Here is a 69,993-nt window from a genome sequence, read left to right as displayed (position 1 = left end):
TTCAGTCCCGCAAATGTTTGGAGAAGTAATGGCATCCCTACTTTTTTTGTTTGGTTGGGGTTTTTTAAAGGCATGCTATTAACCAGATTTATCTGTCCTGGACAAACATGTCCAGGACTACTCACAGTGTCTCAGTGCAGAGTCCCACGCTGGGCAAGAAACAGGGGGCACAGTCCTAACAGGCAGTTTCCTTCCTAGTCATGTCACGACGCTTACTGTGTTACCATGGCAAAGCCATAGGCATCTTATCGAGGTCACTGCCAAAACACGCGGTGGTTCTGCAGAGATAGGACCAGGCAGTCGCAGTGCTTGGGTACCACACAGGTGAAGGTCTAACACTACCGAGGTTGGTGCTGTCTCCTCCTGCGGACCCATTAGGCACTCCCTCCCTAGCTGCTCGCACAAATACTTCTGTAGCACCTTCTCCCCTGGAGAGGGAGTTCGGAACGCTCTGCTGAAATGCCTGTAGATTAGTTCCACTGTCGTGTAAGATAAAGTTCTGTATAAAACACGGCAGCTCTTCTGTCTTCACGGAAAACCTTCAAGAGCTAAATTTTGTCCAAAAAAATCAAATCCCTTGAATTACAAAATTAAGTAAGAAAAAAAAAATCTTCACTTTTGTGTTGTTTTGTTGTTGTTGTGGTTTATTATGCTTAATAAATTCGAAATAAATAATAAAAGTAAATAATAAAATGATAGCAAAATGATCCAGTTTTGTAATTAACCCATATTTTCACAGATTTGTTCCAAAGTCTGAACATAATAGACCTTCCTTAATTCTTGAGGTGAATACACTCATATTTTAATAGCTATTTTAAAATCCTACCAAAACAGGTGCAACTGTGATGAGTTTTAAAAATTTTTATTTTAAGTTCTGTCCAGTATCTCGTTCTAATTCTGGCTGTTTTCTGAGGCTTGCATAGGTTGGGATTCATCAAGAAAAGACTTGTGACTCTGTGCATTTCCAGTGCTAACAGTTTCTCCTCTCCTTGAGACACAAGGGGATGTCAGCCTCTTTTGGTGAGGATTAAGGCAAGGAAAACATTGACTACCTCAGACTGGTCTCTGCCTATTGACAATGGGTCACCTGCTGTTTTCAAAAGAGGTCCTGTAACTTCCTTTTAGATTATTCCACTCTACTGTGGTGGTAGAAGCTGTTCTTCTTGTCTTTGCTGGTTACACCGACAGCAGAGCTTTGGCTTCCCAAGTGCCATACTTGTATGCCCAGGGAATGTTTCTATACTTGCATTCTATGTGCTAAGACTGAAGATATTTCACAATTAAACAGATGACTAACAAACAGAAAAATTTTAATGCCTCAATATGTTGGATTTTTTATTGCATTATTAATCTGCATCACTTTTCAGAAATGCAGACTTGAAAAGTTGCAACTTTTCTCATTGCACTAAGTCAGCTGACTACTGCATAAGGCAGTGACAAGCAGCAAAATGGAATTAAGAATAAATATTCTCACTGGATTTAAGCTTTCACTGTACAAAAAATATGAGAATGCAAACTATTTGGGAAACCTTTTCAACTCAAGCAGTCAGCACATCCACTCTCAATATTGCTACTCCAAGCTCTAGGAAGAACTGCCCAATTTCTTGACTGCTATTGCAGTCTTATAGGCAGCAGTTACACATGCTTATATTGCACTTGTCCCTGAAAGATACAGACAGCATCAAAGCCTGGTAGTGAAGCTACCTATGTGAAGCATCTCTATGCATATGCTGTCTTTGTTCACCGAATTGCAATTGGGATGATTCTCCAGGTCTGTATCTCATGAAACCTATCCTCCAGTTCTTTCTGAGGGCTCTCATGGAGAAAAATGGTAAGGCAATAGTAATACCTGAGCTGAAGTAGGTAGAAATAAAAATGCTTTGCTCCTATTTAATTTAGAGTAGGCACTTGTAGGATGAAACATACCCCTAATGTGGCACTTGCCTGATAGTTTTTGTCTCCTACCACAGATAGTGTGAGACTGCACTTGCAGGCTTGCCTGTTGACAGCTGGGTGTGCTCAAGAGGGGCAAATTCAAAGCACCTTACTGAGAACGGCAAGAACCATTTCCATCAGACTCTGATGGCAGTCCTCTCTTTTTCATGCGATTACGACTCTGACTTCCCCTCCCACCCTGTCCTTTTTTCCTCATGTCTTCTTGTCCCTTCATATTCCAATAATACATTTGTAGAGGATCAAAGTGAAATACTTGAAGCCACACAAATGTGTTGTAGACACGTCCCTCTCAACCCAACTGCAAGCACAGAAACAAATCTGGATCATTGTTTTATGCTTCAGACCTTCTTTTTAGTCTCAAGCATGAAACCCTACTGAAGACATTAATGAGGAGGCAAAATGAAGCTTTAAACAGAACCATCTGCAACCTTAACTGTGGAGGAATTAGCATGCTTTGGAATTAAGCATTAGAATGTTTTATTAAAATAAAGGGGGAAGCTACTTCTGAGACAAAACAAAACAAAACAACAACAAAACCCAATGAAACCCAAAACAAACAACCAAACTGCTATTGGAAACATTACATAAACACAGAACACCTCTCTTTGAAAGCGCATGGGCCAGTGTGCTCTTCTTCATGCAGCCTTGTGTTCTGGTTTGAGGCTAATTGGAATATTTTAGTGAGAGAAATTAGATCATTGGTTGTGAAAAGAAAACAATGATGAAGTCTGTATCATTCATTGGTTTGCTGAGAGGGACAAAAAGTCAAAATGTAAATAATCTCTTCTCACTCTGCTCTGTGTTGCTGGATCTATTTGCTTCCTTTTAACTCCACTCTAATATCTTTCCAGTAATCTTGGCTAAGAGAAAACAAGGTAAGCTTTGCTGGTTGTTTTGTTTGTCTGTCTGGGAAAGCAGAGGGGCAGTTTTATTTGTTCAGGAGGGGGGTTTGATTTCTGTATTATTTCTAATTTGTAAATACTTGTAAATATCGTACAAATATATGCTTGTAAATTTTGCTTTGCTGTAAATACAGCTTCATCTTACTTCCAAGCCATCTGAGCTAGTCTGGTAAATTTCAAGAGGGGAGGGGGCAGGACAAGTTCCTAAGCCATCACAGCTTGATCCAAAGGTCTTTTCCAACTTTAACGATTTTATAAATCTCTTTATGAACCTTAAATTTAATGCCACAAAGGAAACAACTGTCAACTCCCTCTGTTGATGAAGCTAGAAAAATCTGCTAAGGCACACTTACCTGCACAGGCTCCAAGATGACTGGAAGGACAAGACAACCCTGCACTAGGGCTTAAAGAGAAAGTAAAGCAGGAGAAAAAAAGCTTGTGCTGTGCACAAATGCTGTTTTTTTCAAGCTTTGCAGTCTTTTTTTTCCTGCAATAGTTTTGAGGAGACTGTAGAGATAGTAGGTTCTCAGGTCAAAAGAAGGATGGAACCAGAAATCTAATGATGATTTGAGATGGGAGATTTGAGACTTGCACTGGAGCTCTCAGCTTGTCTCTCCTTAGGCATCTTCCACTCTCTCCACAAATCAGGATTTTGGTTTACATGTTGTTTTTCTTCTTAAAAAAATGTAAGGGCTACATTCTTCACTGACAAAAGGGCAGCAGATCTGAACTCACCCATGAAGCCAATAGTTACAGTTAATAGCTCACCCATGAAGCTAATAACTGCAGCCTAATAGTGCTGAAACAGTAAGTATACGGTGGTGTGGGGCCTCTAGAAAGGACCTGACATGCATCACTTTTGAACTGCTTCCAGTGAGGGGAGGACTCAAGTGTTCCCAGCTGGAAGAGTGGGCAGGAGTCGACTCCTGTGGCTAAGAGACACTTTCCCCAACTCCAGGTGGGGAAGGAGATCAATGGCTGTCTGCCTGCCTTCATGGGGCTGTGTAGTAGCATTCCTCTGTGAGCATTCTGTTCCTACATTTCTTGAAAGTTTTGGTTTTCCCAAGTTTGTTCCTTTCTCCTGATATAAGCATCTTCATCAATGCTTGGAGAGTGAGCAAAGTCTCTACAGAAGATGGAGCAAATTTAGCTACTCATCTCGAGGAGGCTTAGCTTCATTGGTTCCACTCCTTTTTTTTTTCCCTGACACCATATATCCAGCGGAGCAATTGAGGGTGTTGGGTTATATATGCTGTCTAAGGGACTCACATCCACATAGGGTCGTTTTGCAGGGGCTGTCAGGAATAACAGCGTGTTCGCTCAAAGCAAGTGTTTGTTATGCAAGATCATCTTCTCAGACTGGCACATCACAAGAGACTTAAGCAGAATAGTTGGGCAGACCATAGTCGAGCTCCATTGGAGACTCGACCTAGGTAGCCCTACAGATGTGTATGTATAGTGTACATTGCGAGCAGCCTGCCCGTTCCTCTCAGTCCTCTCTGAAGGCACCCGTTACTCCCGACGCGGCAGGGGAGCACACAGGGCTCCCACAGCCAGCAGCCCAGCTCTTTCCCGCCGCTCACCAGACAGGCGTGGACGCGGTGCTGGACTAGGTTTTTCCCGCTGTGCCTCCGGCACGATTGACCAAAAAACTGTCCCTCACTGCTCGATCCCTCCTCAAAACGCGGCGGCCGCGCCCGGGAGCCGCAGCCTCGGTGCCCTCGCAATCCGACGAAGTCGCCGGCAACAGCGTCCCCGACGTGGGAGCCCCGGAGAGACCACCTCTGGGGGCGGCAGGAGGGTCCTGTTGCCCGCAGATCCGACGAGGTGGGGGGAGGGAGAGCGACAAGCGGCTCCTGTACGCATCGCAGCCGTGAGGGGAGTGACTCTGGCAGGCTGCATTGAGCCAAGATAAAAGCTCCGCTACTGCCTCCTTCCCTCCCCTTTTCTCTCCTAACTTTTTTTCCTTTTTCTTTTTCTTTTTTTTTTTTTTTTTTTCTTTTCTTTCCCGTTCCTTCCCTCGCAGCAAAGTGACCGCGGCGGCGGCAGCTCCGCAGCAGCCCCAATGCCGGACGCCGCCATGAGCCCCCCGGTGCCACCGTCGGGCTGCGCCGCCGGGGGCTGAGCGCGGGAGAGGAGGACGCCCGAAGAGTCGCTCCCTTCTGTGTTGCCGTGGCTGGAGCCAGAGGCAGAGGCCACTAGAGCCCACGATCCCCGACCGCCCCGGCCGTGCCTGGGGCAGCGGCCGCAGCGATGTCGGCGCAGAGCCTGCTGAGCAGCGTCTTCTCCTGCTCCTCCCCGGCCGCCGCCGCCCCGAACCTCTCCAAGCGGAGGCTCCGCCAGACGCGCAGCCTCGACCCCGCCATCATCGGCGGTGGCCGAGAGGACGGCGGAGACTCGGCCCGGGCGCCTCGGGCGCGGGCCGCCGGCAGTCCCCTTGGGGAGCGCCGCAGTCCTAGGGGCGTCCCACTGAGCCCTGGCGCCTCTTTCTCCACCCCTTGCACCCCGCTGGAGCGGTCGCCGCCGGGCAGTGCCCTCTTCGACGAGGAGAGCCCCCGCGGGAAGCGGGGCCCGGGCTACGAGCTGCCCTTCCTGGCGCGCACCCCCTCCGCCTCAGCTCTGAGCGGCCCCGCTGGCCCCGCCAACAGCATCTTTTCCTCGCCCCGGCGCTGGCTGCAGCAGAGAAAGGGGCAGCCCTCGTCGCCCGGGCCTCGCCCTGCCGCCTACGTCGTGTGGAAATCTGAGGTAAGCCCGCCCGCCCCCTGGGGACGGGCCCCCGCCGCGCCACCCGCGCCTCCGGCGGGCTTCGCGCCCAGGCCGCGGGAAAGGGGCGCCGAGGCCGCGGCAAAGGGGCGCCGGCCCGGGGAGGCTCCACAGGCCGGTGATGACCGTGGGATAGCCGGGCACCCCCCGCCGGCTGCCACTGTGGTACCGTCGCGGGAAACAGGCAGAAGTGTTAGGGCCAGGCGCAAAGATTTGAGGCGTTGGTGCGAATGTCGGCGGTGTTCGGTGTTTCCTGGAGAGGCGCCGTGTAATAGTTGTTCTGACACGTAAAACTTAACCCTCCTAGTTTCACACCTCGTAAACTGAAATATGCGATGGCTTCTAACAAGATAGACAAATTGTTTTTAACACGCACGCCCAGCGAGTCGTGATTTATTTGACCACGCACACGTGTCAAAACCACACGAGGAGCAGTTGTATTCCAAGGCAAAATCAGCTTTGCAATGCAGATTGTTACTCGTTGTACTTGGGTGCATGGTGTGGATGATTGTGTTCAGAGAATGCGGCGTTGTTCCTCGCTATCTGTTGCTCCTCACGTTGACTATGCACAGCCCTTTGTAGCAGCAGAAGAAATTTCCTTGTTTGAAGCAATTCCTGTCCTGCGTGTGCCTGGGGGGGTTTCTCGCTTAACAGTTTAGTAGTGCTTCCTGGAGCTTTTGGCTTGAAAGGCAGCCTTCGTCCTGAATTAGGTCGGCGCAATCCTGAGCACAGATATAGGCTGGGTGGAGAATGGCTGGAGAGCAGCCCTGAGGAAAAGGACCTGGGGGTCTGGGTTGATGGAAAGTTGAACGTGAGCCTGCAGTGTGCACATGCAGCCCAGACAGCTAACATGTCAGGGCTGCATCAAGAGAAGCGTGTCCAGCAGGGCAAGGGAGGTGGTTCTCCTCCTTTGCTCCGCTCTCGTCAAACCCCACCTGGAGTACTGTGAGCAGTTCTGGAGTCCCCAACACAAGAAGGATAGGGAGCTGTTGAAGTGAGTCCAGAGGGCCACAGAGATGATCAGAGGGCTGGAGCACCTCTGCTATGAGGGCAGGCTATACTGGGGCTTTTCAGCCTGGAGAAGAGAAGGCTTAAAGGAGACCTTATAGTGGCCTTCCAGTATCTGAAGGGGGCCTACAGGAAGGCTGGGGAATCATAGAATCATAGAATCAAGCAGGTTCTCTGTCAAGAACTTCCTCCTAACATCCAGCCTATACCTCCCCCAGCACAACTTGAGACTGTGTCCCCTTGTTCTGTTGCTGTTTGTCTGGGAGAAGAGACTGACTCTCACCTGGCTACAGCCTCTCTTCAGGTAGTTGTAGAGAGGAAAGAGGTTACCCCTGAGCCTCCTCCAGGCTTCTCCAGTTGTCCTTCCCCCTGGGAGGGACTATTTACGAGGTCTTGTAATGACAGAATGAGGGGTAAGGGGTTTAAACTGGAAGAGAGGAAATGGAAACTAGATGTTAGGAAAGGATTCTTTACAGTGAGGGTGGTGAGATACTGAAGCAGATTGCCTAGGGAGGTTGTGGATGCTTCCTCCCTGGAGGTGTTCAAGGCCAGGTTGGATGAGGTCTTGAGCCACCTGTTCTAGTGGGAGGTATCCCTGCCTACGGCAGGGGGTTGGAACTGGATTATCTTTGAGGTCCCTTCCAGTCTAAACCATTCTATGATTACTATTTAAAGATACATTTATTATAATTGCCAATATTATCTAGCTGCATCAACAGAACAGCCCCATTGTTTTGGTGGGATGCAGAAGTCCTTGCAAAATCATTAATCTACACTGTAATCAGGGATCCAAAGCTAAGCGACACAATGTGACAGCACAAGATTTCCAAAAGCATTTTTTAAAGGCAAAAGCTGCCTAACCCTGAATGAGCTTTCACATCCTCTTGTTACCTTGAGATATGCATGCTGTCAACATCTGCCAGCTAGGATGGAGTGTCAGTGCTTGAGTGGTGACTTCAGGCATGGAGCTGGCCAATGTTGAAAGAGGCAATGAAAATCTGTAGCAGTTTTCAGAAATGGCTTATCTTTAATTCTTGTGATCAGGAGTTACACTTAGGAGTCTTTTTCATCTTGGTGCTTGAATGTTAAGGTAGTTAAAAAGTAATGATTTCAAAGAACTTTGCAATGTCAGTGACAAAATACTCCAGTAAGACAGTGAGCAACGACCTTAAGAATCTCACACTAATTAAGGGTAAGTTATCTGCTTATCCACTTACAATTTGGTAAGAATCATCAAAAAGAGATGTAAGAGTTCCTGTGTAGAGCTCCCTGACTTGAGTTGAAGACTCAGAGCACGGTCTCTGATCTGCAAATGTAAGTGGTGCTCCTTATTTTCATTGAATCCATATGAAGGTGTTGGACACTTGGGGAGTTTAGTTCACATCTCTCTGTCATCAGACCAGGCAGCGCAGCACATCTTTAGACTGCAAATCATAAAGTACTTTTTCCTATTCCTGGTTTGGTGCTAATATCTTTAAACAGTCAAACCTGATTGCAGTGTGATGATGTAATTTATAGTTAAATTTGATTCAGTGCAGTTTCATGTGATGTAACTATGCTGTTCTCTTGACAAATTGTTTGTGCTTGGCATATGAACCCATAAGTAAATGGGTGTTTACACACAAAAAAAAAGTGTGCTCTTGTATTTTGGAGGCATTTCACCTATTGTTGAGGCCTGATTTTTACAGCAACTGAGACGTATGTGCCAGTGTGGTTGAACAAAATCCATCACCTTTAAATTAGGAGAAAAACCTCAACATGTGATTCTTTTGTAAGAGAATGACTTTGGGATTGTCTTAGCCCAGTGCTGTCAGGACAAGGGGATATCCTCATCTTTGTGTCAGGTCCCCAGTCTGGTCTGGGCAGCTGGCTGGGCCACCCCTCTTTAAGAGTTCTCAGCTGGGCACGGATGTCACAGAATCATTTATCTTGTAAAAGACCTTTGAGTCCAATCATAAACCTAATGCTGCCAAGTCCACCACTAAATCACACATTTGCACATCTTTTGTACCTTCAGGGATGGTGACCTGGCTTCCCTGGGAAGCCTGTATCAATGCTTGACACAACCCTTTTGGAGAAGAAGTTTTTCCAAATACCCAATCTAAACCTCCCCTGATGCAGCTTGAGGCCCTTTTCTTTTGTCCTATCACTTTTTACTTGGAAGAAGAGACTGACCCTCACCTCCCTCCAACCTTCTTTCAGAGGTTTCTCAGTTGTAGAGCACAGTAAGTAGCCCCCCCCCCCCGCAACCTCCTTTTTTCCAGGTTGAACAACCCCAGTTTATTGCAGTTGCAGTTGCTGGCCCAGCAGTCATGGTGGTGGGACTGCAATATAGAAACAAGGTGTGCTGCACCTGAAGCTGGACTCTGGTGGAGGGTTAACACCATCGCTGTGAATTTGTGGCACTGTATCTCAGTTATCATGTAACCTGCAACCTTCTGGTTTCAGTTTCTATTTTCAAAATGTTCTGCAAGTATTGAGTTAGTTACAACTATTGGCAATCACAGGTAGAAGCGGTTTACAACTCTATTTTAAAAGAAACTGCACACAGAATCATAGAATACCAGATTGGAAGTGACATCAAAGATCAAACTGTTCAACCTTTCTTGCCAAAGCTGTGGCCTTGCACCCTGTCCCATCAAATCTTAAAAGTGTCCAGTGTTGGGAACTCTACCACTTACCTGGAGAGATTATTCCAATGGTGGATTGTTCTCATTGTGAAAATTTTTCCTTTTGTGTCCAGTCAGAATATCCCCAGGAGTAATTGTACCCATACATACACAACTTGATAATATTCCCCCTCTCTCTTTGCAAGCCTGCATCCTGATGGTCACTCAGTTTGGTTTTGTCATAAAATAGTGTTGTTTATAAGGGATGCAGTTTGCTTCCTATTTAGTCTTTATTGGAAAAGGACTTGGTCAGTTTTTAGGAAGTGAAATGTCCTCTGCCTCTGGAGTTTTGCCCTAACCATGACAAGGCAAGTGCTCTTGAGAAGGTGAAACCTCCCACATTATATTGGATGAGAAGGAAATAATTATGCAGATGTTTAATTCTCAATAGGAAATCTGTAGTTCCCTGTTTTTCCCCCCAACTTAGAAATTATGATGATTTTGCTGAGCTGTATAAGGCAACTGAATAAATTACTGCAAGCTTGGGCTTGGGAGGTTTTGCTTTCCTATTTAGGTTCCATTCTATTAGCTGGGCAATAAATAAAACATTCATTGCAAAAACCTGTTTTCTTTACCTTCATTCTAACACTTTGAGTATAATTGCACTTTCTTTTGGGGAGGGGGGGAAATATTCCCCTAAATCGACTGACTTATGCACTAAAAATAATATTTTGGGAGATGAATGTGGAAATTATTTTATTCTCCCTACCTTAATCTCTAAAGCAGTAGGTAGAATGAAAAATGGAGTTTTTTCTCTATAGAATGTCCCAAAATATTAACTTCTAAGCAGGACTTCCTTCACCTGTCTCGAGCAGTGTCTACACTATGATGCCTGAATGGCTGCAGTGAAGATGAGTTTGCTGGATGAGGTGCATGAGCTATGTGAATCTCATCCTTGAGCAGTCAGCTTCAGGGCTGCAGGGTTAGGAGCACCTGGCCTAACTTGCATCCAGGTTTTAAAGTATGCATTAAGTGCTCCCTTACCAGCTCATCTGCAGTTTCTCTCTCTGAGGCCAAAATGTGTATACTTTAAAAAAAGCCCCAACATTATTTATAATCCTATGTCTTTGGCTTAAGCATTTTATGCCAGAGCTCTGTCTACTGACCTGTGGAGAGAAATACTGCTGCTCAGTTCATGTCATTCATAAATGTGTTTTAAAGAATGCCAGAGTGCACAGGGGATTTCCAGTTTCAGCAGCAGGCCACGTCCAAAGGCTTTACAGAAAGAAGGTGTTAGGCCTATCCTTTTGGATTCACAGTCTTTTGAATGTGAAGCATTATTTAACAGAGGTGTTTCTTACTCTGGGTCATTGGCTCTTCTTTATCAACAATCAGCTTTATTCACAAGACTATTTTACAGTTGTAAAGATTATTTTTAGTAGAGCTTTGCTTCACTGACAAGCTTTCTTTCCTCTGTCTAAGCTGCTTAAATGAAAAGCCCATTCCCTGGTCTCTGGAAATCAGTGATGTGTCCATTGGTTTCAGTGGGACAAAGCCAAAAGGTATTTTTAACACAGGGAAAAAAATTCATCCTCAATTCCCATCAAATCTTAACTGCCCCTTTAAGTCATTTACCTGAAAGTAAACTCACTTTCACTTACAAAATTATGTGCTTTGGGAGGTCAGCCTCCATAAGTTCACTTGCTTGGTGTTTTAACAGTTTAAATCCACTTGGAAGGCAGTCTTGGATTTCCTCTTCCTAGATCTTCTTGCTTGCTGAAGTTCCCATCTGTTGGGAGTGGTTAGCTTATTTCTATCAGAAGCTCCTTTTACAGCCAGTGCTTTTTTCAAAACCATGCTGATGGTAGGACATACATAAAAAAGTACTTTCAGACATAAAGGTAAAGCAAAATCCTTAAAAAAACATTCCCACGTGGAAGTGTTATCTTTGGGTGCTTCAAATGAGTATTTTTCTTTAAGGTTAGTGAGACGGCTTGTTTCTGAGAGAGAAAAGTGATTGCACAATCAAGGTTGCAGGAGCAGAGTTTATTCATTGTAAATTTAGAGAAGAGCTTTTCTTTATTTTTCCTTCCTCTGTTCAAGTTGTGAGCAGTGACTGATACACATTCTGAAAATTGTAGGCTGCCCAGAGAAAAGGAAGAAGGCTGTTTTCTCCTGTTTGATAGGATGCACAAAGAAAATGTAAAATAGAAGTACATATCACACAGTATCACAGTATCATGAAGGTTGGAAGAGACCTCATAGATCATTGAGTCCAACCCTTTACCACAGAGCTCAAGGCTAGACCATGGCACCAAGTGCCACGTCCAACCTTGCCTTGAACAGCTCCAGGGACGGCGACTCCACCACCTCCCCGGGCAGCCCATTCTAGTGTCCAATGACTCTCTCAGTGAAGAACTTCCTCCTCACCTCGAGCCTAAATTTCCCCTGGTGCAGCTTGAGGCTGTGTCCTCTTGTTCTGGTGCTGGCCACCTGAGAGAAGAGAGAGCAACCCCCTCCCGGCCACAACCACCCTTCAGGTAGTTGTAGACAGCAATAAGGTCACCCCTGAGCCTTCTCTTCTCCAGGCTAAATAATCCCAGCTCCCTCAGCCTCTCCTCATAGGGCTGTGCTCATATGCTGTGTCACTTTCAAAAGATCTAGCATGAGATACATAAGCAAAGGCATTACTGCTCTAAGTGGTGATAATGTGGCACCATGATTGTCAATCCGGTGGCTGAGCTGAAGGTTTTGAGGTGTAAAACCAAAAGCTGCTGCACTTGTAACTGGGGATAAGGCTCTACTGTACTGCTGAAGGCTGCAGCAGTTTTCATCATCCACATGTCAGCACTCCTGTTTTGACACCATACATGCAAGTATGTTAATGGAATCTCTCCTCAACATTTAGTTTCTTCTGACAATGTCATATTTATTGCTATCTAGTTGCCAAAGTCTTGGAGGCTTTATCTTCTCTGAGATCTTGACCTCATGTCTTAGTTAATTCTGTCTTGGCCTGTATTTATTATGTGTCTTGTCATGATGAGATGCTCTAGAATTATTTTCCCAAACAATGGGAAATGCATCCATCTTCAGGAAAGAATCACAGGGCATGTATAAAACTGCCATCATCACTAGTCAGTCTTTTACCAGTAATGATCTCTGGTGACATGTAGCTGAATTGTGAGCTCACAGTCTGCAGTACTTATCCTTAAGCACCTTCATTTCTAACCCAGACATTTTCTGTAGGCATGGAAGAGCAGTTTGAACATATTCCTGGGTAGCACCTCAACTAACTGTCCGGGAATCAAAATGAGCGTCTAGGACGTTTAAAACAGCTTTTTGTCATTTGGATTTTTTTTGTTCTTCCTCCAAACATTTAAAAACCTGAGCATTCCCTCATTCCCAGATTTGCCAACTTGCATTTTTCCCTTTGAGGAAGAATTTTATTGAGATGCATGAGAAATGTATTTTGGAAGTTGGTTGGGGTTTTCTTTTGTGTTGTTTGTTTGTGTGAAGTGAGACACCTTGTGTGCAAATACTTAGCACTGTACTGTTCTGCTATATTTTCTTCCATAAGACACACTAAACCACTAAGACACACAGATCAGTTTCAGCCTAAGTCCTTCCTGTTCAATGCTGTAAGAGTTCTCTAACTTCAACATTTGGTGAGCAGAAATGTTGTAGGTCTTGCAATGAAGAGAAATGCCAAATGCCATTAAAAGTAACTAAATATATTCAGCGTTGGTTAATTTGGTAAACAAATTCTTCCCATTCCCAACCAAACTGCGTCTGAAGACACTTGTTAAGAATATAGGAGTTGACAGCTAGGACAGACAGAATCTCCTTGAGTGTGCATTGCTTACGTAATAGGAAAGGAACTTGTGAAAATAATAGCAATGAGACTGAAAAGTAATTTTGAGCAGCCTCTAAAATACCAACAAGCCACAATATTGCCTTGACATGATGATGGTGGAGTTGCAGCGTGTTTAGCTTTACAGACTCTCTTGTATGACAAGAGCTTTAGTTTTGACAATTTGCAGGTGGAGAACTTTTATAAGGAGTTTCTTTTCCTTCTTCTGCAGTGTTGTGGATATATAAGCATGGAAGTATTAAGCATGTTTTGGGGGATTATTTTTCCCTTCCTGATGTAAATATCATAATGGAAACCAGCAAGGAGGTCTGAACAAGTGGGGCTGAACACTTATGATGGTATAGTAGTAACTGGATCAGAGCAGTAACTACTGTCAGAGATGCAGAGCTGAAATCTCAATGTAAAAATGCAGTGAAAATGAAGGTTATAATGGCAACACTACCTTAGTTTCATTAAATATGATATAATGCTGCTTACACCTGATTTCCTGGTTATATGGCATAGTATTTGAGAACATAAGGGTCACTGGAATTAAGCTAACGTTTTATAAGACAGCTTTTGTACAACCTGGGTTTCACTGATATTTAACTGAGTGTTTGGATAGTGGGACAATAGAAACTGGAAGGAGGCAAGATTCAGGCTTCACTGGAATGTGATGTTGCCACTCATCATCCAATTTTGAGGAATATTGGTCTTTCAGATTGCAGTCTGACTGAGTACTCAGCTCTGTGCTTTGCTTTTGGTAAGTGAATACTACCAGTCAAAACAGAGTATCAGGTAGGAAGCAAGACCTTTGCTTAATATTCAGTCCTAGGAATTTTGCTTACTTTGCCTATCTTTAAAACTTTTGTATCTATTGTGCAGATTTTCAAGTTGTGTTTGGTCAAAATAATTTCTGTTTTATATGTTAGTATCCTGTAGCAATGATATTTACCAAGATAATCGTGTGTGCAGGCTTTTCTGAGATACGTACAGACTGGCTATTTCAAGTTACATGTCTGTTTCACTTTGATCGTCAGCAAGGAGTTACTAAATCCCTGGGAGAGTTGAGAGTGTTTTTACAAGATTTGCTGAGCTTCCCGTGCTTGACACTTTGTCATACTAGAACCAGATGTTTAGTACCACATGTTCGTGTTTTTGGAGCTAAGTAGGTTAGGTACTGTGGCTCTGGCCCATAAAAACAAACATCAGTTTCCCACCCTAAAGCTCTCATTCCTGGGTCGTCATCCTCACGATCCTGCCTATGGGAAAAAAAAACTTGTATCAGCTGGTTTCAGTTGTGAAACCAGAGCTGTATTTTCAGGATCTTACTCAGTTTCTTCTGTATCCTCTCAAAGAAAAGACCTTCTAATATCTGTGAGGACACTGATAGTGTAAGGTTGAAAAGAGAATTTTGAGCACTGCATTTAGTGAGGATGCACATGAGCATTCAGTCTCACTCAGAAACTCATCCTGTGACTGCTGAGAACAAGCTAGGACTTTGGGTAGATTTTGCTTTCCTTTTCCCCCCTGTTCATTTATAAGTTCCTCTTCCATGCACTCAGACCTTTTCAGGTTCTGCTTGTGTTTTATCCATTTCTAGTTGCCCTTTGAATGCATATCTTTAGTTATCCTCTGTGCCAAACATTAAAAAGAAGGATAAAATGTCTTTTTCTTGCTTTCATCACCTGAAGTTCATAGAAAACAAACAAACAAACAATGCCCCCCAAAAAGCTGCACTGCTGTAGCTGTAGTCTACTCAGTGGATAGTTTAATAATAGATTTGAAAAGGGAAGGGTTCAAAACTGGGCTTGCTAGAAATAAGCCCAAGAGCTGCACACCAGTATTTGAAGGATGATGTGTTAGGGGTCTTTCAGTCTGACATTTCAGTGGAGGCAGGGAATGGAGACCCACATGGCAGAAAAGATGCAAGGATTATTGATGGCTTAGTAACTTGGAGTAGCTGAGAATAATCAGGTAGAAATTGGAACTTCTCCCTGCTAAAGGCGATGGGACCATTAGGCCAAGTAAAGTGTGTTTACACTAATGCACGCAGCATGGAATACAGACAGGAGGAGCTGGAAACCGTTGTGCATCAGATAAACTGTGATACAGTGGCCATCACAGAAACGTGCTGGCATGTCCTACGTGACTGGAGTTACAAAAGGCAACAAATGAGAATTTGGGGCAGCCCTGAATGCTGAAAGCAGCAAGAGGAAGTTTGCCTGCTTTTACAGAGATGCAAAGAGGAATGGGAGAGGGCTAACCTTTGCATCTTGAGGCGGGGGGGGGTTAGGTTTCAAACTATGCCTACCAGGAGGGGCCAGAGGTGGTCTGGATCCCACCTCCCAGCCCCCTAGAGGCTCAACCTGTAACAGTTGCGTGTCAGAAAAGGACCTGGGACTGCTGACTGACAGCCGGACATGAGCCAACAATGTACTCAAGTGGCCAAGAAGGCCAATAACATCCTGGCCTGTGTCAGGACCAGCGGGACCAGCAGGAGTAGAGGAGTGATTGTCTCCCTCTACTCAGCACTGATGAGATCACATGTTGAGTACTGTGTTCAGTTTTGTGCTGCTCACTACAGGAAAGAGGTTGAATTAGTTGCTGGAGTGGATTCAGAGAAGGGCAATGAAGCTGCAGAAGGGTGTGGAGAACAGGTCTTATGAGGAGCAGCTGAGGAAACTGGAATCGTTTTGTCTGGAGAAAAGGAGTCAGAGAGGAGACATTACTGATCTCAACAACTGCCTGAGGCCATAGTGAGGTAGGTGGCCTTAAGTTTTCTAAACCTACCCTGGGTAAATTAGTAAGGATGTGTAAATTAGTAAGGAAGTGTAAAATAGAGAATCTTCTTCAATGAAAAGGTGATCAAACAGTGAAATAGGCTCCCCAGAGAGGTGGTGGAATCACCATCCCTGGGAGCATTTAAATGATACAGAGCTGTGGTACTAAAGGGCACGGTTTAGCACTGGACTTTGTAGGATTAGATAACGGCTGGACTCAAGGATATTAGAAGCTTCAACCACAACAATTCAACGATTGTGTGATTCTAAATGTTAATTAGTCTTTTTGTTCTCATGGTTTGTCTCATAAATGGACAACATAGTCTTCAATAAAGTACAAAGTATGATAGAAACTGTGCTAACAGGTGAAAGGTCAGTTTTGTATAAGATAACTTGCACTCCTTTAAAGGGTCATGCTTCTACAAAGGACTGACTGGCTTCCTGGGTTTGATTTTCAGTGATGGGGCTGTACCTCCACTGAAGATACATAACTGACAATGTCAAAGGAAGACTAATACAATTTTTCTATTGCTACTTTCAAGTTTTAGTTTCTTTATCCCTTTGTTTTCTGCTACTGCAGTAATATGGCAAGATAGTTTTTCAGCACTGTCTTTTTCTTTTTTTTTCTCTGAAGGGTAATTTCAGTTGAGTTGCACCCTACTGAGAGTAATGTGGTGAGAAACCAGTTGGCAGTAGTCTGTTCAGATTTCATTTGCCTCTCCCTCTTGAAAAGTTTAAAAATATTTCTCCTACAGGAAATGTTTTTCATTCTGTTATGTCTTTTGCTTCCCGTAGGAGATATTTCTTTTAATTTATTGAATAAACCTTTCTGAATTGTATTCCCATAGGAGTTTAGGCACAATGGAGTCTTTGGGCAAACTGCTCAGGAGACCTGACCATCTTCTGTTTTTAGCAGACAGGCAATTGTTTCTTTGTACAGCCTGTCAAGCTCTGGGACAACCTGATGTTTGTGTGAAATGGGAGGATTTGAAGCTAGAGAACATGGATTAATGCATCTGCTATAAGTTCTCAAATGTTGCTGTTTTGATCACACATACCTCTTGTATTTCCTCCTTAAATCCTAAAGAAAGCCCTCTTCTCTTTTACCTGCTCTCTGCTGTAAAAATCTCATTACCACAACTTGTTTTGCAAATGCATGTATATGCAGGAAGGCTACATCCTGGATGGAAGTCAGGTATTTTGTTCAGCTGTTAATTTAATGTGGATGACAGTGCAGACTGTTTCTTGAAAGGGGTGGTGGGGAAAAAGAGACTGGGATAGATTACATTTTCATGCTCCAAAATAAGACCCTATCTGCTTTGTCACAAATTAGAACAATATGGTTGAGTTGTCTTGTGGCTATTTCATAACATTCCTGCTGACAAAATATGGTGTGCTTTTTGTTCATTGCTCCACTACAGTTCTTCAAGCGTGTGCTCTTGTCTCTGCATCTAGTGGCAGCTCTTGTAGCAGTGTGTCATGGGGACACATCTCACAGGTCTTCAGGAGGGGACAGCATGTTTGCAAATGATGCACAAAGTAGACTTTGTCAGAGATTGGGTACCAACCCACAGCCAGCTGGGACAATCAGGTGGCCAAATTACTTAAACACAATGACAAGTTTTACTTTTTGCTGTAGTTCTATATTGACTGAAGGAATGTAATATAATTGGCAGTCAACCTGTGTGGAGTGTTTTTAGGAGACTTTTTACTAGAGTGATTAGTTGGATTTACATTATTAAGTTTGCATATTTTAAAACTCTTTGGTCCAAAATGCTTCTTAATCTTTTCTCTTGGTTGAGGTCTGAGCAGATACCATTTCCATGCTCTGTCAAGGCTCACATGGAACTTTTCTGTTTTGTAAACCTCTTCTCAGCAGAGGCAGAGCAAATGTGACAAATAAGCATACTTATCTTTAGTGTAGTGAACTGCGAAACAGAGCCTCCTGCCTGTTTTCTAGCCCAAATGCAGCTAAATTTCACCCCTTACATGGATCAGAGGAAAACCAGTTAGATAAGCCAGTGAGTGATGGAAGTTGGATAATATGGAAGTCAGGATGCCTGCATACTGGGTTGCATGAACAAAAAGGTAACTGGTAGGTAAGGGAAGTGACTTTGCCTCTATGAGTCCATATCTGGGCTCCTTTGTACAAGGGAGACATTGACATACTGGAACAAGGGGGATGGAGTGTCATCTAGGAGATGTCAGTACCAAATGCACAAGGAAAGGTTGAGATTTGTTTCAGCCTGGAGAAGAATAAGGGGAGATGCAACTCCACTTTTAGAACCAGTATGGGAGCTAAGGTGGAGATTGAGATAGATGTTGTCAGAATTGCATAATGACAGTGAGAAGTTGCAGCAAGGGAAAAAAGAAACATTTGCAGCAGGAGTAGTTAAGTATTGAAACAGGTTGCACAGAGGGTATCTGGAATCTCTGTCCTTGGAAATTTCAACCCTTGACAGGGCAAGGTCCCAAGGAACCCAATCAGATTTTGAGTCTCACCATGCTTTGAGCAGAAGATTGGACCAGAAATTTCCTACAGAGGCCCCTTCTGACCTATTTTTTTCTAGTATTCTGTTACTCAGAGCGTTGTTGCTTTCCACAGTGAGATGTAAACTCTACTGTCCTCCCTCGTGCTACAACCTTTGACGAGACAGAAGTTAGTGGGTTACTGCAGAAAGTGTGATGCTCTCCAGCATCAACATTTCAAGCAGGCTCATAAAAAGAGTGATTTCTTTTGTTGCATTGCTCTCCAAAGCTACTACTTGATGAGGCATGCCCTACCATTATGCTGAAGCTATACTGCTGGTGTCTCACTGTTCCAGTCTGGGCCACAAGCATGCCCAGATCTGGAGATTGGAGTCGACTCTTATCCCTTTTCAGGAGTAAGAATGAGGACACTATACACTGTTTGGAAGTTTAGAGAGAAATTCTCTTTATAAGAGCTTATATATATATATATGACAATCAGGTAGAATTAGTATGAAATCCACTGGGATCAAACTGGGCTTCTAGAATCCTCCACCTCTTCCAACCTGCAGTTGGCCTGTGAGATCGACTGAAGCCACCCCCCTCCAGCTGGCCCTACAGTGCCTCAGTGGACTGCCAACTCCTCCACGAACCATAAGATCAGAGTGCACACTGCTTGGAGAAGTGAAGGCAAGGAAAGAAGGGGGAGAATTGCTGTCAAGAACTATCTTTTAAGCTGTGATGCCAGAAAGGGAATAAAATAACAATATTACAGTACCCTGAGACGAGCAGGTCCATACCTCTGGGACAGGCCTCTGTCCCTATGGTTTTGTTTGAGAAGGACCTGGGACCTCTCCAACTACCACCCTCACAAAAGAGCTGGGGTGTTTGGTGGTTTTTTTTTCATGCCAGTCAAATAAAATTAAAAAAATCCAACAACCAAACCCTTCTCAAATTCAAATGTTTGGCAGAGATGTGTTGATAGTACTATCAGAACTTCAGCACAAATTTGGCAGGGAAGGTTCAGTAACTACTTGCTGGGTAGGTTTCCTGCCAGCTCATGTAACCAAGCCTGCTTGCATATTCCAGCATTAGGGAGCCCGTGGTTTACAAGGTATATCTGTCTTCAGGACAGTGTGCTCTGAAGTTGAGATCCATCTGCTCTGTGGGTTATTTCACTTTCAGTTTAAAAATATTGACCATTTGGCAAAACACTGTAATCTTTTCTTGCCCTATTTCGTTGTACTTCAGTGTGCTTGTGACAGGCCATATGATGTGCTGCTTAAAACTTCAGTTCAACAGCTGTAGCAGAATGATGGTTACCAGAAGCATTCCTGTGAGTTTGACTTTTCTAATGTTCTTTTTTATGTCCTTCCTGAGTGTATCAGAAAAGTAAAAATAATCTGGGAGAGAAGGAAGAAAATTGAAGAGGTATGCAAGAAGGAAAGGAAATTTCCTGCTCATCTTTGAGGTGGGAATTTCATCAGATATACAGAAAAAAATAGGTGTGGCAGTAGGACAGTTCCAGTTTTGCCTATATTGCTTTACACAGCAGCAGTTTAACCTGATGTTGACCTTACAACTTAGGAGCTTAAGGGTGTAGTTATGTGAGTGGGGTCAGGCAAAGCTAAACTTAACTAGAATAAGCAGATGGGGACATTCAACCTGGAAAAAGCTGGTACCAAACTGGCTTGCTGAACTATTTGCTTCCCTGCTGAAATTTAAAAGGAGAACTGATCATTGTTTTCTGCTGTTTAGAATGCAGTAGTGGACTTCTCTGAGCTTGTGGAGTATGTTGGTCAACATCTGATCTATATCTCTTCTTCTTGCTCTTGGGAAATTATTTTGGCAAGTCTTTGTTCAGCTGGCAGAAGTGTTGTCAAGCACGTGCAGCCTTCAGCACTGAGTATGTAATTAGACTAACAGAAGGATCTTGCCCACAATAAACAAAGCTTTGATGGTTCTGAGTCATAATCTTTTCCACTCTTGGTAAGTACTTTTTTTACTTGAATGGACAAGAAAATAAAAACAGAATAAGGTGACTGTGGATTGCAGTTGTGTGGTTCAAGTAAAAGGAGGTAAAGAAGAGGAAAGGAATGAAACAGAAGAAGAAATAAATAACAAAGTAAAACATCATTAGAACTAGAATTGCCACTGAAGTGCCATCGCCCCTGGAAAGAGGAGACTTTTGGCTCCTTTTTGGGCATCCCTCCTCCACTTGACTCTTGGTGTGACGTTCTGGTTTCCTCCCAGGAGTGGTGCACCCAAGGTGCCACTTTGGGGCTGCTCTGTGCTTCATGGCCTGCTGTGCTAATATGCCCTAAGAGAAGGCCCAATGCCAGTGTGGTTTGGTAAGATGAAAGGTGGCTGTTAGACCCCTCAGCATGTGATCCCTACTGGATGCTGAGGTGCACAATTCTCTCACTGTCTGTCTGAGTAGTTCTCACCATTATCTTTAGCAATGAAATTTTCAGAAGCTCCTGACTCACTTTTGAAGATGAGCATCAAGTTTCTAGGTAATTAGTTTTTGAAATCTTATTCTGTGCCTATATCCTTACTTTTTGTTACAGCAGTGAGAGCTTCTTTCCTTTATTCTTCCTTCCCAGCCAAAGGGGTCTGTGATGCTGAGGTCTTCCACAGAATGGCATACCATTTTTTAGCAGTAAAAGGGTTTTATGTTTCCCTATATGTCTTCCTGATCTCTTTCTCATTTCAGTAGTGCTTTCAGCTTGATTCTGTAAATATTGTTCATGTTTTGTTTGTGCTTGTTTTTTGGTGATTACTATGTGCCATAGCCCAAATTGCTATTTTTGTATTTGCCTTCTACTGTCATTTGTTGCTTTTCTGCTTGTTTTTAGAAAGATGTCTTGAGGCAATATTAGTGCCTTATGAAATTCCAGACCTGTGTAATTTATTTCTTTAATCCAGCAGCATCCAGATTATGCACTCAGATGGTAAAAGGAAATTGTGATTGCTGCAGTGTGAGATCTGGCAGAAGTGTCAGAATGACAAGACAAAACCTGCTGTTCTTGGGCAACTCCTGCTGTCTCTCTGATAGCTGGCCTGGAAGGGACCCCTGAAGAGCTATGTTGCACTGCTGTGTTTGTCAATCGTAGCTTCCTCTCTGGGAGCCTTCTGGAAAGAAAGCTCCACGGTGTTTGGATACTGAGTTTGAGGGCTTGGTTGTTTGTGGTATCTCTAACAAACTGTCTGGAAGCTGGATATTGCCTTGCTTACTACAGAGGGAATCCTTCCTGTAACCTGAAGGATCCTGCTGCTGATGGCTGCAGACCCAGCAGAACCAGCATGGTGCCACTGCAGGAAGAGTGGTTAGAGACAGCAGGGCATGACCTGTATCATCTGTGCTACAAATGCCAGCTTTTAGGCCAGTGCCTTCTGAATGCCAGTGAGTAGGGTAGGGAAAAGAAATGTGGTGGCTAGGTAGTTTTATATCAACTCAGGTAGTAGGGCACCTTTCCTGAGTGCTTTGAGCTCATGGAGACCCTTCTGGACCAAGTTCAACTACTTGAACTTAGCATCCAGCAAGAGATTTAGTCATTAGAACTTCTTCTTGGAGCTGAAGAGTGCAGGCTTAAGATGTCACTTGAATTACAGTTGAACAGAATGAGTTTCCTGCAGTGAATGCCTTATTTCTGGCTTCTTTATGGTTCTTTGAAATGTACCCTTTGGTTGAGGTAAAGGCATTCAATAACTGTATTGCTGTCCCCTTCAATTAAAACAGACTCAAAGCATTTTTAGGAAAGCAGGAGCACTTCTCACACTGGATATAACTTAGACAGATGGAGTGGAAGCTGAGGGAAAAAGAGAAACATGGTTGGCAACATCTGGGGCAAATCAAAGCAAAGCTGGAAGGGAACAACTAGTTGGGATGTTCCCAGGGAGTGTATGGAAGATTGTCGTAGGAGATAAATAGCAGTGGGAGCTGCAGAGGGACTTGCTTGCTGACCCCTCTTGAAAGAAAATCTAAGGAGAGAGCAGGCTGAAAGTAGGAAAACAAAGGGGACTTTCTCATGGTACATTCCTTGGAGCCAGCAATAAAGGTCCAGAGGAGCAAGGGAATGGGTTTCCTTCCAGGCTTGAGGTCTGGATATGACAGTGCAGTAGAAGCAGCTCTGATCTGTCAAGGGCACTGAAGAAGCTGAATGTGGGGAGTGTAATGGGACCTCCCATCAAGTCCAAAGGTTGGGTTTGTTGTTATTTTGCTTATTTTATAACTCAGCCTTTGCATACAAAGAGGCTGAGAAGCCCTGCAGGAAACAGCAGGAGTGATTTGAGAAAGACTGGGATGGCTGAGCAGAGATCTGGTGACCACTGAGCATAGAAATGGAATTGGGGTAGCTGGATGCTCTCAAAGTGCCATATATATTTTGGGATAAGTGGTTGAGTTGCTGGGGCTTGTCTTAATAGCAAAGATTGGTTTGCACAGTGGTAAAGTGCAAACCTTAATGAAGCCTGAAACTGAACTCCTGAGGAGGGAAATTGTGAATTGCATCTCTACATTATCACTTTCTGTGAGGGGCATTTGCCCAGGAGAGTCAGACTGGAAGTAGTTGATGGGAGGAAGGGGACGAATTGAGGAGAACACTAAGGAAGAGGAAACTAGAGGTGCTTTGGGATGATTGATTATATAAAGTGCAAGGGAATGATGTAATTTTTGTGACAAGATGCTTTGCCTGTGAATACATTGAATACACACATTGCTTTTTTTCTCATTCATGCAAATAAGGTTTGCTATATTATGGGTTTTTTTGCATTGAAAATATTCTTTGTGTCTGGATCTTTCTCTTCCAGGAAGCCCTGCCATGTAGAAAAATGTTAGTTTAACCATTTCACAACCATCTAAGTACATGTAGAGTCCAAGTTACTAAAAAGCTGTACATTACTTATACAAAAGTTCAAGGTACAATGCCAGGAAAAAGAAATATGATGTAGAATGTACCAATTTTTAGTAATATACAGCTCTCTGTGACAAATCAAGATTTTATTCTCTATCTCTTTCTTTGTTCTCTCAGGAAACATCTCCCAGCTATGAGATGTGGTTTCCTGGACATGGGATACTGCAAAGCGGGGTGAGTGAGGGTCATAATGGGTGGAGCTGAGGCTCTTCAGATGTGTTTGAATGCTCAGTGTGGTGAATCAGTGGGATATTGCTTTGCAATTCCAGCTAAGCAACTCCAGCAGAGCAGCTCCAGAGTTGTGTATGCCACCACACCAGGGACTGCTGTGCTCGATTGAGATGACATTGGTACCCATATTAGGCTCCTTCAGATGCCTTTGACTAAGCAGCTTACAGACAAGGTGGCATGTGAGTGACTGTGAGATCAGATAGTTAGATGTCACCTGCCTCCAGAGAGAACTTCAGAGTGCAGAACTGATGATTTATGTGAGGAACAGGTATTTATGCTCAAATGGTGCAACTGGTCACAAAGATGATGAGAAGACTGGAGCCCAGTGAGGACAGGATGCAAGTGTTGAGGCTGTTCAGTCTAGAGAAAAGAAGGTTTGTGGGAGACCGTATAGCTTTCTTCCAGCACCTGAAGGGGGCCTACAAGAAAGCTGGGAAGGGGCTTTTCACAAAGGCTAGTAGTGATAGGATGAGAGGAAATGGAAGAGGGTAGCTTTAGACTACTAGGAAGGAATTTTTAAGAGTAAGTGTGGTGAGACACTGGAACAGGTTGTATAGAGAGGCTGTGGATGTCCCTTCCCCAAAAGTGTTCAAGGCTAGGTTGGATGAAGCCTTGAGCAACCTGGTCTGGTGGAGGGTGTTGCTGCCCATAGCAGGCATGCTGGAACTAGATGACCTTTAAGGTCCCTTCCAACCCAAACCATTCTATAAATACAGAAAAGTATCTAACACACCGAGATTGTAAGAAATGAAGAACTGTTTTTTTTTCCCATGCTTTGCATTGGAATGATTTTGAAAATTTTCTTTCTTCTTTTGCTTTTGTTTTTCTCACCTCTTTAGTAAATATTTAAATTAAAAGAACTGAGGCAGTGCTTGAGACCATTGAGTGAGAAATTAGTTTACTGAGCTAGGAAAAGGATCAACTGCAGACCTTACTGCAAGGACTAAGAAAGCTTTTACCCTTTTTGCTTTCCTCCCCTGGTACTATGGATTTGGGCTAAATCAACTGTCTAAGAATATATTTACATAGCATGCACAGTTTAGATGCTTCTTAGTGTGTCTTTTAACTTCTTCCCAAAGAGTGAGACAGAAGTGGTGGGAAGATAATCACTTGGTCCTTAGAAGCTGCCTGAGAGTGGCTTACTGAAGCACTGGGAAGGGACAAGCTTTGGAAAAGTCAGAGCTGCAGATGAGCCTGCGAATTTGACAGCTAACCCACGTAGGAGCACGGAAAGCCCCTGCTGTGAGGGCTATGTCTCTGTGCCACATGGCCCTGCCGAGTAGCACAGTGAGGTGGAGTGGAATTTGGCAAGTGACGCTAGGTGTTTCCCTCACTGGGAGAAGAGGATGCAGCATTAGTTATTTCTGGAAACTACACAGCCTACAGAAGTTATATTTAGCAGTGAGATAACTGATTTAAAGTGGGATTATGCCCAAATTAGGGATGAGACAGTAAAGCAAAGTGATAAGAGTATCTGTAGCATCTTCCCTGACTGTAGGGGGTTTAGGGACAGAAATGGGCATGTGACAATGTGAAAATCCACACAGAATCTAGAGGATTCATGTGGGCATCCCTGCACCACCAGTTGCCTTGCATTGCTGAGGTGATTTTTGCATTACCATAGCGTCTTGATATCCTACTTGTGAATGAAGACATCACTGTACAAGACTGTTGTATAAACACAAGAGATATAGGAGTTTGATGCCTTTTCTGTGTAGGATTACCCAGAGGTGAAGCACAAAACCAAAATGTGCTACTACTCCTGTCATAATACCTCACCATCCCACTTGTCTTCTGTCCCAACTGAAACCAGTCTCTCATAGCTCCTTTCCTGGGGCACTTTTATTCCCCTTCTCAAGAGGTGCTTTATGATCTTTCTTGATTCCTGTGTGGACTGTTGTTGCATTGGTTTACTGAGTACATGGAGACCGTGCATCTTATGAGCCAGTTTTCAGACAGATATGAAAAGGGTCCACCCTGTGTGGTGCATTACTGAATCCTGGTGACTGGACAAGAAGGAGATGCTGCCCTTTCAGCTGGCAAAGGCAGAAGCATCATTGTCAGAAAGGGAGGAAATTGTGCATATGGTTTTAAGTACACAAATTTCAGCTCTTCCAAGAAACACCTTAAAAAAAACAACAAGGCAGCAAAAAGAAAATGTTGAAGAGCAAGACCAAAGCACTAAACAATTCCTTTTGTTTGAAAGTTACTCATTTTATTCCAAGGACATTTTGCAATGTTTTCTTTGCACGTGAAATGTCCTGGTGGAGAGTTAGCATCCTGCTGTGAATTATTAACACATACCTAACAGGTGTTTACATGTATTTGCCTTGAAATCTAGCCTTGTAATTCTGTCTGAAAACACTTCAGTTTTTGAGTCTGTGCTTCAATAAAGGTGCAGATGATGTAGAAGAAAGTGGATGCTGGTTGATTATACCTAACAGTTGTGCTGAGGCTCTTTCAGTGTTGGTAATTTCTGAGTTTCTTACCTGTTTTTTTTTCAATGAGCACTTAACTACTTCTGAACTGTTACTTTGTCAGCAGCAGTAATGGCAGGCCTTTTCTCTGCGTATCTTATTCATTATTTCTCTCTGAGAAGGGCAAAGTAACCTTCAACCGTACACAGTCCTCTGGAGCTCTTTATTGCTTGCAACCCCTGTGGACCAGGACACAGTTTTTTGTCTTCATCATCATCTCAGCCTCCTGACAAGGAGAGAGGTGTATCTTAAAGCTTGACACTGTCATTCATTTGGGTGTCTTAGAATCATAGAATCAACCAGGTTGGAAGAGATCTCCAAGATCATCCAGTCCAACCTAGCACCCAGCCCTAGCCAGTCAACTAGACCATGGCACCAAGTGCCTCATCCAGTCTTTTCTTGAAGACCTCCAGGGATGGTGACTCCACCACCTCCCTGGGCAGCCCATTCCAATGGGAAATCACTCTCTCTGTGAAGAACTTCCTCCTAACATCCAGCCTATACCTACCCTGGCACAACTCAAGACTGTCCCCTTCATGTTCTTCATTCAGGACCTTTTAGAAGACAGACCCTTAGGCTTCCACTTTGTATGGAATAGTTAATAACAGTTATAATAAGTTAATAACATCTCACAAGGAAGTTACTGGATATTACAGCTAAGGTTGTATGGTACAGTTCCTGGTCCTGATCCTGGTGCCCTCCAGAACTGCACCATGCTCCCCTAAAAGGGATTGTTTCTGTGAGAACTTGCTTTGGTGGGAGAGAAGCTTACTTATGCGAAGTTTGGTTTTGCAGTGGCTACTTTTTAATACTGGTGAAAAAAAGAGAGAAAAGTGCACCAAAACCATCAGAAGCTGAAGACCCATTCTTTGTTTAAGAGGCTGAATATTTTACATGGAAATGAAAGTTCAGAAATATGTCTTGAATCATTGGTAACCATGTCACTTGAGAAGAATTGTCACCTTTTGTCCTGAAAGATGAGTATTTCTGTGCCTTCGTTTGATCTTTCCATGAGAAGTTGAGCGTGCAACAGGTGACTTCCAATTCAGAGTTCAGTGTTTCATCCTTGTTAGGGCACTGAGGCTTTTACTTAAGTTATTTCCCTGGTAGTTAGCCATTACCAAGAGGAATCTAATTATTTACCTTTATCTCAAGTTGTGCCAGGGGAAGCGTAGGTTGGATGTTAGGAGGAAGTTCTTCACAGAGAGAGTGATTGGCATTGGAATGGGCTGCCCAGGGAGGTGGTGGAGTCACCATCCCTGGAGGTGTTCAAGAAAAGCCTGGATGAGGCATTTAGTGCCATGGTCTAGTTGACTGGCTAGGGCTGGGTGCTAGAGTTGGCCTGGCTGATCTTGGAGGTCTCTTCCAACCTGGTTGATTCTATGATTCTATCTGAACATCTCATAAAAGGGCAGCATGAAGGATTCAGCAGCAGATGCAGCGACGCCTGCACTGACACAAAACTTTATCCAGCAGCATGCTGATTTTAATGGACATGGCTTCTTTATCAGTGGTGGTCTTATTTAAAACACGTTGTAACATCTTATGGAACCAATTAAATTTTACTTTTCAAATGGTATGGTGTTTCAGCAGATGTGCAAACACCTTGCTGTATCTAATGGGAAAAGGTCGCAAATGAGTCAGCTTTAATATTAGGGCTGGTCATGTAATGCTCATGAAGGAAATACAGTTGTTAATACTGAAAAAATAGAGAGAACCCTGCTTGTATTTTGGGACTAAAGCAATGTGATTTTTTTGTCAGGGAATCATAATACATGTGTTTATTTTAATAAAATGGAAACTAATATGCAGTCTAAAAACCTATAGTGCAGTGTTGTCAGTCAGGACTCTGCTTGACAATATTTATTTCTGCCTGTGATTGGAGTTTGTTTTTTCAGTTAATTTGCCTTCCCATGAAAGGGAGGACTGTATTTATTAGATCTTACTATGTCTAATCTAACATGAACATCTGCTGGGAAGCTGTAATGCAGTGTCAACTGTGACAGTGAGATAAGGATCCGATTTGTTTTCACTTGACACTGTTTAATATTTACCATATTAAAAAAAAGAAGAAGGCATTTTGGACATTTTGGTTTGGTGTGCATAGTTGTTTAAGCTGCCTCATGAAGCACTGCTATATATTTAACGTCTGTAGGCAATGCCATGTCTGACTCTGGTTATGTACCTGTGCAAGGTTCTTGATTATCTTGTTTGTAGAGTGCAATCTGCCAACATACAGACTTCCGACATCCACAGGCTGATTTAATTTTGAGACTTCTTTATCTTCACTTCACTGTTCTCATTTGTTCTGTAGGTGACTCAGTGTTTCATGGCTTAGACAGATCTTCATAGAGAGACTCCTTCTTATTGTGATAGGAATAAGTGTTCATTCAGAAGGTGTGTTGCTCATGTGTCTTAGTCCAATATCCTGAATGGAAAAGACCTGCCAGATGTGTATGATTATTGTCACAGTTGTTACGCTGTTTGCAAATGATGAATTGTTAATGACTAATGAATACATTTCTAAGATAATATTTCTGACAATATGTTTATAGTATTTTTTGTATGAGGTGTGACATTTCTTTGCTTAGATGCCTTACCACACCTTGGAAGCAGACAGTTGACATTCACGGTAGAAGTAGTATTCAACAGGATATGAAGCCATTTTATATTCTATCCTACTCTGCTCCTGTGAGAAAGATGAAACCCACATGAAACTGATATTAAAAGTGTGTTTTCCATGTGTATTCAGAATGACAGTGAACTGAAGATCTGTAGGACAACACAAATTAATAAGTAGATTTTAGCTCTAAGGACCTGGCATTTATATGAATACTTTATAATCAGGTTTCCATGGATGTCTGTTTTTAAGTATTCCTTGAATTGAAAAATTTCACTCATTTTGTTGTTTCTGTATTAATATAATTTCATCTATACATGCTGAGATTACACCCAAGTATGCAGCTGAAAAGATAAGATTTGAAAGAAACTACACCCCTCTAGCACTGCAAATGTATTTCTTGCACATGCATGTGTTCCTGTGTACTTTCGTGCATGAATAATTTGTGTATGTTCAAACAAAGAACAAAATGTTTCCCACATTTGGCTTTGGCAGGCCAAATGGTATGTGTGAAAACTGGACAGAAATAAGAATTCCTTATTGGCCTCACATCTGAGGAAGCTCCAGAACGTAGTGTTTTTCTCTAAAGTCTTCTTTAAGCTTGTGTTTAGTAAATTAGCTTCAGATATTCCTAACCAGCACCATTCTAGTGTAAGAAGAGGAGCTTTGACTGTCTGAGAACTGACCAGCAAATTGAGATGTGCAAGTGGTGTGTCTTGATGCAAGTGCCACATTTGGACAGGGATGTGCTAGGGAGCCACGTGAACAGGTTGAATAATGCTCCCTTCATACAGAACCAGAGAGACAAGGGAGTAAGAGGATCCAGTCTGGTGCAAACCCAGGTCCTACCTGTGGGCAGGGACAAGAACCAGCTTGACTTGAGGGCACTAAAACACTCCTGTCAGTGAAGAAGTATTCCAAGGAGCTGGTTTAGCTGAAGATTTAAATTATCTGTCTTAAATCCTTAGGGTTCTTCTGTGTATTAGCAAGAAAGCACCATGTAACTGGTTTTATTATATGACTTTCACAGATGCTTTTCTTTTTCTGTGTGTGATTGTGCATTTACTGCTTGTTCCAGCAACAATATGAATATTTTTAGAGTTGCAGGAAAAAAGTGTGTAGAGCATCATGCTAGAGAAGTTCTGTATGACTTCATAATTAATGACTGCTTCCTGCTTGAGTTTAGAGTCAGTTATATAAGTGTGATGGTTTGGGAGTTACCTGCCCCCCTACACTTAAGAAAATCACCCAGACTAGACCCAACCAGCTGACAGTTAAGGACTGAAGCTATATTTACATCTTAGAACAATTTACAAGCATATATATACACAAATATATGCAGTTATATACATGTTAAAAGTGATACAGAAACACAATACCCCTCCCAGAAACAATGAGAGTCGCCAGGAGACTCCTGACTCAAACCTCTACCCCCTCCCTATTTCCCTCTCTTCATAAATAACCAGATCAATCCCTGTATATCTCACATGATGGATCTGGAGATCTGAGGTGAGATGTCAAAAAGACAAGGAGACAGAGGAAAAAGGGTTGGGTTGGACTAGAGTTAAGGCAAAGACACAGATCACCAGAAAGAAGGAACAGCCAGAAGTGAGAGCTAACAGAAGTGTGTGAGAAGTGAATGCCTTATGTATATTTTGACTAGTTGCATTTCTCAGCAGAAGAATGGGTGATATAGGGTACTGTTGTATTTTTCCCTTTTCTTCTCACAGCTAAGGATTTAATTTCTCTCAGTAAAATATTCCGGTGAGCCTCAAACCAGCACAATAAGCAACTTTATTATCAGAAAGGACCAGATTTGAGTACTTAATGTTTGCAAGTTTTGTGTTCTTGCTAGGTGGCATCTAACAGCTTCCAAAATGCTAGGGCTGAAAGAGAAGGATGCTTTTTTTTTCTTTTTATTTTCCTTTTTTTTTTTAAATTTAGGCTGGTCTACTTGGGTCAGAATTCAGGGCATGCTCAAAAAGTAGGAGTTAGTTTGTAACATTTATATATCACATTGTAAAGGGTTAATACTCCACGGGGAGTGTTCTTGACCCTGACCCCAGGGTCCTCCTGACTCCTTCCCAGGGGTGGGTCTGACCCTTTCTCCAGGTGTAGTATTTAGCCCACTCTGAGTTCCTGTTTAGTCCCCTGTAGAAACAGAAGAACATCCTGGTTTGCTCTCTCTCGCCCTGCCTCCCTGCCTGACAGCATCATCTTCCTGTTCCTGCTGCTCTTCGTTTTACCACGTGGCCATAATCCACACGGTGGACAAAACCATTGCCATCAGTCTGGTTGTATGTACATATATATTTCGTATCTTGTTTTCCTTTCCCTTTACCTTTTGTGACTCCCCTACCTCAAATACCTTTTATTTATTGTTAAAGTTTTCATTTTAACTTTCAAATCGAAGGCAGACTATTTATTTAGGTGTGCTTTACCTTTTCTTCTCTATGTCTAATTCCCTTTCTTTAAGTAAAAGGGGGTGGTGGTGGGGGAGAGGGAAAGGCATCCTATAAAATTGTTATTGGTTCTACTACCTATATTTGAGTCTCTGGGAAATTTAAACTAGAACCAAGACACACATCATACAATGGTTTGAGTTCTCAAGTTCCAACCCATCTGCCATGGGAAGGGATGTATGTGTGGAACTGTGAAGTATTGCAGTTACTTTTTGTTGTTGTTTAGTATGGCTTTGTTAATGGTGAGCTGCAAATGGAGTTACTGAAATTCCACCCACTTCAGCACAATCTATGTAAATGCAGTCATTCATAAAGCCAGAGCTCTCTCAGTTGTAATCTGAAAAATTTCAGTCTCCATTCAGAGTTTCCTCTGTGCTTTGAATTATTTGGGCCTGCTGCATTAAGATGATTCAAAGTGCTTCATGCTTTGTTGGCTAATGTAGTAGGTGAGGTGTCCTCTCTTATTTCCTGCTCTTGGTTTCTGTGAGGTTTCCCCTTGGCTTTCAGAACTCGGTTGAATTGGGGCTCAGCTATTTGTGTGAAAATGCATTCACCCACAAATCTTAAAAGTGTGTTTACTTTGGTTAGGATAAAATAACTCTGGGTTGTAAACAGCCTTCAGGAGTAATGAACAGAATCCCAGAGAAAATGTAGCTAATCTGAAGTGATGTGGGAGTCCTCAGCAAAAGGCTCTCACCAAACTTTTTTGTCTGTTGTGAGTAGGTAAACATCCAAACTTTGTCTCTTCACACTGCTGAAATAAATGTAGTTGCAGATGTGTGCTATGGGTATTTATGCTGTCTGTACCCAAGTTATAACCCCATATCTGCTCCTTCTCTAGATCTTTGGTTATATTTTTCATTAGTAAACCTTTAAATCATGTTTGGGTTTACAGTTTGGGCTGTTTAGCTGAAGTGATTTTAATCTCCAGTTTTAAATATCTGCTGAATTAGTAAGTGAGGGATTTGATTAAAAACCTTTATGTGTTGTGTTTTATAGTTATTTTCTTTGCAAGATTAGTTTCACAGTATCACAGTATCACAGTATCACCAAGGTTGGAAGAGACCTCACAGATCATCAAGTCCAACCCTTTACCACAGTGCCCAAGGCTAGACCATGGCACCAAGTGCCACATCCAACCTTGCCTTGAACTGCCCCAGGGACGACGACTCCACCACCTCCCCAGGCAGCCCATTCCAGTGCCTAATGACTCTCTCAGTGAAGAACTTTCTCCTCACCTCGAGCCGAAATTTCCCCTGGCGCAGCCTGAGGCTGTGTCCTCTTGTTCTGGAGCTGGCCACCTGAGAGAAGAGAGCAACCTCCTCCTGGCCACAACCACCCCTCAGGTAGTTGTAGACAGCAATAAGGTCACCCCTGAGCCTCCTCTTCTCCAGGCTAAACAACCCCAGCTCCCTAAGCCTCTCCTCGTAGGGCTTGTGCTCAAGCTGTTTCACATGTTGAGTGTCAATGTCCTTAATTTAGTACTTCTTTTGCTATTCAGACTAACAAATTGCATATGTATGCTGCATAAATGGTGAGTAATGCATGCAGTTTGTGTCATATTTTACTCCTGGGGATACTTTTGTGGATTTCAGTTCATGAGGCAAAAAATCAGTGTTATAAGGTTGCTTAAGTACTACTGAATTAGATGTATTACAGTAGACTGTATTCCATATGAGAAGCACTGGAAGTATGTAGAGCCATGTTTTGCAGTTGAAAGTAAGGGAATTATCAGACTATCAGTTAAACAACACTGTGTATATATTAACATCATCATTTTAATTTGAATCAGGGGTGTGTATTTTCAAGCAAGTCAGTTGATCATTCGCACTTGTTGAGCTTGGGTTCACGTTCTGGAGCCAGGTTGGATCATGTGAATGGAATTGCTTTTGCATTAAATCAAGCTGCACTATGCAGTGGTGCGTGTTTTACCTACATCGGGTACACTGGGAGTCTGAGAAAGCAAACTCTGCTTTGCCTCTATAGCTAAGAGAATTATTAACTTGTTAGAAATCCTGAAGGGTATCTGTTAGGTAGGACTTCTTAGATGTCTGGATGGACTGGTCTTGATTTTTGTTTCTTTCAGATTTCAAAGCTGCATCAGCCTCTTGTGCCAAGTTTTTACAGATTTGGAGGGGGAAAAGAGTTCTTTCTTCCAATCAGTTATTGGTCTAGTTGATTGGTTAGGGCTGGGTGCTAGGTTGGACTGGATGATCTTGGAGGTCTCTTCCAACCTGGTTGATTCTATGATTCAGCCTTTAACTGGTTCTTGAACAGGGCTGAACTGAATAAAATGAACTTTATCATCAGCAAAATAGTTTGTGATTGAGCAAACTGCTTTGCTGGTTTATCACTTTGATGCACTCTACAGATTCTTAAGCAGTTTGTTCTCTTCTCTGTTTTAACTTCCATGTAAACTTCATCAGCAGATGCATACTGTTTGAATTTAATATCAGTTCCTTTAATACAATGAGAGAACTTAAGATTTTCATAGTTCAGAAGTGTATGGTTCATTCTTTTGAGATATTTTTGGGGGTAATAAGGATGCCATACTCTGTCTGTAGATGAGTTGCTTGTCTAAATAGATCTATTTAAAAATGAAATGTCTAGAACACTTAGTTATCCGTAACGTCAGTCGCCTCTATTGTTCAGAACCCCTGGGTGCAGACCAAGTGAGCCTCATGCTCAGAGTTGTCTGTTCCCCCTAAACTGTTCTGACTTAGCTGGCATTGGAGTGAGGGGCTGAGGAGGTCATTGCTCTCTTTCCAAAAATCAAGTGAAGGAACCATGTTTCTGGGTGCTGGGAGTTAAGAAGCATTTCTGTAGCTGTGGCTCACTGGTCTGCACATAGAGCATTTGTGAAATAGGCCCTGTGGGCTAGCAGGGACTGCAAAGAGAAGTGTTTTGGGGTATCTTCTCAGAGTTCTTGACTTAGTACTGTGCAGGCTAAGCAGGTAGTATAGATGAAATTCCTAGTATCCCATGAGACCACAGCCTGTGTACTCTGGGGGATACAAATCAATGAACTCATTATTCTCATACTAATTTAGCAAGAGGCTGCAGCTGCTTTTGAACTGTCTAGAGCCAAGTTAAGTGTGGATATGAAATGCAAATGTTCTAATTTGAGGCAAATTGGAATATTTTAATGAGGAAAAATTAGATTATAGACTGTGGAAAGGAAACAATGGTGATGCCTTCTTCACTCATATATAAAAACAAGAACAAAAACATAGATAAGACAGGGTCAGTGTGTGCATCTCTGTCGCAGTTGGTGCCTGTGCTTTTACTCCCTGGGCTGCTTCTGTGTAACTAATCCTTCTGCTTTCTAACTCCCCTTGCCAATCCTCCAACCTCAACTTGCATGTAAGACAAACTCTGGGATAAGGTAGAGGAATGGAAAGAAAGTGGAAGGGTGGTTGGGAGCCCCTCCTGGGGACTTAAATTTCTGGGAGGGCTGCTGTGTTCCTGTATTACCTTTACCTTGTATATTGCTGTAAATATTGTAAATATCTGCTTGTATATTGTGCTAAGCTGCATTCCTTAACTTGCATCCATCTGAGTTTAAGTCTGGGTGATTTCATAAGAATGAGAGGGATGGGTAACTTTCAAGCCATCACAGTGAAAAGAAAGGTTTTCTTTGTTTTAAGTGAGATCTTTGCACAACCTGTGCATTTGGCTACAAAGGAAAGAGCACTCTTTTTAGTATTTCAAGCTTATAGATAATGAGTGTACTTGAACATGGTAAACATTACATCCCTTCTGAGCAGGGAGTATTGTCAACCCTTGGCTTATTTTCTCATGTAGTTTGGTCCCCTGTTTGGCTGCAGCAGCACAATTTCACAGTGTGCACTCCAAGTTTAGATCCTTTTTTGACAGTTTTTCTTTGGCATAGTATGTGTTGTCATTTGATACCATGATTTCATATTCTATCTTTCCCCTCCTCTCCTGCTCCTGCTGTGGTTTTGATATCTGTCAAAGTTGCTGTAGTGTTGTTTGTAGTTATTTACCTTTTCCACAACTCTTGTTCAGTGTGGTTTATATTTTCTTCCAGATTGTTGTGTTATGCTTTCAGGTCATTAATCTCTTCATTCCCTTCCCAGCGAGGTCATGGAGACCCAGACCTCTGAGATCTCCTGGAATTTTCTTTAGCAGAGTCCAAGGTCATGAGGCTGAATGCATTGTTTGAATATTCATCCAGCAAGACCTTTGGATACGCAGTGATTGAACTCAGCTGAGCACTGCTGCTTGCTGCAGTCATGATTGATCTTTATTTATTTAACCCAGGCTGTACTTTAAAAAGGTTTTGGTTACAGGCATGTTTGAAATCCTATGCAGATTGCAGTGGCATGGACATCTGAATATTATCTCTCAGTATCTTTATTGCTGCTAAGCAAAAATAGAGGCCCTATTCTTTTCACAGAGTTATCTAATTAATGAGTTATTCTCTTAGCCTTGAAATATTATTTATGAGAGTTTTGAGTGAAGTTACACAAGGTCAACATCTCCAAAGAGCAGAACTAAATTTTGTAAATGAGGGAGTAAGACACAGACACACATTACCAGTTCTGGTAGAATGTAAGCTTAGATAAAAATGCCTGATTTCAGAAGGAGCTGTCTTCCAAATGTGCCAGGCTAAAGATTGTTTTCCAGATTCTAACACTGAGACAACTTCAGGACTTGCCAGTGCATGAATTTTGCCAAACTGTGGACAATTGATTCTGATAATACTGCAGGCTATTTCAATCCTTGTGAGAGAAAGGAAAATGGATAAAATGGCATGTGTTTTCACTTAAATTTTATTCTGGGATGATATGAGTACTCACAGGGAAGGAGAAATAGAAATCATTAAAAAATGGAATAGAAGACTGGAGAGACAGGATTAGGATCCTGTCCAGCCTCTGGAAAGACCCTTGTATGGAAAGTGAGGCCATGTGGCAAGGCATAGGGAGGTAAATTTTGGATGTCTCCAGGGTGATTTATTATAGAATGTATTAGTAATGGCCATTGATAGAGCAACCAGCTGAGTAGGTGAGGGGAGAGCAGTGGATGTTGCCTACCTTGACTTTGTCAAGGCTTTTGACACTGTCTCCTGTAATATCCTCATAGGTAAGCTTAGGAATTGTGAGTTAGATGAGTGGACAGTGAGGTGGATTGAGAGCTGGCTGAATGACATGACATAGCTCAGAGGGTTGTGAGCAATGGTGCAGGATCTAGTTGGAGGTCTGTGGCTAAGTGGTGTCAGTACTGGGTCCAGTCTGGTTCAACATCTTCATCAGTGACCTGGATAAAGGAACAGAGTGCACTGTCATCCAGTTTGCTGGTGCTACAAAACTGGGAGGGGTGGCTAACACATTAGAAGGCTGCTGCCATTCAGCAAGAGCTGGGCAGAGATGAACCTTATGAAGTTCAGCAAGGGCAAGTGTAGTCCTGCATCTGGTGGGGAGTAATCCAATGCATCAATACAGATCTGGGATTGACTGGCTGGAAAGCAGCTCTGCAGAAAAGGACCTGGGAGTGCTGGTAGACAAGTTCACCATGAGCCAGAAATGTGCTCTTTTGTCTGAGAAGACCAGGGGTTTTATGGGGTGGATTAAGAAGAGTATGGCAGGCAGATTGAAGGAGGTTCTCCTGCCTCTCTACTCTTCCCTGGCGAAGCTGCACCTGGAGTATTGTCTAGTTTGGGCTCCCCAGTTCAAAAGAGGCAGGAAGCTGCTGGGTAGAGTACAGTTGAGGGACACAAGGATGATTAGAAGCATCTCTGTTAGGAGGGGCTCTGTTATGAACACCTGGGGGCTTTCAGCCTGGAAGAGAGACGACTGAGAGAGGATCTTATAAATCCTATAAAGTTCATGAGGATGGGGCTGGACTGTTCTCAGTGGTGGCTGGTGATAGGACAAGGGACAACAGGTATAAATGAGAACACAGAAGGTTTCACTTGAACTGAAGGAGGACTTTACTTTGAAAAGGATGGTACAGTGGAACAGGCTGCCCATAGAGGTTGTAGAATCACCTTCTCTGGAGATTTTAAAAACCCACTTGGACTGTGGAACCAGATCTAGGTGTACCTGTGATAGCAAGGGGGTTGGATCTCCAGAAGTCCCTTCCAGCCCTTACCATTCTGTGATTCTGCCTTTCATACATATCAAAAGGTTGTTTATTTAAAAACTACACAGATGAAAGGAATCTGCCAGGTCTGTGGTCTCTTAATGTCTTTCAAGAGATAGGTGCTCAGAGCAGGTGTGGTGAATGTCTCTATGTGGGGTGCAGCTTCTTTGTAAACCCAGGATGCTTTGAGATATCTAACAATGAAATGGTTTGTTTTTGTTCACTTGTGATCATGTTGTCTCTGCAGCTTGCCAGAATGTAGAAGTCCCTATCTCAGATGCTTATGGCCTGCTGTGATCAGCACAGCACTGCTCCAGCCAGCAGAGCCACTTCTGGGACATATGCTTTGTTAAGGTTCAATCTTCCAGGTTATTTTCCAGGACTGTGCTCTCTTAACACTGCTATTTCTGTCTGTAAGGTGCCAGAATACTCCTGAGAGCAGCTGCCATGCCATGGCAGGTGCTAATCTCCAATGATGGGGAGATGACAGCAACCAGGACAGGCCAGAGTCCTTGGACATTACATTAAGTACAGCTGGCATTGCAGAGCAGGACACATCCAAATACCTCAGTGTTGGGAAGGCATTTAGTGTCCACTGTGCTTTTTAATCTTATTATACCAAATACGTTTTCTTTAAGTTATGCAGTGGTAAGTTTTTGTCTGACTTGACTTTGACAAGGTTTTTGACAGTGTCTTACATAATATCCTCATAGGTAAGCTTATAAAGTGTGAGTGGACAGTGAGGTGGGTTGAGAGCTAGCTGTGTGATGTAGCTTGGAGGGTTGTGATCGATGGTGCAGGATCCAGTAGGAGGCCTATGGCTAAGTGGTGTTCCCCAGGTGTCAACAGTGGGTCCTGTCTTGTTCAACATCTTCATCAATGGCCTGGTATTTGGACATGACTAGAAGTTAATGCATGCTGCTCAAGAAGCAACTCACTGGGCAGATTGCATGCCATGCCAGTGGTCATTCTGGCTCTGTCTGTGGCTAACACTCAGTGCTGCAGAAGAGCATGAAAAATTCCCATTGCAAATGGGTGCATGGTGTGAATACCACTACAGAAAGAATGAATGTGCAGTAACTTCAAAGAGCACTCTCAAGCAAGCAGAAAATCACCCATGGAGGCTTTCATCCCAAGACATTTGTCCACATTGCCTTTACAGGGCACAGTTTGTCTTCTTCAGTGTATAATGTATAAATGATGCAACCTTAATTTTAGATACTCAGCTAGCTGTGACACACAGCCCTGAGAAACACTCATTATTCTTTGGCTTTGCTCTTCTTTTTTTACTTCTTATTTATTCAAACAGATTACATTCCCATTTGGATAGGATTAGCTGTGGTTTAGAAGTATTGCTGTGGTTTGTTCTGCAAAAATGAGTGCAGTATTTGGCTTAGTGATGTCTGTTTCATGACCTGAAACATCTTGGATAAAGCACACAAGAGTGTCAGCATTTGTATCTAACTGGATTTCCTGTAGTATAAAGACATGAGGCACGTTTGAGGCCTTCTCATGAACTTTCCCATGAGGAGAACACAGAATTTGGGGATTTATTCATAGCCTTTAGGAAAGAGATAGGATTTCCCCTCCCTCCCCCCTCACTGCTGCGTTTCTGATTAACATTAATCTAGAACAGGCTCAACTAGTAGCACCCAACATTGTCCCGTGACAGGACACATGATAGCATCCAGCAGAATGACCTATTGCATGTGTGTGTGTTCCCAGTGTGCCCCCATCCTGTGCCACTGCTTATACAGCCCAGGGAACCCCATACACAGCTGTTCTTTCAACAGTCAGAAAAGTGACTTTGCCCTCAAGCAGTTACACTTCACATTTTTAGAATTAAAACTAACCAGATAAGTACAATAGATGCAATTTGTGTTTAATACTTATTTGTGCCATTTCATATGGCAAATCCCTGTTTTCTTAGGGAGACAGAATTATGCAGATTGGCTTTCAATTTAATTTTTCAAAATGTGAAACAGAGTGTTTGTGTTTAAGCCACTATGAAGAGTGATGTTACACAGTATCACCAAGGTTGGAAGAGACCTCACAGATCATCAAGTCCAACCCTTTACCACAGAGCTCAAGGCTAGACCATGGCACCAAGTGCCACGTCCAATCCTGCCTTGAACAGCTCCAGGGACGGCGACTCCACCACCTCCCCGGGCAGCCCATTCCAGTGTCCAATGACTCTCTCAGTGAAGAACTTTCTCCTCACCTCCAGCCTAAATCTCCCCTGGCGCAGCCTGAGGCTGTGTCCTCTCGTTCTGGTGCTGGCCACCTGAGAGAAGAGAGCAACCTCCTCTGTTGCTGCTACAAACATAAAGTATCTTTACTAATTTCATTTTTCAGTTTTATTTTGGGTCCAAGTGATTTTTGTTAGTGTTGGAAAGCCATGCACAATAACATAGCTCTGATGCTGAAGAACTGAAACTCTGACTAGCTTTGTCTCTCTTCAAGGCAGAGTGCAATGTAAACAAGCAAACACAAGCCATAAATGGAGAGAACTTTACTTTGGAGGTTTTAACCTTCTTAGCTAGACTACTGAAAGTTCATACTGGGAACCAACCTCATCAGGAATGCACACCATTTGTTTTAGTAGAAAAGAAGAGGGGTTTTTTAATCCTCTGTAGCAGAGACATTGCTAAAACATGGTGTAACCACGTTATGCTGTGTATGTGTTTCTTAGCACAAATTAAATTGTTCCTTGTCTCAAACTGAAATACAATAAAAATCTGATTGTGCTCAGATTGGCAGAGTTAAAAACAATAGAGTGTGAACTAAACTAAGCTCGACAGCAGTGTCTTCCTTGCTCCTTCACCCCTGAGAAGTACTGCTCCACCTCCCCAAGGGAGGTGAGGACTTGCTGTACAAGCACTGCCATTCTCCTAGGCTGGATGGCACATGGTGCAGATTGATACCATTGGGTAGGGCATGAAGCCACATTTTTTGTGGGGCTTTAACAGAGGGCATAAGACAACTCTTACCATGAGATATGACATGGCTGTAGAATCATAGAATGGTTTAGGTTGGGACCTCAAAGATCATCCAGTTCCAACCCCCTGCCACAGGCAGGAACACCTCCCTTTAGAGCAGGTTGCTCAAGGCCTTATCCAACCTGGCCTTGAACACCTCCAGGGAGGGAGTATTCACAACCTCCCTGGGCAACCTGTTCCAGTGTCTCACCATCCTCACTGCAAATAACCCTTTCCTAAGATCTAGCTTGAATCTCCCCTCTGCCTGTTTAAAACCATTACCCCTTGTCCTGACATGACAAGACCTTTATGAGACTAGCTGTAAGGGGTCTGTGAAGAAAAGTGTCTAATCTTCTTCCTAAGCATAGTCCCAGGAAGAAGGTCCTGTTGCTGCTACTTCTGTTTCCTGAAGTAGCAGCCACAAGATACAAGAAGATAGCAGATTGTAAACTTGGGTTGTAGGTGTACATCTTCAGTCATTAGAACTTCAGTAATCTCAGTTATTTTACTAACTCTTTTCTTCCCCTACATTTTTTATGTTATAGCTTAGACTTTGTTTCATAATACCCAAGTATCTACAGCTTTAAATGGGAAATATCTGTACCTGTTTACAGTGCTTTATGCTGCTTGTTAGTAAAAGAGCTAACTGTGATAATCAGTGATATTTTTGATGTCTTCATTCAGCCTTTATCTCTCATGTAAGAGTCTTAACTTTTGGACCTGAAGAAACTTGTGGCTAGTGTTGAATATACTGGCCAGTGCAAAATTCAGCAGCAGGAATAGAATATGGGAACACTTGCCTAGTCTTGTTTCCTTGTGTTTTCATAAGCTGGCATTTCTGCCTGCAGAAGAATATACTTTGCTACCTTCAAGATCTTGTTTGTGATGGAGACTGCTCTTGTGTGCTGTATCCCATCACATCCTGGAGTCCTTGCTTTGCAGAGGAAAGTCACATTGCATGGTTCTCTGAAGCTGATGTAGAGCTATCTGTAGAGACTTCAGTGAACTTTGTATTAGATATTCTCTCAGGAGCTGGATCTACACCAAAGAACCTCCATTCCCACAAGATACTAACACGAACTCAAAACTCCGTGTTTGCAGCTGACTCCAGCTCCCATGGTATAGTTTATCTCATCTGTGGTAAACACTGGCAACCAAAACTTAGTACTTTTTCAAACTGAACCTAACCTCCTAACAGCAAAGACTTTGTTGTTTTTACTATTTTTGAAGTTTTCTATTTTTATACTGCAACAAAAAGCATTACCTAGTACTTAACAGTGAACCTCTGATTTCTAAATGCAGTTTACTCTTGGGATGAAGGAACTGGAGACTGGTTCCTAATTTTGACTTTTCTTAGACTTTTCCAGTCTCTTTGAGCCAGTGAATAAATCATCTGTGTTTTCTTGCCTATATTATGTCCTCATTGTTCTCCACAGCTGAAGAGGTTTCTCAGAGAGCAGGAAAAAGTTTTCTGAGATGTGTATCTGTAGCATTTTCTTCATTAAGGGAGGACTATGATTTTTTTCATAGTTACCTCTGTATAGACTTCTAAAAAGTGGAATTAGTCTGATTCCTTGTCCTGTCTATGGTACTTTTCAACAATGTTTGGATATCAAGGTGGTGCAACTGTTTTTTACAGTATTCCAGCACTGAAAGAAGGATGATTCTATGGTCATTTTCTGAGATGCTGAAGAGGGCTGTAAGCATTTCAGCAGTATAAAGTAAGCCAATGCCTTTTTGTGTTTCAGATTGCTGTGTGAAGACATCTAAAGCCTTCTGTAGTCATTAGGGTTCCTCAGCTGGATCCAGGGATATCATGCAGAGCTGCAAAGAAAAAAACCAAACCATTTTGGATTAAGGCTGATACTTGGTGATGCAATCTTTGGAAGAACTGCTCCATGCTTTCCAACAACACTTTAAATTTTAAGCTAGACCAATGATTTAAAAACTACATTCTGAAAGTCTGGTAGCATTTTGAGAGCGTGCAGGTTGCAGAATTTAACAGGCAAAGAAAAGTGAGGCTGCTGCAGCTCTGTGTCTCCTGGTCCAGCATGTATCCCCAGCAGGCACACATGCACAGTAAATATACATGTCCATGTGTATGGTTAGATGCATACATGCATCAACACAGAGCACACATGGCAGTTATTCAAATGTGTGTGGCATGGATGGCCTCATGCTGTTCTCCCAAGCTATTTAAGATGCAAGTCAAATAGACATCTTTATAGTGTATCTGTATAGATACATAAACAGCATATGTATGCACATATATATTCTCAGCCTGGACTGTATCTTCCTCTGGATCCAGATCTCTCCAGCTGGTGACACTGGGGCATGTAAGCTCCCAGGGTGCAGTCCCACTGCAGTTGCTGCTACTCTTAGTCACATGGACCTCTCTGCCCATGGTCTAGCTTCAGCTGCTGCACTTGTGCAGGAAGAACCGATTGCCTAAGGCTATGATCCCCTCCTGTGACAGCTTGGGGAGTGGTGATGAGTCCTTATCCACTTTAACGAAGAGTTGCTGTGCTTAGGCCACGTATCCTGACCAAGATGTTCCCCTCCTATTTGTCTCCAACCTGGTAGGACAGCTATTGAACCACTCGTGTGTGTGTCAGGTGGTACCTGGAGTTTAGGTGTTCAGCATGCTTGTGTCCATGAGGACCCTAATGAATATTGGTTATAATATTGTGTTTATACATATATATATGTATTTTCTTTTTCTGGAAAGCTGCCTGGAAATCTGATTTCTTTTGATGCTCAAGTTCTGGGCTTTTCTCCCATTGTCTTCATACTTCTCAGGCCGGGCTGCACAGGCAGCTTTTGCAAAGCTTTAGCCAAAACTTTATGCCCCTGTGGCAGATTGCTGGGAGGCTTTCAGGAAGGCTTTGAGCTGTTCAGTGGGAAACAAAGAGAACTGGCTGGCTCACCCTGGAAAGATGACTCCCTGGAAGGGAGGTGTGTGTCATATTACTCTGAATAAGCTTTATCACTAAGAGGGTTTAATGAAAAAGACATGTTTACTCAAAACACAGATTTACAGGAATGGAGTGAAATCACTCAAAAAGTTAAAATCACAAAAACATATTACTAAGGGTACATTTCAGTTCTGTTTGCCTGCTTCAGCATTTTAGGTAGCTTGTGAGGATAATTAGCTCTTTTGCAGCCTGCTCAGCAAAATAATTACAATTAAGTGGTGAATTATAGGGGTCTGGGTTTTGAATGGTTTCCAGACAAAGCTGCTTGTGGCAATCCTTTTTGTCACTGGTCCAGGAGATCCTGCCTCTGTCTTGTGTGCCCCTGGCCCTGTTCCCTGTAGTGGGCCATAGGGCAGAAAGTGGTGGTGCTGGGTCAGATTTACTCGCACCCGATGATCTCATCACCATGTCTTGATGAACGTTTGAACGATCTCACCCACCATGGCTTGGTGAACATTTCTACACACCAGTACTTCAGGTAGGCATTAAGCAGCTTTCTTCAGGTATTCTTACCACATCATATAACTTGAAAGTTTTATTTCATGAGAAACAACAATAGCATACTTTGTTTCCCCCCATATTGATTTCACTTACTGTAAGCTGTGCAGAGAGGCTATGCCAGAGACCCTGGAGGTGTTTAAAAGGAAGATGGATGAGGCATTTAGTGCCATGGTTTAGTTAATGAGAAGGGTTAGGTGATAGGTTGGACTCGATGATCCTAGAGGTCTCTTCCAACCTGTCTAATGCTGTGGTTCTGTGATCTATAAACACATGGAAAAAGAAACAGAGCATCTAGACACTGTGCTGTTTTTTTCTTTACTATCTAATAGATTAAGGGTAACCCTGCCAGAGTCTGTTTTCTTGCTGAGTTTGTTTTATTTTGCAATACTAGAAGTGGTCTTTCATGGAATAAAAACATTGAAGAGGAAAAGCTTAAACAAAAAGGAAGCAAGTTTATTAGAAATGTTTTTTAGAGCTTAAAGTATTCAATACACAAGCAGCAAGGCTGAATCTGTGGCTAGAACTGAAGGAAAGTAAAAAGGGTGGATTGACCATCAGATATTAAACAACGTTGTTTTTTTTTTTACTCTGCCTATAGTGGGAAATTAGAAAGAGCATCCATTCAAAATAGAGTGAAATTAGTTGATCCAAGGTGACTGTTTCAGTTCATTGCACTGTTGGGTTGTCCCTTAGGGGAGCACCTCCAGAAAGGTGTATTTGTTCATGCTGAGTGTGATTATCCTGAGTTGCAGGCTGTTAAACTGTTTACTCTTCAACTATCATCACCGAGCCTGAAGCACTAAGCCACTCTTGAGTTTGTAGAAGTTTTCCTTGCACAACAATGGGAATGTTTGCAGATAATTGAGATGCCAACCATCTCTTACACTGACAGTAACTGTGGTCCTCAGGTTTGACCTACCTAAATAGTTTCTGCAGTCTAAACCTGTGAGCCCATGATTATAAATACTAGAGGTCAGTTGACATTTAATAGCTGCTCTTCTCCTTAGAAGTAAAATAACTCAAGCAATTTACCACATCTGCTGTCTCTTGCTATAGGTGTTGTCTGAAGGCAATGAATTGACATCAGAAGAATCCCTGTTAGGGAGAATTAGTCTTAGGGCTTCAGTGTTTGCTTGCTTGACCTTATCTCAACATTTTTTTTCCTTGTGTTGAAGAGTCACCTTATACAAATCCCTGCTGAAAGCTTTGATGTCCTTGGTGGGACTGTTAGGCCTGTTCAGGTTTTCTTTTTAAGTGCAAAGAGGTTTCCCAGCCTACTATCCTGGTAGCATTTTCTGAAAACTCTTTGAGGATTTGATTTTATTTTTAAACCATAATAAACACTATATTGAAAAGAAGAAATGGGAACTTGTTTGTTTTAAAAGGCCAAATATTGATTTGTGGCTTTTTTTGCCCCCACCTATTGACAAATGGGGTTTGGCTGTTGGTAATCAATGGCCTTGTGAATATTTATAGGGTACATAACCAGATGTAGAGCAATTGATTCTTTCTAGCAGCACTACTTGCTTAATTAGTTTTAGTGTGGCTGAAGAGGACTATGCATGTTATCCTGGGCAAGGATTTGGCTCTATGGACTTTTCAAGTCTGGTAAGACTCAAAAAATGTGTAAAATCTCTGTTCAGTAAATTAACATCAGAAACTATTATTAGCTTTTGTTTGTAGTTCAAGCACGATGTCATAATTGGCATAGTGCTACAGAAAAACTCCAAGCTCATGGCTCAGATCTGTTCTTTCTCAACTCAGTGTCTTCAGTGTCTGCTCTTGAGGCTGCCTGTCTCTGAGGAATGGTTCATGTGATACAATCTTTTTAGGATTCAATTCAGTGTTATCTCTCTCACGGGAAGAGGGACAGCAGACTTTGCTTGGAACTGGTTATAACTGCATGATTTCCAGTCAACTTATCCTTACATAAAACTGCACTGAACAGTTGTTTAACTTTTTATGCTGGCATAAAGTTCTCTCAGGCTATTCCAGCTAAATAGCCCCAGAGAGGCGCACAGAACTTGCTCCTGAAATTTAAAATCTCTCTTTCCCCATCCTTCTATTTATACTGTAGTAATTTAGAGTTACAAAAGGCCTGAGGAACACAGTATCACAACAAAAACATATGTTTGCAACTGTAAAGCAGCTCAGGAAACAATGTTCTTCCAAGTTACATGAAGTCGGAGTATGGTAGTGGCTGTTTTGTAGCAGTCTCAAGTTGTGCTAGGGGAGGTCTAGGCTGGTTGTTAGGAGGAAGTTCTTCCCAGAGAGAGTGATTGGCATTGGAATGGGCTGCCCAGGGAGGTGGTAGAGTCACTGTCCCTGGAGGTCTTCAAGAAGAGACTGGCTGAGGCACTTAGTGCCATGGTCTAGTTGATTGGCTAGGGCTGGGTGCTAGGCTGGCCTGGATGATCTTGGAGGTCACTTCCAACCTGGTTGATTCTATGATTCTATGATCTTTTCCAGTCTTGCTTTTTCACTCGATGAGGACAGGAGCTGCTAAAGTTTGGAGCAACTACACTAAGTCCTTGTAGTTGCGGAGGAATGATCTGATCTGTAGTGTCTCTTTTGAGTTATTTGATGATTTCCTGAATGTCTACTTGAATAAATTTCTCTTCTGTCAAAAGCTTGAAAGCCTTCTGTATGATGTGACTATTTATTTTGCCTTTGATACAGTCAGATACAAACAAAATCTATTAATCTGAAAGGAAGGTGTAAGAAGAGCGTAATCCTATTCTTCATGCAGTTAAAAAAGCCTTTCAAACCAGACACATCATCCTTTCATAAGGACAATCTTACTAACTTTGTTGAATTATTATTTCCCTTGTTTCTGAGTCTTTTGGCCAAGTGCACATAAATGCCTAATGAGAATGCTGTAGGGTCTGCAGTTAAAGGTAACATATATCTTTGTCAGGCAGCAATTTGTTTAACGTTCTCTTTGCTGGCTGAAACATCCTCCTTACCCTTAGTCCATAAAATTGTTTTCTTCTTCCATGTGTGGAGTTTTATTCTCTTAAGAGGTTGAAAAATGCAGTAGCTTGGGGTGCAGAGCAGCCAATATACCACATTGGAGTAGTGGCAGATTTAAACTATGGTAACTTGTGAATTAATACAACTATAAAAGAAAGTCTTAAATACCAGAAAACATTCCCAAAGGAATTGTATTTTGTGTTTATAGACACGATGTATACTGATAGAAGGCATTTAATGCTGTTATTTTATTGGGCACAGCAGAAGAAATCTTCAGTTTGTGCTGAGGAGACAAATAGAAGGGTAAATACTACAGATGTGGAATTAATTTCTACAGACATCTATTCCCTACATCAAGGATATGGTGAATGAAGAAACATAACTTTATAAGCAAGTGGAATTAAAAGGCAATCAAATCAGTTGTCTGCTTACCTTTATTATGGCCATGAGGAGCCAGAATATTGTCAGTATGTAGACAATATGGCTGATGCTGTTATATCTGAACCTGAGATGGCTCTTGCAAGACCAGCCTGGTCGTCCCTCATGTTTTGCAGCCGTCCTAGTTGACTGTGCTCCCTGCCAAACAGTACAACTTACAGAAAGCACTGGACAGCCTAGTTTTGTGGAAGACTTCTGTTAACATTCACTCCAGATAAACAACATCATTCCTTCGTGGTTTTGAACTCCTGAGTAATGATGTGAGGTTGGATGATTCCGTTTTAAGTCTTTAGACCATAGCAGCAGTATGTGTTGTGTAAGTAATGTTGTTTTGTGTGGGCTTGTCAAAACTCTAGCAGGTGTCTTAAAGGCAGTAACACTTCCAGAGCATTCCCCCCACCATCTTTTTTGGAATCATTACTGTATTGTAATGCATAAATAGTGGGAGTGAGACAAATATCCATTGCCTGTAAAAGTAGTGCCTTGGAAGGTTCAGCTTAGCCTGGTGAATAGTCCTTATTGAGCTGTCTCTCTTGCTGTAGTTCCTACTTTCTTGCACTTGGAGTGAGGCACTTGGTTAACTCTTTCTGTGAATCTGAATCTATTAAAGTGTCCAGTTTTCAGGGCTCTTCAGAAAGAAACTGCACATGAGTCCTACTCCATCTCTCAGCAGCAGTAGCTCTAACCAGGACCGTAGTCATCTCATAGTATTATAAAGCACGACATCAAAACAAAGCAGCACCAAGACAACTAACAAATGTCATAATTTCATATACACAAATGTTTTGTAAATAAATAGAGTTGTAAAGAGTGGACTAGTCCTTAAAAAAATTCCAATGACAACTTTTAAACACGAGGAGAGGTGAAAAATGGTCTTTAAAGAACTGTTCTCATAATACCATGGTGGTTTAGAGATGGCTTTCAAAGTACAACAGCTGGGATTCTGTGTGTAAATTATTTTGGTTTCTAAATGATGTAGATAGTTCAGTAGAGAAATATGGAAACTATAATCTGTAATCTCAAAACCATGTTGCTCCTGCTACCTGATATACTTGCATATCTGTCTAGGTATTTGAGTGTGCTGCCGGGTGCTATAGGTTAATGTTTCCTGAGACTTTGAAGGGTGAGGCAGAGGAGCTGGCTGCTACCTAAACCTGTTCAGTGCTCTCTGCAGAGAGAGATAAAGAGAACGACCGAGAAGAAGAGAAGAAGCAGGGAAGGGAAACAGCTGGGATCCTGTTACCTTCAGTCGCAGATGGGGGAGAGAGAAAGAGACGGGTGCGTGACCCAGGGATGATCTGCTGTGGGGTTCGTAAGGGGTTCTTCAGGTGGTCCCCCCTTGGTAGTCTGGTGGGAATGCCACCCTTTGGCAGGCATTCGACCTGCCTTTGGTACAGTTTTCTGCTGGGTGCCCAGCATCAGCTCCCCAGGAAATCGTCCTGTGTATCCTCATGCATTCGCAGGGTCGGCCTCTGTCCCCTCCCTGGCTGTACCTGTCCATGCCCTGGATACACATCAGCCTTTTCTCTTCGGGGTTGCTGAGATAAGATGTAGGCATCCTGGGCATTGCAGCCAGGCTGCGGTCTAGGAGTTTCCAAGGCGTTGTCTGTTGATTTGCATCCCTGAGCTTTAGGCCAAGCACCGAGTCTGAGTCTCGGGAGTTAACAAAGGCAATCTTTATCTTTGTTGGTTAGGGAGAGGCGATGCAATCTTTATCTGTGTTGATGAGCAGGAGGGAGGAGTTAGACTCTCACGTCGTCCTAAATAGAAAATGTGTTATTGTGGACTGGAAGAAGGTTTACTAAGCATTTGACTTACCATATTCACAGTTAAAGCAAGGAAGGGCATTATAAAAACATCTGAAAGTCTGAGAGCCTTTGCTCCTCAAAATCCTGTTCTTTGGCTGGAATAGAGGTTTAACTTTGAGGCAGAAGAGGTATCCTGTGTTCTTTGATAACCAGTCTTGGGATGGTATATTGAAAAGATGAGTCATCAAGGGAAGAGGATTAGGAAACCAAGCACAAAATCAGAGCAAATACTCAGAACAACGTCGGGGCCGAGGGCTCGTTCAGGCTGCGTGTTGTCAGGTCAGGATGGGAGCTGAACTCTGTAGAAGATAGAAGGACATTGCATGCTTTTTTGTGAGAGTTGGGCTTCATCAGCAAATGCTCGACTCCATTGAATTTTCCTTTTCTGCTTTCTGCAAAACCAGAATTTTGCCTTTCTGAGGCAGAAGTGCATCAGTGCTTATATGTGCAATATGCACACTTATGGACATGCATGTAATGTACATTTCTGGCACAGCAAACTAATTAGAGTTCGTAGTGAAGGTCACATTTCTGACAAAGTTGTATGCTTCAGTGCTAAAATGGTAAAGCAGGTCTAGTCATGTAAGCCAATACTGATGGAAAAATAGTGATTACATTTTGTGCTGATTGGCCAAGTTCATCTTGCTCAAACTTTCTTGGCTCCAGAAATAAAAGAATGATTGACTTAGTTCTATACGGGATCAGATAGTATCTTAACTATTACTGCTTTAGTTCAAACTTTGAAACACCATTGCTTGCAGCTGGAAAATACATGCTGCTAGGAAACAATGCCATTGTGGAATGCTGCAGACTGAAAAAAATCACCTGCTCGTCCTGATTTCAGTGCCATTGCTGTCTGACAGAAATGTCAGGCTGGTCTTTTGGCCTCTGAATGAGATGCAGGCATTTCCCATGGGAGGGGAATTTATGCAGCATAAAGCATGGTACAGCAAGAGCTAACATTGTGACTTCTTGTAGCCAAGCACAGGACTTTGTGGTTTTTTTTGGGGGGTGTTTTGTTTTGGTGTTGGTTGGTTGGTTTTTTTCCCCCCTTTTCTTTAAAGACAAATCCACAATCTGGCAAATGATAGAAGATTGCTCATACACTGGAAGAGATTATGGGCAGCTGTTTGGTTTGGCTCATTCAGTTTAAAAGCAAATTTCCCTGGTAAACCAATAGAAAAATATATGTAGAATGTTGTGGTGGTGTTTGGCATTTTTGGTGGAGTGCACTAAGTTACCTGTAAAGATACCATCATTGTTTTAACATAGTCGTTAAGGCATCTAGACAGAACAGTGTGTGTTTGCAGATAACTAAGCCTGTGTCTGTAGTATTTAAGCAATATATGGCATTGGCTTTCCTTATTGCCCTTGCTTTACTCATTTTTTTTTCCTTTTTGGCTTGGGAACTAGGTTTATGAAATGGGTTCAATGTTTGAATCCAGTTATTAGATGATTTATTGCCCAGTTACCCTCCCCTAGAGCTTTCTGTATGGTCGTTTGAGATCTACATTGAAATTGAGATGCAGTTAATCTTCCACGTTAGACCTACTGAAAAGGGTAATTGAGTTGATTGATGTTTTCCCAGTTTTAGACTTTATCCCCTTTTGGATCCAAACTTGAAGGTGAGAGAGCAAAAAGCAGAATGCACATCCATTTATGGTGAACACGGTCCTCAGAAGATGCTGCAGCCTGGAGATCAGAGGTAAAGGTATTAATCTCTTGGAGTCTCCAAACAGCTTTACTCTGCTTCAGCAAGCTGCTACCAATGGCCAGTTTGCTCTGTAGGATATTGTTAGATGCTTTTTATTTCCTATATTGACAACCAGCTCCTATCATTCCAGAGTCTGAGAAGCTTTATGGACCTTGTCCTGTCACCTTGCCTCCCGTATGAACTTGAAATCTCAGATTAAATCTGCACCTTCTTGTAGACCTCATTCTTGGCATATTTGTTTAATTTTGTGATGAGCTGACTGTCTTCCTACTCTGGTCTTTGCTTTGATGTGACTGCATTTTGTTTCCATTATTTACAGTTGCAGAAACCCTGTTTCCTCTTTCCTCACAGTTCCTTAATTTAGTACATTTTAATGTATCCATCTGTGTTTCTTTCCTGAGTACATAATGTCAATTAGAAAATTCAGGATGATATAATGAAAAGCTTTATCAGCAGTAACATGGAGATAGCTCTTTTATTTCTGGGCAAGGACCACAAATGGAGAGAGATAAAAGAAGCGGGGACTATTGTAAGACACTTCTCAAGCATAACCCACATGAATCACACTATTATTTGGCTTGATGCAGTTTGAACTTGAAAAACCTCTGATGGCATAAAGGACCACCTTTCAGTCCTGTGGAGTTGCCAATGGTCAGACTAAATTTGTTGATGAACATCTTCATAAGAGAGCAGCTACTCTTCCCACTTTGACCACCCTGACTCTGGTTTGTCCAGTGCCTCCAACCACAAAATTTTTTTTCTGTGGAGTAAAATAACATCTTCCTTTGTTGTACTTACTCCAAATAAGCAGCAAATTTAAAGTTCACTGCTGATCTGGAATGCTGAGAGCAAATCTGATGGAGGGATTAATTGTGGGTTTGGGGATGGGATATATTTGACCACAGCTGCAACTTGATCCTTACAAGAAAAAGGCAAAAGCTGTGCACAGTTCCGATTTCCAATCCCTAATTTTCCACTCCTGATCTGAATAATCTGTTGCACTTTAAGGAGTAAGATCTTGAGTTTATAGCAGATAATTTGTGCAGAGTTCAGTAGCTGTCAAACTGCGCCTGAATTTTTAGGGATGCGAAACAAATCACAGAGCTTTTGACGCAGTTGTGTGGTAAGTCCTTGCCTCCTGTGTTTTGGCTTGCTTGGCAACCTTTGGATTGCCTGACAACTGCTTCACTGAACATTTTTTCCCTCATGCACAGCCTAAACCTCCCCTGGTGCAGCTTGCAGCCATTCTGTTTCATTCTATCACTAGTTACTTGGGAGTGGAGACCAGCATGCACCTCCTTGCATGTGCCTGTGTAGAAGGAGGGACATTGCATGGGTGGTGAGCTGTCTCTTCTCTCTACTTTCTTCACTCTTTTTTTACATTCAGACTTTGGCTGCAGTCCCTGGAACAAGCTGCTATCAGTCTGGAAGATCTTCTTCTGATGCCAGCAGCAGCATCTGGATGCCTGGCACAGCTCTTTGAACAGTTGTTTTGGCTTCTATTGTGGTCAGCATGCAGCTGGAATTTTTTTACTCTGCCTGGATGCTTTTTCTCTTTGGCTCACCTTGTGTTGTTTGGAATTCATGTATTTCCAGCCCATGGGTGAAACAGGACTCTTTGCACTTACTTCTCAGTACAGGATCCTTGCCACTCAAATAGAGAATCCCCTTCTGTCTGTGTTTGGATGTGCTTCTTCTAGGAGAAGCACATTAAAACTTAGTCTCACCCTGAAGCTGTTGCACACTTGCAGAGCATATGCTGAGGCTATGAGTACCAAAGGAGAAGCTTTTGTAGAGGTGGTTGCAAATTTCAAGAAATCTATTTGATATCAGAAAATCATCATTTAGCCATGCACAAAATTTTACAATGGGTATTTCTTTAAATGGAGTTTCAGCAAGGACCTTTCTTGGGTCTAAAGTAGGATTCCTGTTAGCAAGCACAGATAAAAGCAAAAAAACCCCCATGAATTACTACTAACATCCCTTTTCTTCCCCTCCACCTGGGTATGAGTGAGCCAGGTTCAGATTCAATTTCTACCTGATTTAGTGCTGTGACAACCTGGCTGCAAGTTAGGGGTGTGTCCTCAGTGTAGCCTTTTACTAGGCCAGCTGAGATATTAGCCCTCTGACTAGCATTTGTGTCTGAGAGACAAGGAGCTATGCCTGTGTCCAGGGATTTCCTGGACCAAGGGAATCTGGGAGATGGAGGAGGAGATGTCTGTCCCCAGAATGTTAGAGAAAAACTGTTTTGTCACTGTGGGGCAAAACTAGATATCAGTGATGCATTTATTTTTCTTTAAAAGGTCTTGTTTGTGGTCTGGGCTGTACCTAACCACTCATTTCCTTTTCATGCTTGCTTAGTCTTTTACTATACCCTTACACCCAAGACAACTGGGCTGTGGGTTTCGTGATCCTAGAAATGTGTCTCTGCTTCCCATTGCTGTGCTGAGACAGATCCCTGCCTGGCAGCAGTTTCTGTGGGCTGCAAGCAAATGTGCACCCTACTGCAGGAGAAGCCAAAGGATTGCTATGAAATTAGGGGCTGCTGGCTAGTACCTATGTAGTGGTTTGGGTGTTCCCTGCCCCCCACACACTTCAGAAATCACCCAGACTAGACTCAGCTGGCTCTGGAAATATGAATGAAGCTTATATTTACAGCTAGCACAATATACAAGCAGATATTTACAGTATATACAGTTATAGACAGAAATAGACAAGGTAAAAGGTAATACAGAAACACAACTCCCCTCCCAGAAACCTGAGTCCCCAGGAGGGGCTCCCAACCACCCCTTCACCTTCCCCCTACTCCTTTCAACCTTACCCCAGTCCCAAGGAAGAATGGAGGCTTGGACAGGGGGGTTAGGAAGCAAAGTGAATTAGTCCAAAATGGAAGGTGAAGTTAGAGAGTAAGATGCAGCTCAGCCAGTTCCCCAGCAGCAGCCCAAGTGAGAGTGGTTATCCATGTTTTTATTTCTTGTTCCTATACATCTCAGCAAGCCTATGAGTGGAGTAGACATCACCACTGTTTTCCTTTCACAGCCTGTGATCTAGTTCTTCTCATCAAAATATTCTAGCCTGCTTCAAACTAGCACAACCTAGTAGAGGTACTGTGGAAATGTGAAAGACAGCTTTCATATCTGCCAGCTGCTCTGAAGAAGCCTAAAGTACTTTCTGGAGCAACAACTATTTTTGGGGACATGGTAAAAGCAAGCAAATATTTGTTGGTTGGCTTGGGCTTTCTGTACCTGGGGCTAGGTGGATGTCACTTTTGGAGTCTCTGGAGAACTTTGTTTAAGAGGAAAAGCTGCATTTCATTGTATCAAAAAAACATGGTCCCCAAACTGCTTCAGGGTAGTCTTTTATGGAAAAGAAATGAAGTGGTGCATTGGCACTAGTGGTGTGACTGTTGCTGGGCATACAGCCCTGGCCACAGTGTGCTGGGGGCCCAGCAGTCCCTACTCCTACCTGGCTCCACTGTGTCCCTACTGCACCAGCTGGCAGAGAAGGAAAAAGGTTTTTGGTCTCCTCAAACTCTTGCTTCTGTAAGTGGACAAAAGAGGCTCTTGGAGCTATTCCTGGGAAAGTCTTCTGCAGGTGATGACTTTGCATCCTTGCCACTCCAAGTCATTCATGGGGGGAGAAGGAAAGAGGAAGCTGAGAGTGAGTGGCTAGGGTAAGCTACTGGTCCCAGCTCTCACTGAGGATAGACAGATCAGGGATTCCTTTCAGTTGTCCCCACTGACCCATGTTGCTCAAAGTCCATCTTAAGCGGCAGTGGTCTCCCTGCCTACCTTGACTGCATTCCTAGGGGCTGGGAGGAAGAAGTAGGGGAAACTTGGACTCTCCCAGGTAATTTTGAGGTGCAGAGTGAAACAGGGCAGAAATGTTCATTATAGTGAACAGCAGTGTTCATTACAGCTCTGACCTCTTGAAAAGAGCAGGCTCTATTTGGCTTTTGAACCGAAAAGACTGCAACAGAGTTAAGTTTGTTTTGTGCTAATGGCAAGGAAGCAGCATTACTTCCAGGACTTCATGTGTTCTTTCCTACCTGCACTAGCTCAGTATTCCCCATGCTTGGCAGATCTGTTAACTGAAATAATAAAGGAAGATGTGACTGTGGTTACACGTGGTGCTTGGCAGGGACTCTTTGTCCTGTACGTTAGCCACAGATTATCCTTCTGCTGCATGTACCATCCGTTTCTCATTTCCTCCCTTTACTCTCTACTCCAATTTCTCTTCTTTTAACATTGCTATCTTTCCCTTTGCCCAGCCTTGTTTCTCCTTGTGGTTCAATGACTGCTATCCTCTACCTTGGATCTCTCCCTTAGTATCAGCAAGAGCACACAGACATGCTGGGTGCAGACACCTCCTACACGCACACGTGCATTGGGGTCCCTGCCCACATGAGCATGTGCACATGCCTGGATTTTTCTGATTGGTTTTGCACCAGTAATCTAACCTAAGTCAACTAGCTTTTATTAAACCCACAACTGTCAAATAGGGCAGAGGCAAGAACCACAAACTATGTATTTCTTCTCTTTCGCCATATGCTGTTCTTACTACATAGAATCAGTCAAGGTTGGGAGGGACCACAAGTGTCATCTAGTTCCAACCCCCCTGCCATGGGAAGAGACACCCTACCCTAGATCAGGCTGGCCAGAGCCTCATCCAGCCTGGCCTTAAACACCTTCAGGGATGGGGCCTCAACCACCTCTCTGGGCAACCTATTCCAGGCTCTCACCACTCTCATGGTGAAGAACTACTTCTTCATGTCCAGTCTTAACCTACCTATCTCCATCTTTGCTCCATTCCCCCTAGTTCTGTCACTCCCTGATATCCTAAAAAGTCCCTCCCCAGCTTTTTTGTAGGACATAATAAGGTCATCTTGGAGCCTCCTCTTCTCCAGGCTGAGACACCCCCAACTCTTTCAGTCTGTCCTTACAGGAGAGGTGCTCCAACCCTCTGATCATCCTTGTGGCCCTTCTCTGGACATGCTCCAGAATGTCCACATGCTTCTTGTAATGGGAGCTCCAGAACTGGATGCATAATGTAAGATATATCTTACTTATAAGTAAGATGCACAATGCTCCTAGTGAAGTCATGGCAAGGTGGGGGGGTTTACTGGATTGCAATCTTTGTAGCTTGGACTGATAGTAGCACAATAAAAATTTGCAGATCTGTTTTATGTATTTTTTTTTAAATCATTGCTGCAAGCTTTTGTTGTTTTTTTTTTCCATTAGGGGAGAAGTAATTTTTGAGTAATTCATAATACATTGCTCACAACTTAAAGGCAGGATATCTGAAACTCTAATTTTGGTTCTATGATGAAAAAGATACATTTAGTCGAAGAGAGGACTTCAGGTTCCTGGATATTATCCAGAGTTCAGTCCAATAACACTTTAAACACAGGCAGGAAATTGAACAATATTGGACCTTTCTTGGTCTAGAAGGCTGAGAAAATACAGAAGATTCTTCTTTATTTTCACAGTCAGTTTGCTTTGTGCTGCACTTCAGCTGTGCTGAAGCCAGTGTAAAAAAGCACCCCTTCATTTATAAACAGTTTACACTGAAAAATATCCCTCTCCAAAATCATGTGGCTATTTTTAGCTCTGTTAGTGTTGGTGTATGAAGAATGACTGCTGAGGCCTGAACATCAATGATAATCTTAGGCTGCTGCAGTGAATGGTAATTCCTACCTGAAATGTCCTTAAAAATATGTTGGTGTGGGACTTAGCAATGTGTTAATTGCAGTGTGTTAAAGAGCATTAGGCTCCACTGGCTTTGCTTCCAAGATCTGAAGGGAGCAGTTTGCTTAATAGCACAAGTGGAGGGAACTGTTTTGCCTCTTACAGGCTTGAGTGAGCACAGAGTTAGGATGGGTGGCTATGGCAGGTCCTGCCCATCCCTCCCACTTAGTACTCAAATCTTCAATTCTTTAATTCTGTGCATTTCTGGAATTTGAATATCAGTTCCAAGCAGTTCTAATCTCACAAGGTATTTATCAGGCACAACCTGGACTGGTTATGGGAAGCTAGACTGAGGAAGGTAGATTAGAGTAGATATTGGGAAGAATTCTTTACAGTGAGGGTGGTGAGACATTGGAAGAGGTTGCCCAGGGAGGTTGTGGATGGTCCCTCCCTGGAGGTGTTCACAGGCAAGTTGAATGAGGCCTTGAGCAACCTGGTTTAGAGGAAGGTGTCCCTGCCCATGGCATTGGGGCTGGAACAAGACAATCTTCAAAGTCACTTTCAACCTAAATCTTCAAGGTCCCTTCAAGATCCTTTCCAGCCTAAACCACTCTACAAACCTGTGAATTCTGTGAAACCCCAGGCAGTATATTGAACACTTCAGCAACTTTCCTGAAGTCAAACCCATTCCTTGGTTACCAAGTTTTCTAAAAGGAGTTGCTGTCAAAATATTTGTTCTCCTCATACTAAATGCAAGATCCATCACAAATCCATCTAAATGCTTGGTCCTGGTTATCAGATCAGAAATGCTGTGGCCACGTGGATCACTCATCCAATGTTGGCTGCTTTGACTCTTTCAAACTTTGGGGACTAACCTTGTGCCAACAAGATGTTTGTGTGTCAGGTGTTCTTCTGGCCTTCTACAGCTCACATAAAAGCATAATGATTTGACTTACTTAGCAAAGATGTAAATGCCTATCTGCTCCTGGTCTTAATTGAAATACTATTGCTGGGTTATCCAGTATGTGTTTCAGAGCACAGAACTGTGACCAAAGGCTCTTCATGGACATATTGTGATAGTCTTTGCCATGACTGGATTAGGAATTAAAGGGCTCATACTGAAATGTAGATCAACCCCAGCAAATTTAAGAGTGTAACTATTAAAATTGATGGGGCAGGCAGCAGTGCACCTCTGAGACTTATAGAATCATAGAATCAACCAGGTTGGAAGAAACCTCCAAGATCATCCAGTCCAACCTAGCACCCAGCCCTAGCCAGTGATAAATTCATCTGTCTTTGTGTCTGCTTGGCCTAGAAGGAGTTGACATTTCACGTTGTGTGAGCTGACTGTGCTTCATTTCTCTTTGACAGATATTTTCAGCTACTACAAACAGAATTGAAGAGAAAATAGAGAAGGTAGAAGCAATCTTAGTGTATTATCTCACTTTATAGTGAGTGAGAAGTGGAAAAGTAGTATTATTTTCAGAATAATTGAGGCATACTATGTTACTATGTAATTGCAAATGGTGTTATTTAGGAATTTCAGAGGACAAGTGCAGTAAAATGAGAACAGTAAGAGTTTAAAAAATACTGCTTTTGCTGTATCACTTCAGCCCAAAGTAGAGTACTGAGCAGTGTTATATTTTAAACCATCACATTTTTGTTTTTCTCTTTCTGCTCTTGTTTCTGCCTTTTTTTTTTTTTTGAGTTCCCACACTGCCTCATTTTGTTTCCTTCATAACTTGTGTCACTGCTTCTACAGAAGTAGCAGAAAATATTTGTTTTCTCAGCTGTGATTAAAAGTCACTATCTCATAAAGAGATAAAGGAGGGCCCTGCAGAGGGACCTGGACAGGCTGGATGGGTGGGCAGAGGCCAATGGGGTGAGATTGAACAAGGCCAAGTGCAGGGTTCTGCAGTTTGGCCACAAGAACCCCAAGCAGCACTACAGGCTGGGGACTGTGTGGCTGGAAAGCAGCCAGGAGGAAAGGGGCCTGGGGGTACTGATAGATAGTAGCTGAAGATGAGCCAGCAGTGTGCCCAGGTAGCCAGGAGAGCCAGTGGCATCCTGGCCTGCATCAGGAACAGTGTGGCCAGTAGGACGAGGGAGGTTATTCTGCCCCTGTACTCAGCACTGGTCAGGCCACACCTTGAGTGCTGTGTCCAGTTCTGGGCCCCTCAATTCAAGAGAGATGTTGAGGTGCTGGAAGGTGTCCAGAGAAGGACAACAAAGCTGGTGAGTGGCCTGGAACACAAACCCTGTGAGGAGAGGCTGAGGGAGCTGGGCCTGTTTAGCCTGGAGAGGAGGAGGCTCAGGGGGGACCTCATTGCTGTCTACAACTACCTGAAGGGAGGTTGTAGCCAGGTGGGGGGTGGCCTTTTCTCCCAGGCAGCCAGCAAGAGAACAAGGGGACACAGTCTCAAGTTGTGCCAGGGGAAGTCTAGGCTGGATGTTGGGAGGAAGTTCTTTCCAGAGAGAGTGATTGGCATTGGAATGGGCTGCCCAGGGAGGTGGTGGAGTCACCATCCCTGGAGGTGTTCAATAAAAGACTGGCTCAGGCATTCAGTGCCATGGTCTGGTTGACTGGCTAGGGCTGGGTGCTAGGTTGACCTGGATGATGTCGGAGGTCTCTTCCAACCTGGTTGATTCTATGATTGATTGTATGATTTCACTTTCCATTTCCACTTCTATGGTAAAGCAGTGTCTGCTCAAAATCAAGTCATTGTATACCAGCTAGAAAGGTTTAAACGGACAAAAAGGATCAGTCCTAAAACAGAAGACAGCTTTGCTATAACATCTGTTTCTTTGAGGGAAGGAATAGTTTCATTTGGGATGGAAAATATGTATTTATGGACATGAAGTTGTTCTTTTGCAGTGCTGTGCTGCGTTTCCTGCATTCCAGCACTACATTTTCTGTTAGTAAAGACAGTTTAATGCCATAAAAGATCAGCTTGTGCTAGCTGGTAGGTGATCAACCTTCATAATGCATTTCATACCCCTAAGAATTTCTCACGGTAGTATATTGCCACTAATCTCTTTTTTGTTACTTGAACACCTGTTGCCATGGTTTGAGGCCGTGAGCTACCCAGCACTGGACAACAGAAGTGACTCCTCCTCATTTCAGAGAGTAAGGATGGAAATAACTGCACACCCATTGGAAGTTTAAAGAGAGATTCTATTTCCTAGTGCATAAATGCAAAGACAAGCAGGTAGAATGGTTGCATGCCAAGCTAAGCCAAGTCATTCAGACTAAATCCATCCAGAATCCTCCACCAGTTCCACCCTGAGAGTAGGCCACAACTGCTCCCTGCTCCCCATCTCAGCAGGCTGGCTGGGAGGTGTGAAGGGAGGAGAGGAGAAGGGGAAGAGAGCAATATCAACCAGGCACTGGCTTTTAAGCTGTAATACCAGAAAATGGATTAGAATAACAATATTACAATATCCTGGGCCAACTGGGTCAATCCCTGAATGGACATTGTAGCCAGGTGGGGGTTGGTCTCTTCTCCCAGACAATCAGCAACAGAACAAGGGGACACAGTCTCAAGTTGTGCCAGGGGAAGTATAGGCTGGATGTTAGGAGGAAGTTGTTGGCAGAGAGAGTGATTGGCATTGGAATGGGCTGCCCAGGGAGGTGGTGGAGTCACTGTCACTGGAGGTGTTCAAGAAAAGCCTGGATGAGGCACTCGGTGCCAAGGTCTAGTTGACTGGCTAGGGCTGGGTGCTAGGTTGGACTGGATGATCTTGGAGGTCTCTTCCAACCTGGTTGATTCTATCCCCTTGGGATGGGCCTTTGTCTCTGTAGTTTCCTTAAGGGAACCTGGGACCCCTCAAACTACAACACTTGTGTTGTTCAAAATGGGTGGATAGAGGATTACTTTGAGCATTGAACTGATGGGGGAAAAGCACTGAGAGGAAGAATGGTCAAAGAACACTTGGCCGTTTGTTCCAGCTGTGGGAAGCTCTGTCAAGTGGCTTTGGAGACCTTTGGTGGGTTTATTGAGCTGTTACATGTGCAAACTAACTTTCTCAAGAGGAGATGTGGCCATGAAAATAGCTGAGGTCTGGTTGTGAGAGGAGAAGGCTATATTTACTGGTTGGACCATGGTGGAGTGGGACTTGAGAGCCCTGGTAAGTAAAGCATGGCAAGTCTGTCAAATTAAGCTTCACAGTGGCGATCGACAGTGTTGCGTTGTGCTTGAGCATGTCTTGATGCCCATGGATAAGATGCAGTGTGGTCAGAACAGGCCAGATGAAGAGACAGAGACAGAAGATCAGACACAACTGCACTGTCAACTTGGTGCAGTAGCTGGGGCCTGGGAGAAGAGCAGAGCAAAAGAGCTATGTTGATATTCCCATTAAGAGTAAAACTTTCCAATGAAGTGTGTAACCCTTTCCAGAAATTGTGTGTTGCCAGTGGAGGGGCTGAAGCACCCATGTTTATTTAAAAGACCTGGCTGTGCTCACTTTTAGTGCATTGATCTTTTTTTCTTCTTTGCACTGTTTCTGTTTATCTAATAATAGCTTCTTGGGTGGTAAACACAGGCGAAATAATTCTCAAGCCATGTAATTACTGATAAACTGGCAGCTAGAGAAGGATTTACACTGTTCTTGTTGGAATGATCTTAACTGAAAGGCAGCAAATTCTGGATGTAGGCAGATCAACAGGAAAAAAAAAGTGTACAAAAGGAAAAAATTATTACTTTTGGCTCCATTTGTTGTAGTGAGTGGGTGTGAGAGAAATATTTTCATGATTAGCTTCAGATTCAGGGCACAGCACCGGATCAGATGGTTAGCAATACTGTCTATCTTGTCTGCAATTACTATGCTTACAGCATCATTTGACTCCAATTAATAACTTGTTCCAGGGCATAAAACTTTATTGTTTCCATTTCCATTTTGTTTCCATTTCTTGTTTTGTCATGATCAGGTCACTTGTGGCTGATATCCAGCAAGATGTTGGGACTGTGTGTCCGTGGGTTGTATGTGCTGGATCCATGGAGAAAGACAGCCTGCTCTTTCTGCAGAGAAAGTCCCTATGGATGCCAGCAGGGAGGTTAGGGCCATGATGGGGAGCAGGAGGTCTACAAAGAAGGGAGGAAACACCAATCTTCGGTCCTGTTCTGCTATCAGGACCCAGATACCTGGTTGCACCTGCCTATATCAGCACCCTCGCTGCTCCCTGGCAGTGTCTCCTTTGTGGATACCTTCCAAAGTCTCTTGGGTGGAAAAAAAGTTAGCTGAAAGGCATTAGATTGTAGGAAATGATGTGGTATGATTGTTTTGCCTTTCTTGATGTCACAGGACTTGCCAAGAATCCTATCAGTGTTCAGCTCGTGAAGGTGTCACTTTTTGGAAGCAAAGGTGGGAAATCCTCTCTGAGTGAAAAGAAAGTCCGAGACAAGCTCTAGTAAAGCTTCTTGGTCATCTTCTATTTTTTTTTTCCCCCAGAGATTAGTGAAACAAAGTTACATTTGTAAGAAGATAACCCTAGGATGCTGTATGGTACTTCTGCAAACCTCAAGAAGATGGTAATGATAGGCCATGCACATACTTCATCCACTTTTGAAGAGGTTTAAGAAAAATCTTGGTATTGGAATGAATGCTCTGACTCTGTCATGCAAAAATAGGTGAAGAAAGCCTATGCAGGAGCTTAGGAAAATTCATCAAGCACAAATGGCTGTGAGGGCAGCATTAAATTTTCAGATTGATGGAATTTTTGCAATACAGAACATTTTAGCTTAAATGCTGATTCTGTCAGCATGTTAACTTCCTGCAGCAGTGTAACAGTGTTTGAAAACACTGCGTCCTGTATAAAAGTGTCAATTGCCCATGCACTCCCACTATAAAATGCCCTTGATGGATTGCAACACATACAAGAGCATTATAACAGGCTGGTTAAATACAGTAAAATGAGAAAAGAATAATGTGGGTCCATAACTTTAGTTTTTCTAAATTGCATAACTGCTTCCTAGAATTAATCTCTTTAAGGACAGGGGATCAAATTCGCAGCTGTCAGTATAGCTGAAGTTACCCCGGCAAATCTGGAATGACTCAGGAGACTGCCTGTCCCTCCAACCCTCAGTCTTTGTGTAAGCTTGCATAGCATGAGCCACCTGCTGTGATGGAAGCTGTCAGGCTGCAGAGATGGGAGTAGGGAGCAGGAGGAGTGCATACTTTAGCAGAGCCTTGCTGGAACCTCTCCAGAGGTAGAAGTGCTGAACGGCTCACTCACACTGAGTGGAAGGTGGAAAAGCCAGAAAGCCCTAAAACTGTGGGAGCATCACAAACAGTGAGATCAAAGTAAATCAACTTACCTGGCTCATTAGGTCTAATTTTCTTATCTTCTTTATCTTTTCCCTCATTTAGCTAGATATACATGATATATATTGCAACATATACACAATGCAGCAGTGAACCCCCTTAAATATTGATGTCAAGCTAAAGTTACTAACTATTGCTGATTGCATCTGATTTGACTAAGCCACATGGCAAAGTATTCTGTATGGAAATTGCATGCATTGATGAGCAACAGTAGCAACAAGATAAAAAACAAATAAGGCCAACCACAGAGAGGAAAATCTTCCAACAGAATCACAGTGCCTGTTCCATCTTTTTCTTCACTGAGGACCAGTGGTTGTCTTGCCTAGCAGAAAGCACAGGTACCCTCATGGAGCAAAACCCAACACCTCCCCCAGCAAGTGCTTTTAGCAGTGCTTACAGACTCTGCAGGGCTAAGGTACTTGTGAATGTGGTTGTGATCCTGTGGACAAAACCCTTTTCTGAATAAAGCTGGTGTGGTGGTGAGCAGAAGAGAACCCTTTGTCCCGTGCCAGGCATGGCAAGGTTCCTTTAGTACATAGGCCATGACACACCAGTGAAGCTGCAGGCATGGCTTTCTTCAAGAGCAGTTAGATACATATTGATGCTCTTTGTCTTGCCTTTAAATGTCATCTAGGATGCCTGGTAGCCTGTCTTGTAATCTGCTTGTAAATTAGCCTCCATCTGTTCTGTCCATCCCCAAAATGATAGAGACAGAATCATAGAATCAACCAGGTTGGAAGAGACTTCCAAGATCATCCAGCACCCAGCCCTGTCCAGATAGAGAGTTCCTGCATCATGACCTTGTTAAAGATGTCATTTTACCCAAGTGGTATTTGTCTGCTTCAGCCTCATTTAGTAAAGTCCTTGTCAGTCCCTACTTTCCTTTCAAAGGAAGGAAGCAAGCAGTGCTATTCTAACTTTTGCCTTAGCTCATCATGTATTTTATGACCAGGTGGGTCATTGGAATTGTAGTGACTTTCTTCCAGCAACATTTCTTTGGTTGCATTCAGAATGACTTTTTACAACGGAATTGTTTCTTACACTACTTTATGGAACTTTTCACCTGCATGTAACTTACATTGTGTAAATATTATTGCAGTATTCCTATAAATGACTTAACTGAACAAAATTTACAGTGGAGAAATATTTTACCTTTGTAACTTTTCCTAAACAATGAATTTCCAGTAGAATTCTCCTTGCCCCACAGAATAGGAGCACTGAACACTGATTCTTCAGGCTTTGTGTGTGTTAATGCTTAAAATATATTTAAGGTCATAGAATCCATTTTTTGCTGCATATTTTATAAGAAATAGTGAACTAGATTGCTGAATGTCAGAATTTATTTCTTTGGTTATTCCAGTCTTGATCTGTCATCTTCTAATAGTACAGAATAAGAAATACAAACTTCTGCTGCCAGACTTGATAAAAAATAATTACTTCTGAGATATGGGAAAAAATAAATATTCTTAGTTTCCAGTTTCACAGATGTATGATGCAGCTGTTTGTCTTGTAACATGCCCTAGATTTCTTCAATTAGATAGGAAGACATGACTAAAAACAGTGTCCTTGCAGTACAGCTTGTAGTAAACAACCTGTTTTTCCGTTTCTTATCTACATAATAACAGTGCCTTGAAAAAAACACCAGCACTTTCTAGGCTTGTTACCACAGTTCAGCTGTTTTGGAAATAGAAATGAAGTGAGCTTTACTATGGGGTTGGCAGCACATGGTTTGTTGGCTCCTACTGCAGCAACATCTTCTCAGCTACTTGTGCTCAGTATGGAGCTGCCCCTTGCTCTCTGCCTTTGGGCTGGCCTTGCATGTTACTGGGATGCATGCTAACTGCAGGAATATTTTTCATGGAGTCGATCAGCTGCTAAGGAGAGGATTATGGAATAATTGAGACTAGAAAGGGCCTTGAAAAATCACCTAATCCAGCCCCACTGCCATAAGAGGGGACAGTAGGATGCACTGCCTAGGCCAAGATTGATCCAAATATAGGAAGACTAACCTGTTTCAGTGTATTTTTCTGTTAGCCAAATCTGTCACATTTGAAGGCCCTCATAGTGTCATTGTGTCATTGTCCTTTCACCCTTTGCTTTCTGATATTTGGTTCTTGTTCTCCAGCTGCAGCTTTGCAGCCTGTGCTTTGGCTGCAGCCAAAGAATTCAACAAATAGAATTTTGTCTATTGCTTCTGTCCCTCAGACTGTGGTCTCTTCTCTCTTTCTACTCTCCACAATACTTATATACAAAGTGGTTTTGTTCCCAAATGTCATTTCTAGCTTATTTCCTCCTTATAAACAGTTGAGGTAGTGGAAAAGACAATTGTCACCACCACTTCTCTCAGTTCAAATCTTTATTTAGCTTTATTCCCTTTATTTTAAAGGGAGTAATGTCTTATCAGACCTGCCACTTAGGTGTCTCTTTATAACTTAGTTTTAATGGGCAAGTTTTCCTCATCAGTATTTTAATGTACTCTTAATTTTAGTTGAACGTAACATTTAGACAGAAAATTTAGAGTCATTTTCCAGCTACAGTTCAGATTTAGGCAATTCAAAAATATTAATAGCTTTGTTGTGTCATGGGAAAAGAAAAAGCAAGCAACCAATGCTAACACGGCTGAGTGACTCCAACTGTCTTCTCTATCATATATAGAACATATGATATCATATAAAAGGAATATCCTTTTAACTGAAAAGGAAAAAATAAATCCCCAACCCATAAGAAGGAACTCTTTTTCTTTCAAGCTTCCTGTCTAGACTTGTAGTCAGAGAAAATCTCCAGGAACTGGCTCTTCCGTTGCTGTCTCTTGTGCCAAAGCCTTCTCACTCAGGCAGGGCAAGTGGCATCTCCGCTCAGTCTCTTCAACAGCATCTTCTGCCTCCAAGTTAAGACTCCCAGGGAAACATCACCATTTGTAATCAGATGCCCACAGGATCACTGAGGAGAGGAAATGGTTTCTTACCTCTGGAGATGTCCCTATAGCACTTACATGGCTGAAGAAGAGAAGCGTGAGAGAGCAGTTGGTCCTAGCGAAGGTGTTGCAATGGTATGTGAGCATCTGATAGCCTCTCTGTGGACATCCTCAAAGGGCCTCTCGTTATGTTGTGTTTTGTGGCTGGAGTGTTTTGATTTTATTTGTGTGGACTGTTTTGGGGGTTTTGCTTAAAATATCCAAGGTAAAATCCTGGCATTCTGCTGCAATTGGTGAGAGGTTTTCCAACAAGATTAGTGGAATTCCATAAGTGTCAAAATGTTTTATTCTGAAATGTTATGGTTTAGTTTTAAAAGAACCACTTGCACTGTTGGCCATTTAGTGCCTTGGGCTTTGGTGATGACCCTGACCACGAGGGCTGCCAGAGGAACCTTGCGAGCCAGATCAGTTCCTGCTCAGCTCAGCCCTGGCTTCTCAGGTGTGCTGGGCTGGCTTCTGCACTTCGCCAATAGCCAGATTTGGTGTAATGGAAGGTGGATCTGGTGAGAGTTGCATTGCACTGCTATCTAAAGAGACTGAATGGGATGTACAGTTTGGTGAGAAGTCTGTGAGCAAGCAGAGCCACTGGCTTAAAAATGTGAGAGCTGGAAAAGCGAGGTATTTTGGCATAGCCCCTGCCAGCGTTTCCAGGTTGTTTGGCTCCCCTGTATCCCATAGTCACTGCTTGAATAGTGAGAGTCAGAGTAGAGCAATGGCTAAGCCATAAATAACTCAGGCCATTGCCTTGAGAAGAACTCGTCCCTTCATTTTATGTTTGAATTTCCTTCATGCATGTGCTTCAGGAGGTAACAGCAGATACTGCTGTCATTGCCTGTGTCTTGGAGACCCTTCTGAGGATCATGTTTAACCCCAGGATTCCCATTGCAGCTCCTGATGGAGGCAGAGGTATTGACTGCTCTCTGGGAGGTGCAGATACTGCTCCAGCTGTCCCCTTGACAGCCCATAGTGCACCATTATCTCGAGAAGAGTACATTTGGATGTGTAGGTAACAGTAATGCTTAGGGAAGCAGAGCTTTATACAAGTTCTCATTTTTGCAATATTCAGCTGATGCAGTGGATTTTTTTTAAGTTGGTTTGATGTCATGGAGGAGCAAGGGAGAAGGTAGCTGATTTTCTTTCTCCCATACCAAAGCTCTGGGAAGAAAACATGTGAAGTTTGTAGTGGTGGGAATAGGGAAGGCTTTTATCTGTTTCATATGTGCGACTGAGACACCATGTCAGAACAAAAAGTGCAGCAAGTGGAGTTTAATCTAGATAGAAGTACATTGAAACTGGGAATGTCCTAGCAAACAAGACTCCTACTACTCAGCCCAGCTAGTTTGTTGCATCCCAATTCTGGTTTTAGGATATATTAGCCTGTGTTGTAATAGTTCAGTATTTAACTCTTTGCAGGTACAACCTGGGGGAATGCTGGACTTGGATAACGTTCAACTACTCAGTGGCAGGGGGTGCAGTATTTTTGAAGGCAGTACCCAATCAGCATCCCCAGGCAGAAGCCACAATGCAGCAGACAATTACTGGAGTTGATCTGTAAACAGAAATCTGAGATGGCACAGGCAGGCAAAACAGGTTGGAAGCAATTAGGTATTCCAGAGCTTTTTTTGGATAACCACAAAACAGAGCAGAAGAGAAAAAGAGAGCTTTTAAAAATAAAATATGAAGTGCTGTGAAGCAGTGCAGAAGCCCAGTGGGGAGAAAGTGAATTTATGTCCAAATGTGCATTTGCAGGATTTTTTTTTTCCCCTTCATGTATTTTGCTCCAGAGCTTTTATTTGTGCACCATGTTCTTGTCCCTAATAGCCTGCCCTGCTTTTGGAAAGGGATGAAGGATAATTTGGTCAGCAGCAGCTGATAGTTGTTATTAAACTGTTATTGATCTTACATGGGACAGGGTACACTGGAAATTAGAGGCTGTTGTGAAGGAGAGAATTATGGATATGTCTTGGTACAGTGTATTAATGCTGAGCCAGATGATCATAGGGTTCACAGATTTGGTGTTTATGGTAGGAAGAGTATGAAAATATTCCATGCCTGAATTTCCTATCAAGGCCGACTGGAGAAGTTAATTTTTCCAGATGTCTTCTTGTAAATGCAAATCTGTTACATTTCAGAATAATGTTGTAGTGTGATCACAAAAAATCAAGGCAAAACTACAGTTCCTGGTAAAAAGAGACTTAAAGCAGACTTTTAACTGAGAAAAACTAATTGCTTACTGTAGCATTTGCATGTGACTCCCACTGGTGCATTTTCTTGCACAAGTATTGCACATGTATGTTTCATTTCTTTTTTCTGCAGTGCTTATTTCCCTGATCATTCATTCTGGCTTTTTTCACATTAGACTTTGCTTCTGACTGAGGTGTGTCACAGGCTGACTTCTTATAGCTCTAGTCTTGTTGCAGTGATGTTTGCTATGGAGAAATATTTCTGGGAGTCTGGAGAACATTCAAACCCATCAGACTGCAGGATACAGGGAAAGTGAAGTGTTTAATCCACATTAATAGAGTAGTAGTGTGTTGGGGATATCTGGTTTGGGTCCAGCATCCTATTTCATACCAAGTTTCCTTTCTTTACATTTCTGAGAAGGAAAACACTCAGGCTGACCCTGATCTTCTTAGGAACTGGGCAAATCAGGAGGCAGGGATACAGGCAGGATGGAGGCAGAAGAAGGTGCCTGCCTCAGGTAAGGCCAGGAAACCCCTGCAGTTCAGTTTGAAAAAACATGTATCTCATTGGGTAATAGAAAGGAAGCCAAAAGGAGTTTCTAGGAAAAGGGTTAAATTATAAACTCTTCCCCTTCTGAAAGCTAAGGATATTGAGGTTGTGACCTGACACACAATCCCACAGAGAGCTCAACTCAAGATGCTGTTTTTATCTCCTTGTGAGGTCTCTAACATTTATTATGAAGAGGAAATGTCAATTTTTTCACTAAAAAGGCACATGGTGCTTCTGGCTCTTCCTGAGAAGTTGATCCAGTTATTTTATTGGATCCTAGTTCGTAGTCTTGAAAGTGCTATGCAGATGGTGTGAGATCCTAATTTGAAGCCTTGAAAGCACTATGCAGACCATGTGAGTGCTTTTGTAGGTGCTGAAAGTCTGTATGTATTTCTTCAGACTAAAGTGGGTTTAAGTTTAGTGACTATTTCCAGTGTCCTTTTCACTTCCTGAGTGAGAAAGAGTCTTGGAGCAGTGCCCTGATTCTGCTCAGGGTGACAGACCTTGTCTACCCGTGTAATGTATAGGCTTCTGTCCATGCTTCCAGCAGCAGCCCCTGCCCAGATAGCAGGAACATATTCCTTGGGCAGTAATGGTGCAGATGGAAATGTTGGCAGAATGCACATAGCTGTACCATGCTGGCATGGTTTTATATCAGGGATGTGAGGAGCAATGGCATTTGCATCAGTGGAAGTATGGATGAAGGATGTTGGGCTGGTGGTGGATTGCTGAGCTGCAGTATATAGTAGTGCCTAGGTGCCCTTGGGAACCTTGATGTCCCATGCTGCCAGGAGGTATGTGCTACTGCAATATGTGTGATTGCTGTTGTTGTGTCCCAGAGGAGTTGAACCTGGCCACCACCATGGCATCTGTCAGAGGGGTGGGCTGCACAGTCATGGATGGGATGAGTATTGTGGAGCTATTGATGTATGGTCTCTGCTCCCCGTCTCTGATGCTTCCTCCTTCCTGTGTCTTGCATGTAAAAGTCAGCCTAAGCTACTCAACAGTGCCTTGATAGACATCATCTCTGATTTTCTGCCTTTTAGATGCATAATTATGTTTTTCAAGTCCTGGTGGTTATGTTTTGCTGATGCCTCCCTTGTGCAGCTCAACTGCTCTCTCCACCTTCGTTGAAGGTGTTGATTTCAGGCCAGTCAGCGAAGTCTGTAACTTCCCATCTCCTGTGGCTGTTCTTCAGTTTCAGACATTTTATCTTACAGGACATTGAGTCAGAATTACTATTAGTAGAGCATTTACCAAGCTCTTATTTCACAGATTTTCAAAATAGACAAATAAAAGACATGCCATGAGGCTTGATAAATGAGTAGTACCCCAGTATAATCAATCAGGAACACTCCAAGAACTCACAATAATGCTGCCTTTTCATAGACAGATTTCCAGACAATGTTTTTAAAAGGATTTTTTTCCCCTTAGATTGGTTTTGTTTGTTTTTTTATTTTTTAGTATGAGGACCAGGAAGATTCTGCACTGAAATGTGCTCAAACCCCATAAAAATACTTCCCCATACACGTAATGAACTAATCTCTGCTTTCAGCCTTCCATTTTGTTTATGTTTTGTAATTATTTGTGGTCCAGCTGTTATTGCTCTATATAAATAAGAAACTAATGAAATATTGTGGTGTGTCTCATTGGATACCCTGCAGAATGTGTTTGGTTATTCTTACATGTGCCATCTGTTTTTAACAAGAAGGGTTTGGATTAATCAACCATAACAACTGG

General features: G+C 42.8%; 1 long non-coding RNA gene across 1 annotated transcript; it reads left to right on the top strand.

The window, feature by feature from the left end:
- The first annotated feature begins 30,746 nt into the window (after positions 1-30,746).
- On the top strand, positions 30,747-52,398 carry LOC135175230 (uncharacterized). Its single transcript, XR_010302298.1, has 3 exons — positions 30,747-30,881; positions 50,413-50,529; positions 51,926-52,398. It is a non-coding gene; the product is annotated as an uncharacterized LOC135175230 (long non-coding RNA).
- The last annotated feature ends 17,595 nt before the right edge of the window (positions 52,399-69,993 follow it).

Source organism: Pogoniulus pusillus, chromosome 5 (assembly GCF_015220805.1).
Source record: "Pogoniulus pusillus isolate bPogPus1 chromosome 5, bPogPus1.pri, whole genome shotgun sequence".
NCBI classification, from domain to species: Eukaryota; Metazoa; Chordata; class Aves; order Piciformes; family Lybiidae; genus Pogoniulus; species Pogoniulus pusillus.
The sequence above is the reverse complement of the archived record's forward strand: the minus strand, read 5'-3'. Positions and strand labels throughout refer to the sequence as shown.